This window comes from Pinus tabuliformis, chromosome 1_1 (genome assembly GCF_031772625.1).
Source record: "Pinus tabuliformis cultivar Carrire ecotype Pingquan chromosome 1_1, CPIR1, whole genome shotgun sequence".
NCBI lineage: Eukaryota > Viridiplantae > Streptophyta > Pinopsida > Pinales > Pinaceae > Pinus > Pinus tabuliformis.
Genome location: NC_142297.1, coordinates 358,862,009 through 358,934,097, shown reverse-complemented (window position 1 = coordinate 358,934,097; position 72,089 = coordinate 358,862,009). Strand labels below are relative to the sequence as shown.

Here is a 72,089-nt window from a genome sequence, read left to right as displayed (position 1 = left end):
ACCCCTATACTTGCAATCTCATCTCTGCAGTTGGTGAGCTTATTAAGGAATGTAGTGATCGTGTCGCCTTTCTCACACTTGATATTTCGAAGCTTGTCCTTCAGTGCCAGCTTCCTCTGATCACTGTTATTCTGATATAAATCTTTCAATGTTTTCCACATCGAAAATGGAGACTCCTTCCCATGGAGGCTCGAGACTATGTGATCTCAAACTCCCTCGAGGATGATTATCCTAGCTCTAGCCACACACTTTCTCCATTCCACCAGCTCATTATCATCAGTAGGCTTAGGGACTTCTTGATCAATGAAGTCCTTAAGACCATTATCTTCTAACACTGCCTCCATGTGATCCTTCCAAGCTATGTAGTTTGAGTTGCCATCAAGGGCATACTCAAGCCTCAAACCATTGAATTCCATCGATGAAATAGATGTGATAAGAACTTGAGATCTATATCCTGAATAATAAACTTCAAATTTATCTTGCTTGTATATTGTTCTTCCTTGATCACCTGTGCTCCGGTACCATGTAGAAATTTCACCTATAGATCAAACTGATATATGCAATGTACTAAAGCATAATACTTGATCTAGTTCTACAAAACGTTAAGTAGAAGCATAATCGAATTCATGAGCAACATCAAGCATAAACAGATATAACTGAGTAAGAGAAATAATCAACCATAACACAAGATATATCACTGGGGAAAGCACCAGCATAAAACCCCAACACTGTATTATCAATCAAGTGGAAATCCTCTTCAACATACAAAAATAATCAACTCAAAAGCTATCATGCTCTCTCTGCAATCAAAAGATGATAGATCATAGACTACCTAGGCCTCAATATATAGGCTAGAATTCCTCCAATCCCTTGTTTCCTTGCACAATTTTGATTGGGGTCCAATTACATAACATGTGGGAATTGGACCCAATCATACTTGCTGTCAACCTTAGGTCCAACTATGCAATCCTTGAGGACTCAAGTTCCTCCTGCATGCAATGAATATTCACAAGGAAGATCCTAGCATCTGATAGTACACTATCCCTCATCTGATCTCAACTGGGTCTCTGTCTGAATTTCCATGCATCAGTTATCCATGAGAGAATACTCAGTTATCTGAAAATAATAGTTGTCACATGCATGCAAGCATCAACAAAATATATCTCATTAATTTAACAACTTGTTAAATTAATCTAACTGGACTTGACTAAGTTAAACTAAGTCAACTGATCCTCTCATTATAGAACTCATACTTGATTCCTCAATCAGTGGAGAAAATCAAGGATAAATTCCTCAATCAGTGGGACAACTAATTGCATGTTCTCACAAAGATTTCAAGTTTAATTTTCTATAACTAATTAACTCATGGAGAATTAATTAATTAATATTTAAACTCCTAGTAAGACCAAATTCGAATTTACTTCCTATAGTTAGACCAGGGACTGCTAAAAATAGGAAGGAACTATGAAATTCTATTTTTAGAAGGTGCTATTCTTAGCAGTTTCACCTCTCACCCAATGTGGCCAAAATCCACACTGGCCAAACTACTATTTTTAGCAGTTTCGTTTTTATCAGTTTCTAAATTTAGCATTTCTTGTTGCGCACTTTTTAACATGTGGGTCAGATACAAAAGTTTTCCTACAAGTTGACGATATAAGGTAGCATCAACTTCAGGGGAAGTAAAAGTGACCGAAAGTTTGGCTCCAAACTGAAAGGGAGAAGGGGTTGGCTTACAGTCTTCCATGTGAAAATGGCGTTGAAGATCACATGCATACTTGGACTGGGAAAGGGAAATAACTTCCTTGGATTGCAAGACTTGAAGACCAATAAAATAATGCAAGTTTCCTAAGTCTATCATTTCAAACTTGTTTTTAATGCTGGACTTCACATGGTTTATAAGGTTGGGATCACTACTAGTAAGGATAAGATCATCAACATAAAGAACAAGAATGATAAGATACTTGCCCACTATCTTGGTGTAGACAGTATTGTCAGAATGACACCTAGAAAAGCCATTTTCTAAAATAAAGTTATCCATTTTGGCATACCAAGCTCAAGGAGCTTGCTTGAGACCATAAATGGATTTCTTAAGCCGACATACAAGGTTGGAGTCTGTTTGTATAAAGCCAATAGGTTGTTCGATATAGATTTCTTCATGCAAGTCCCCATGCAAGAAGGCAGATTTAACATCCATCTGATGGACTTCCCATTTGAAAGAGGGAGCAAGGGAAAGAACAAGGTGGAGAGAGTTCATTTTGGTAACAGGGGAGAAGGTTTTAGTATAGTCAATGCCTTCAACTTGTGAAAAACCCTTAGCAACAAGATGAGCTTTATGTTTATCAACTTTTCCATCTGGTCCATACTTGGTTCTGTAAACCCATTTGCATATAACAAGTTTTCGTCCCTTTGGAAGGGGAACAAGATCCCATGTATCATTTGCCAATAATGAATGATATTCTTCATTCATAGTTGTGTCCCAATCTGGATGGCCTGCAGCTTATGCAAAGGTGTCAGGATCATAATTAGCTGAAGCTTGAGCCAGTAAAGAAGAGGCTCTATCGAACTAAGAACATGTACATCGCTAATCTGTAGGATCACCGACAAGAGAACTTGCTGCATCCCGAGTAGCACGAACCCATTTTGGAATCTGAGGAGCTGAAGGAGGATCCTGAGAAGGTGGGAGAGGATTTTCATCCTTGCTGTCATTATCTAAAGAAGAAATATTTTCATAAGTAGAAGGGATAGAGAGAGGTGGCACATCCGCCAAACTAGGCTCATAGGCCAATATATTTTCAGAAAACTTTACATATCTTCTAATGATAACATTTTTGGACTTAAGTGGAATAAGTTTGTATCCTTTGACATCTTCAAAATATCCAACAAAAATACATTTTTCACTCTTAGGTTCTAAAGCTTTATGTTTCTCATCTAGAATATGGGCCCATGCTTCACTTCAAAAAACACGAAACTGACTTACGTCTAGTTTAATTGAGCTCCGTGCTTCTTCTGAAGTGATATTCTTTAAAACCTTAGTAGGAGTGTGATTTATTATGTAATTTGCACTTTTTTTGCTTCTACCCAAAAATTAAGACTAAGTCCTTTAGATTGAAGCATACAATTAGCCATTTCCTTTAAGGTGTGATTCTTCCTTTCAGCTACACCATTTTGTTGTGGAGTATATGGAACAGTATGTTGCATTTGAATTCCATTCTCAGTGCAAAAGTTGATGAATTTGTTGTGAACATATTCTCATCCATTATCAAATGTTAGCTTAAGAATTTGATGTCCAGATTGTTTTTCAACAAAGGCCTTAAAGGCCAAGAACATGTTAAATACTTCACTCTTGAGTTTTAAGAAGTATACCCAAGTGCGTCTAGAGAAATCATCAATGAAATTAAGAAATACTTGTAGCCAAAGAATGAAACAACTGGAAGTGGACCACATAAATCACTATGCAAAAGTTGTAAAGGGGATGAGGTGTGCCAAGAGGCACGTTTTTCAAAACTATCCCGATGATGTTTTCCGAGTACACATCTGGAAAAAACACCATCTCTGCAAGATACCATTGGGAGACTTGTCACCATATTTTCTTTACATAGATTCTGAAGGGAGCAATAGTTTAAGTGACCAAATCGCTCATGCCAAATTTTGCTCACTTCATCATTATGAGCAACAAATACCGAGGGAAGATTTGATGACCCAAAGTTGTTAAACTTATACAACCTTCTAGAATCATCAGCAATACCAGTAGCTAAAATCTGTCTAGGATCTCTTAGGTCCTTAATTACAACAATGTGAGGTGAAAATTCAACAATTTTACCTTCATGTGAATGAGTTGTCTGATATACAGATAGAAGGTTGTAGGATAAGGTTGGAACACATAATACATCATTAAATTGACCATTGTCTATATCAATAGTTCCAGTCCCTACAACATTAAGAGATCTATCATCACCGACATATATATTTTTGGTGTTACAATCATTTAAAGAACAAAACATGGATTTGTTTTTGGCCATGTGATAAGAAGCTCCAGAATCAATGAGCCACTCATGAGAAATAGAATAATAAGATACATTTAGTGCATATCTAGACCAAGATGTTTGACAAACACATGCAGAAAGTGTTATTCCTGAAGATGAAGTTGAAGTTGAAGAGTGCTCCAAATGGATGTTATGCTTATTCATTTCTGCTTCCAAGGCTTCCATCTTCTTAAATCATTTGGATTCTAAGTGGCCATCTCGATTACAAAAGTGGCAATGTCTATCAGTCTTCTTCCCTTTGTTTTTATTTGCCTTATCATTTTGTTGAAATGATTTTTCATTTTGAGACTGAAATTGTTTAGGACCCTTGTTTGGTTTAGGACCATTCTTTTTAGGATACAACTTCGTAGGATTCTTTGAATTTGGTTGTTTTTGGGCAGCTAAGGTTTTCTTAGAAGAGTTTCCAAGATTAAGAAGACCAAGGTGTAAGAGTTTTCTTGTTCTCTTATTAAAGAATCACAAAAGGCATCAAAGGAAGGGGACTTGTAGTCTTGTCCTTGAGAAATGAAGGCTTCTCTTGTAGAATGGAAGGTGGAAACAAACACAAAGTATGCTGGTCCCAACTTAGTAAGAATGGAATAGATAAGGTTACCATCTTATTTCATAACCTTAACACCTTCCAAGAGAAGTTTAAGGGTCTTGAACTTGGCCAAAAAATCTTCAATGGAAGAAAAATTATTGGGGTCCAATGTAAGCAACTCATTTTCGAGTTGATGGGCTCTAAGTTCATTTTTAATTCCAAAAACTTTAGTGATCTATTTCATTGCTTCATTAGGAGTATCAGGTTCTGCGATATGGAATCTAAGGTCTAGAGAAATAGACATCCCTATCAACCCACATGCTTGATCTTGCCTATTTTCCGATTTCGTTGACTTCTCTTCATATTTCGGTTTGGTTTCTTAGCTTGAGGTTATTTTGTAAACACCTTTACTTCTAAGTAAATCCACAATGTAGGACCACCATTGGAAGGAGTTGGTGATGTCAAGAATAACTTGGCATGGACTTTCAATTTTAATAGAAACTGAAGCTATATAAGCTGAAACTAAGTGTTCCAATGGAAATATCTCAAAAAATTAGGATGATTAAAAAAACAGCTCTGAAAATGGTTTCTGGATGAAGAAGTTATGGCTTTTTGAAGAAAAATTGTTGAAGATGCCAACGAAGTGTGGGAATGTGCAGAAATAAATGATAATGTTATATTTTTAAAAAAATCTTCCCCCTTTCCATACTTAATCTAATTATCTCAACAAAGAGAAAGACTTGAACTCAAGACCTCTATTCTCATAAAGTAACTTTGGACCAAGTGAGCTAGTTTAAAAAGTTAGTAATTTTTGGAAAAGAGGAAGGGTTTTTTTTTTTTTGTTAAGTCACCGAAGCTTTGGGGTGCATGCTTACTTGAGAAAGCTCTTTTTTCCTACAAAAAAAAAACCACAAAACCCAAAATGGACATACAAATGAAACAAACCTTGTGCTTTGAAGTTAGGTTCACCCGAAAACTAACAATTTTCCTCAATGTTTCTGATTTTCTGAGATCACACTAAGGCGCGGCAGAAAAGAGCATACGCATGAGAAAAATCATTCCTTTTTGTTTCTCATTTTCCCATATCGCACAAAGTCACGGGGCAAAGAGCATACGCCAAAATGAAAGGTATAGATCCGGTAATAAAAAAAACAAAGAGCTAAATAAATCGAAATAAACAGAAAGAAAATAACTAAAAACTGTAAATAAACACTGTATACCTCTAGATCTTAAAACTGACATAGCTAGGGATACCGGAAACCTTTTCACGTCAAATGAAAGGGGTTCCTCACTGGAACAGATGCTCCTAACACAATAGAGTAGTCCTCTCAGCACCAAAGTAGTTAGTAACAATAGATCTAGGAAATGACAGTCGAATGTAGTTCTACTAGATTCAGATTTGGATCACCAACGGATGTTGCCCTCAAATAACTCTGATACCATGTAGGAATTTACAGGGTAAGTTATTCAAGTAGAACACGAAAGGACACCACTCACAAACAGATCACAGATCAATACACCAATATTCTTGACATGGTTAAAACCCTCAAAGAGGGAAACAATGCACAACTTGAGCCAACGCGGCCACTTTAGGCAATTTATTAATAAAAGAATGAAAATTTACGTAAGCTTCTCTCGTGAATGGTTACCCTACAAATGACCCTCCATGCTCTTTAAATAGAGATCATGGACCCATTAGTTGTTAAGCCACAAATCAAGTGTCGGCAATACTGAGGAGAGATTGAACCGTCAGATCACTACATATTGTGACCATTAGATTGTAAGTTACAAAAGGACATTGTAAAGAAACACACTTTACCTAACTCTACACTATACCAAGTTATACTTAACTATTTCCTATGTGTCGCAATATCCTAATAGAGGAGGCAAAACAAGAAAAAGAAGAAACATAGCTAGATGGGGATGAGATGGTTGAAGAAGAAACTAATACAAAGGAACATGATGAAGCAGAAGAGAAGGAGGATGATGCTGAAACAGAGGAAGAAACTGATGGAGATGAGAAAGAACACCAAAAGAAAGAAGATGAGAGGACAGTTGCAGGAAAAGGAAAACCAACTAGCATATATGGCCAACCTCTCCTTGGAGGCCATCCAATGTAGGATGTCAGCTAAATTATATGCTCTTTACCTCAGAGAACAATGGTCGCAATTTTAGATCAAAACACTAGCACAAAGGGGCACCATGCCATTTCAGGACTGTAGGCAGTTTACTAATCTTTGTGATCAAAGTACACTAGAGGATAGGGTTAAAATGGTTGATTTTTACTTGCACAACATGGCCCTCACATGTAGGAATTTACAGGGTAAGTTCCTCAGACAGAACACCAAAGGACACCGCTCACAAACAGATCACATATCAATACACCAGTATTTTGACGTGGTTAAAACCCTCAAAGAGGGAAACAGTCCACGGCCTGAGCCAACGCGGCCACTTCAGGAAATTTATTAATAAAAGAATGAAATTTTACATAAGCTTCTCTCATGAATAGTTAACCTACAAATGACCCTCCATGCTCTTTAAATAGAGATCATGGACCAATCGGGTGTTAAGCCACAGATCAAGTGTCGGTAATACCGAGGAGAGAATGAACCGTCGGATCACTACATATCGTGACCGTCGGATTGTAAGTTACAAAAGTACATAGTAAAGAAACACACTTTACCTAACTCTACACTAGACCAAGTTATACTTAACTATTTCCTATGTGTCGGAATATCCTAACATCCCCCCTTAAGAACAACTTGGGATAGGATTGAAGGATTTACAAATATGACACAATAGGAGAAGGAAGGAGGCACTAGAGCCTATCCCCCCTTAGTGACAACTTCCTGAACTCCAACCATAAATCGAAGTTTAGTAAACTTCGCCTCTGTGAGGGCCTTTGTGAAGATGTCTACAACTTGATCATCGGTTGAACAATATTTCACTTCAAGAACATGGTCGTGAATGAGCTTTCTGATGAAGTGCATGTGCAGTTCAATGTGTTTGCTACGCTGATGTTGGACTGGATCTTTGCATATTTGAATGGCACTTTGATTATCACACCAAAGTGTAGTCGGATGCCGTTGCTGAAAGCCAAACTCTGACAGGATCTAACGAAGCCACAAGGCTTCCATACTAGCTTCTACAGCACCACGATACTCTGCTTATGCTGAAGAAAGAGAAATGGCACCTTGTTTCTTGCAAGCCCATGTAATAGGTCCTGAACCAAGAGTGAACACATAACCTGCAGTAGACTTCCGATCATCGCGGTCACCAGCCCAATCGGAATCAGTGAAACCAACCAATAGAGGAGCTGCTTCGGCACTGTAATGAATCCCAAACTGAATTGTACCTCAAACATAACGAAGTATTCTTTTAGCTGCTTTCCAATGACTTTCATGTGGGTTTTGCATAAACTGAGCAACAAGGCCAATAGCAAAGGAAAGGTTAGGATGATTATGGGTTAGATACAAAATTTTTCCTACAAGTTGACAGTATAAGGTAGCATCAACTTCAAGCGAAGTACAAGTGACTGAAATTTTGACTCTAGACTGAAAGGGAGAAGGGGCTGGCTTACAGTCTTCCATGTGAAAATGGCGTAGAATATCACAGGCATACTTGGACTAGGAAAGGGAAATACCTTCCTTGGATTGCAAGACTTGAAGACCAAGAAAACAATGTAAGTGTCCTAAGTCTGTCATTTCAAACTTCCTTTTAAGGCTAGACTTCACATGGTTTATAAGGTTGGGATCACTACCAGTCAGGATAAGATCATCAACATAAAGAACAAGAATGATAAGATACTTGCCCACTTTCTTGGTGTAGACAGTATTGTCAGAATGACACCTAGAAAAGCCGTTTTCTAAAATAAAGTTATCCATTTTGGCATACCAAGCTCGAGGAGCTTGCTTGAGACCATAAAGGGATTTCTTAAGCCAACATACAAGGCTAGATTTTGTTTGTATAAAGCCAATAGGTTGTTCGATATAGATTTCTTCATGCAAGTCCCCATGCAAGAAGGCAGATTTAACATCCATCTGATCGACTTCCCATTTGAAAGAGGCACCAAGGGGAAGAACAAGGCGGATAGAGTTCATTTTGGCAACAAGCGAGAAGGTTTTAGTGTATTCAATGCCTTCAACTTGTGAAAAACCCTTAGCAACAAGACAAGCTTTATGTTTATCAACTTTCCCATCTGGTCCATACTTGGTTCTATAAACCCATTTGCATCTAACAAGTTTTCATCCCTTTGGTAGAGGAACAAGATCCCATGTATCATTTGCCAATAATGAATGATATTCTTCATTCATAGCTGCTTCCCAATCTGGATGGCCTGAAGCTTCTGCGAAGGTGTCAGGATCATAATTCACTGAAGCTTGAGCCAGTAAAGAAGAGGCTCTATCAAACTGAGAACGTGTACGTTGCTGATCTATAGGATCGCCGACAAGATCACCTATTGCATCTCGAGTAGCATGGAACCATTTTGGAAGCTGAGGAGTTGAAGGAGGATCCTGAGAAGGTGGGGGAGGATTGTCATCCTCGCTTTCATCATCTGAAGAATAAATATTTTCAAAAGTAGAAGAGATAGGGAGAGGTGGCACATCCGCTGCACTAGGCTCGTAGGTCAATATATTTTCAACAAATTTTACATCTCTTCTAATGATAACATTTTTGTACTTAAGTGGAATAAGTCTATATCCATTAACATCTTCAGAATATCCAACAAAAATACATTTTTCACTCTTAGGTTCTAAAGCTTTATGCTTCTCATCTGGAATATCGGCCCATGCTTCACTTCCAAAAACACGAAAGTAACTTACATTTGGTTTAATTGAGATCCATGCTTCTTCTGGAGTGATATTCTTTAAAACCTTAGTAGGAGTGCGATTTATTATGTAATTTGCACAGTTAATTTCTTATGCCCAAAAATTAAGACCAAGTCCTTTAGATTGAAGCATACAATTAGCCATTTCCTTTAAGGTGCGATTCTTCCTTTCAGCTACACCATTTTTCTGTGGAGTATATGGAACAATATGTTGCATTTGAATTCCATTCTCAGTGCAAAAGTTGATGAACTTGTTGTTAACATATTCTCCGCCATTATCAGATCTTAGCTTAGGAATTTGATGTCCAGATTGTTTTTCAACAAAGGCCTTAAATGCCAAGAACATGTTAAACACTTCGCTCTTGAGTTTTAAGAAGTATACCCAAGTGCGTCTAGAGAAATCATCGATGAAATTTAAGAAATACTTGTAGCCAGAGAATGAAACAACTGGAAGTGGACCACATAAATCACTATGCACAAGCTGTAAAGGGGCTGAGGCGTGCCAAGAGGCACGTTTTTCAAAACTATCCAGATGATTTTTTCCGAGTACACATCTGGAACAAACACCATCTCTGCAAGATACCATTGGAAGACCTGCCACCATATTTTCTTTACATAGATTCTGAAGGGAGTGATAGTTTAAGTGACCAAAATGCTCATGCCAAAGTTTGCTCACTTCATCATTATGAGCAAAAAATATCGAGGGAAGATTTGATGACCCAAAGTTGTGAAACTTATACAACCTTGTAGAATCATCGGCAATTCCAGTGGCTAAAATCTGTCTAGGATCTCTTAGGTCCTTAATTACAACATCGCAAGGTGAAAATTCAATGATTTTACCTTCACCTAAATGAGTTATCTGATATACAAATAGAAGGTTGCAGGATAAGGTTGGAACACATAATACATCATTAAATTGACCATTGTCTATATGAACAATTCCAGTCCCTACAACACTAAGAGATCTATCATCACCAACATATATATTTTTGGTGTTACAATCATTTAAAGAAGAAAACATGGCTTTGTTTTTGGCCATGTGATAAGAAGTTCCAGAATCAATGAGCCACTCATGAGAATGAGAAGAAGAATATACATTTAGTGCATAGCCAGACCGAGATGCTTGACAACCACATGCAGAAAGTGCTATTCCTAAAGATGAAGTTGAAGTTGAAGAGTGCTCCAAATGGATGTTATGCTTCTTCATTGCTGCTTCCAAGGCTTCCATCTTCTTAAAGCATTTGAATTCTAAGTGGCCATCTCGATTACAAAAGTTGCAATGTCTATCAGTCTTCTTCCCTTTGTTTTTATTTGCCTTATCATTTTTTTGAAATGATTTTTCATTTTGAGGCTGAAATTGTTTGGTTTAGGACCATTCCTTTTAGGATACAACTTCTTAGGATTCTTTGAATTTGGTTGTTGCTGGGCGGCTAACACTTTCTTAGAAGATTTTCCAAGATTAAGAAGACCAAGGTGTAAGAGTTTTTCTTGTTCTCTTATTAAAGAATCACAAAAGGAATCAAAGGAAGGGGACTTGTAGGCTTGTCCTTGAGAAATGAAGACTTCTCTTGTAGAATGGAAGGTGGAAACAAACACAGAATAGGCTGGTCCCAACTTAGTAAGAATGGAATAGATAAGGCTACTATCTTCTTTCTTAACCTTAACACCTTCCAAGAGAAGTCTAAGGGTCTTGAACTTGGACAAAAAATCTTCAATGCAAGAAAAATGATTGGGGTCCAATGTAAGCAACTCATTTTCAAGTTGATGGGCTTTAAGTTCATTTTTAATTCCAAAAACTTTAGTGATCTGTTTCATTGCTTCCTCAGGAGTATCAAGTTCTGCAATATGGAATCTAAGATCTGGAGAAATAGAAATCCCTATCAACCCTCGTGCTTGATCTTGCCTATTTTCCCATTTAGGTGCCTGATCTTCATCTTTTGGTTTGGTTTCTTGGCTTGAGGCTATTCTGTAGAGAATTTTACTTCTAAGTAAATCCACAATGTAGGACCACCATTGGAACTAGTTGGTGCTGTCAAGAATAACTTGGCATGGACTTTCCATTTTAACAGAAATTAAAGCTATAGATGTTGAAACTAAGTGTTCTGATGCAAATATCTCGAAAAATTAGGCTGGTTCAAAAAAACGGCTCTGAAAACGGCTTCCGGATGAAGAAGTTATGGCTTTTTGAAGAAAATTTGATGAAGATGCCGACGAAGTGCGGGAATGTGTGGAAATGAATGATAATATTAAAAAAAAATCAGCCCCCTTTCCAAACTTAATCTAATTAGCTCAATAAGAAGAAGGTTTGAACTCAAGACCTCTACTCTCATAAAGTAGCTTTGGACCAAGTGAGCTAAACTAAAAGTTTAGTAATTTTTGGAAAAGATGAAGGGGTTTTTTTTTTAGTCACTGAAGCTTTGGGCTGCGTGCTTACTTTGACAAAGCTATTTTTCCCTACAAAACAAAAAACACAAAACCCAACATGGACATACAAAAAAAATGAACCTTACGGCACGAAGTTAGCTTTAGCCGGAAACTATTTTCCAAGATCACACTAAGGCGCAACGGAAAAGAGCATACGCATGAGAAAAATCCTTCCTTTCTGTTTCTGATTTGCCCAGATCGCACAGAGTCGCAGGGAAAAGAGAATACGCAGAAATGAAAGGTATAGATCCAGTAATTAAAAAAAGCTAAATAAACCGAAATAAACAGAGAGAAAATAACTGTAAATTGCAAATAAACATTGTATACCTCCAGATCTTAAAAATGACGTAGCTAGGGCTACCGGAAACCTTTTCGCGTGAAACGAAAGGGGTTCCTCACTAGAACAGATGCTACTAACACAATAGAGCAGTCCTCTCAGCCTGAAAGTAGTCAGAAACAGTAGATTTAGGAAACGACAGTCGGATGCAGTTCTACCGGCTTCCGATTTGGATCACCAACGGACGCGGCCCTCAAATAGCTCTGATACCATGTAGGAATTTATAGGGTAAGTTCCTCAGACAGAACACCAAAGGACACCGCTCACAAACAGATCATAGACCAATAAACCAGTATTTTGACGTAGTTAAAACCCTTAGAGGGAAACAGTCCATGGCCTAAGCCAACGTGACCACTTCAGGCAATTTATTAATAAAATAATGAAATTTTACATAAGCTTCTCTCATGAACAGTTAACCTACAAATGACCCTCCATGCTCTTTAAATAGAGATCATGGACCAATCAGGTGTTAAGCCACGGATCAAGTGTCGGTAATACCGAGGAGAGAATGAACCGTTAGATCACTACATATCGTGACCGTCGGATTGTAAGTTACAAAAGTACATGGTAAAGAAACACACTTTACCTAACTCTACACTAGACCAAGTTATACTTAACTATTTCTTATGTGTCAGAATATCCTAACATCACATACATGAATATTTGGGATCCTAATGTAGAGCTAGGAGATCTACAATTAATGGCTTTGGCATCATCGATGAACCATGAGAAGTCAAGGGCTGCAGAGATGAAAAGAATATTGGCCAGAGAGCAAAATGAACCTCTTTTTATCAGAGCTAAACAATCAAATCCCATGGCCCTAATCAACACTCATAATCTAATTGCAAATGATCCTCAACTAGCACCTAGATATCTTGTTGCCCGAGAGAAAGCAATTTCACATTTTGAGGATATGTTTAAGCTACTAAGAGATGATAATATACATACCTGCTAAAGGAGATGGAACACACTGCCACACAGCTTGAAGATCAGAGAATATCACTCCCCTCAAAGGTTGAGAGAGGCACTCAACAAGACACCTATGTATAAGCAATCAATGCAAAGGTTGAAGGTCAATTGGATAGGCTTAAAACTCAGTCCACCACTACTCCTAGGGATGTTAGAAGGGAGAAAAGAAGAAGATCAAAAGAGGCAGTGGGAAGAAGTAGAAAGGAAAGTAGGCTTCTATGAACAAGAAAAAGAGACCATTATAGAAGCATGGGATATCAAAGAGGCTACCAGAGCCATGAAGAACATGGACATTGACCAAGTTGCTTAGAGGATGAGCAACACTTTCAGTAGGGGGTTGATTATAAGCGTCATCATTGGGTAATTATGTGGGCCTTAATTGGCCTTAATTCACCTCCTAGCTTAGTCAAACTAACTATTCTCACAACTTATTGCATACTTTTGATCATATATGTTTTATGAGATAAGTTAGAGTTGGATATTTTGCTTTGTGGTCTAATGTGCATTTAATGAGGCATAAAGGATAAAAGCAAGGAAAATGCAAGAATAAAGGGTAAAAGAAAGGAACTGTGGCAAAGACCTTGGTAAAAGCTCGAATGGACATGGGAGAGGAATTATAGGAGGTGAATCCTTCTCATTTACTACCACTCCATTCGAATATTCCTCCATCAGCTCGGAGTGAAAACAACCAAATCATGGGACTAAAAGACAACTGAGCAAGTGGAAGTGACATAAACCAGTTTATCTTGAGTGAGGAGCCAAGCCTCCCTAATTGGAAGGAAGTCATTGGAGACTTCAAATGTATAAGTGGAGAGGCTTAGGACCTCAATAGGATTTAGATTTTCATGATAAAACTTTGCTTTATTTTTGATTTGCAAGACTTGTGACAGTTGGTTATTTAATCCATGGTTTTGATAATAAGAATGAGTTTTGTTTTGAGCCAGCACTAAGTTAACTCAGAGGGTTGAAGCTCTTAGGTTAGGGCCCAACCTGAGCAGCCAAAGCTCCTCTTTATTTTACATGTATGCTAGCATAGATTCTTGGTTTTCTGTTCATTTTCTTAGGTAGTTGCATTTCCATTACAGCAGTATAACATAGATGATTCATGGTTTAACTTTTCATTTGCTTAAGTAGCCGCATTTTCATTTTTCTTAAGTAGCTACATTTCCATTACGGTATTGTAGAGTAGATCAGTTATGCTTTAGTTTACTTCCATTTGTGCCTTCCTTCAATTAGCAAGTTAGCTAGGAGGAAAAGATCCATAAGGTTGTCTGCAGGTGTCTCGGTCTCACGTCCTCCCTCTGGGACTATGACTTGAGGAAGAGACCCTTCAGCAACCCCAAAAACATAGGTTTCTAGTTCTCGCATGAGATTTGGAGTTTGTTGTTTGATGTAGTTACTTGTTTCATTTCATTGTCAACGTTTCCATCACTCCCGTCCACCCTCACCCTCACTGGTTTTTCTGTCGTTTTCATTGAAACCTCTTTCAGCACGTTCTTCACGGATAATTCCCTTACCATACGATCCACAACAAACCTGAACAATCACCGACCGATTCATTAGTTTATCCAACGACCATCACCCATGAAGTCTTCCACCTACTTTAAGTGTTTTAAAACCCCACCTTCGATCTGCCCCACCTGATCTGACGACTATCACGTCACCCGCTCGCCAACTAGCTTGGCCAATCTTCACCGTTGATTAGCCGTACCTGATCCAACGGCTATCACGCAATCTCTCGTGGATTCTTTCACGACCATTATCCACCCTAGGGCACACGAGAAAAGTGGTTTTCTCATGCTATGTGTCACCCAATTAGGCTAATCACGTAAAATTTTAGAATACAACTTACAGCTTTGAGGGCGTGCGATAAACTACTTACCACCTACAAAAGCCCACTCCATCATTTCCATGTGTTTTTATCTACACCGCTCATCTTCCGATTGATCCTGTCTGTCCATATATTAAATTAAGTCTACGTGATAAGATCTCTATCGTTCATCCTATTCGGTAACCCTGTTCATTCATCTATTCACTTAACCGCCTGCAATAAGATCTCCGCCGCAAATCTTGTTCGTTAATCCTATTCATCCATCTATCTACGTAATCTCCTACGATAAGATCTCTACTGCTCATCTTTCATTACGTTCTCCTTTCACCAATTTCGATCTCCGACTGCTCTTCCGCTTGAAAACATATTTATTTTAGTTCCTTTGCTTACACCTTAATATGGTTTGATGATCTTTATTTCTGCAACTTAGATAGCAGCATTAGGTTAGTGATTGATTTAGTAATTTTGCTTAGCATAGCTATTTAATTGGTTAATTAGGTTATGGTGTGAGTTAGCATTACATGTTGTTTTCTTCATTACTGCAGTAGAGTAGCTGTCTCTTAGAATAGATTTGTTTTTCTTCCATCAAAGAATCAAGCTTTTTCTGACCATATAGAAGTCTGGTTTGGAACCCCTGGGGTCTCTTTCCAGATGAACAGTGACAACTGGTAGGACCTTCACTTTTACTTGTGCATATAGCACTATCACCTCCAAATTTGTACAAACCCTGAGTTGATAAGTAAAGTTGGTAGCCTTGGGAGTTGCAACATTCTTGTTGCAATACCTAGGCTCATCACTCCCTTGCATAGCCCTCAATAGGGGGGGCAGCCACTCCCTTATGACCCCACGACAGTGCCCGATGCAACATACAGGGGGGGGGGGGGGGCTACCCCCCCTGTGACTCCCCCCCCCCCCCCGTGTGTGGGGTAGTCGTGGAAAGAATATAACACAGCCCAACACTAAATGCATGTCTGAATCTCCTTGTATGCTGGTTTTTTCTCAAGAGATTAATACAAAGTTTGAGGTGATTCCAACCTATTAGATTTGCAGTTTGTTCTTATCTCTCTGTATTATCGTATGTGTTAAATGTTCTTCTCAGATTACATGTTAAGTAGCAGCTAGATGTATTTCCTTCAGATACAAATTCATTGAAATCAAAACATTAGTGGATAATGCCTGCATTGTTGTAGGAATTAAATCTTTAAACAACACTCCATGTTTCTCAGCATTCCATAGATATTCCCCTCTCTCGTTTCTTTCTGAGCCCTAAGATATAGAATTCTTAGACCTTAAGATTTATATGATGGACTCCTCATCTATTGTCTTCCCCTATTACCTATGTTTCAATAATTAAATTGTTGCACGTTCCTAATCTGATTTAGCCACTTGTGAGTTGAAAATTATTTCCCAAGTACTCTTGTGTACAAGCTACTTTATATATTGTATCTTTATGAATGGTTTTGAATCAATCCAATTTGACTTTCTCGTAACAAACTATAGTGTTGCAAGTCTTTAAGACAAATCTGACAAATACTCTCTAAAATGTCCTGGTCATTAGTCTCCCTTTAACCCACACACTGTCTCTAGGAATCTTCTATATCTCCTGAAGCACTTGTGCAACAGGGGATAGAAAAAGCAACAACATGTACCTTCTAATAAATTAATAGATGTTCATAAGATTAAGTGGCAATTTCATTTGTAATCATGTGACCCGTCACCAATCTTTCACAAAAAAGGGTTCAAATCAACTTCAAAATGAGAGGATCCAAAATAAGGAAAAATAAGATAAACCCGTCTCCATGACATGACACAATTGTAAGGTACTTGCCACTTACATCAAGATTGCCCTGTGTGTACTAGCAATAATCTCCAAAATGAGAGGATCTAGAATAAAGAGAAATAAGATAAACCAGCTCTCTGATATGATCATTTGGGCGAATTACTTTCCGGAAAAACAGAAATTGGTCCAAAAAAACAAAAAAAACCATGGAAAATTAACCCACCTACTCATATTATCTCCTAAAATTTTCCTTGTACAACATATAATCCTGTTACAAAAGTAAATGACAAAGCCAGTGCCTTCTCATGCACCTTTTGCTGTGGATAAATCCTATTACAAAAGGGGATTCTATGCTCAAGCTTCTTTTTGACACGAGCATTTTTTTAACTGCTGATATTTGAATGTACCATATCTATATAAAAAATTGAGTCAGCAGTCATGAGAATTTCTACATCTTTATGTCAGTGATCACTCCACCACCAGTTGGTTGAGTGGTGAGCTGGGGACACTTGCCATGAGTCCTGTGAGTACCTCTTACCCAACAATCTGATGTTAAGAAATGAAAAAGCAGTAATCAACATCAATCTGTTTACCTATCACTTTGCTTGTCTGGTATCTGTGTCCAGTGTAGTAACCAGCCGTAACAATTGGAGCAACCAGTGGTACTAAGCTGCAACAGCTTACTAACTTCAAATAAATCAGAATTCTGAGATACTATGCCTTTGTTGAGATCAATTACGCAGTCATACTTATTAGTCATAGGATGGCTAGCTGTGTATGATGGTGATGCATCTGCTCTATTTGAAGAAGACACGTAAAACCTTTGCGGAAAATGATTAGGAGACCAATACAAGACAGAGATTAGATACTCATCCCTTGTGTGCTAGTTATACAATGAGAAATTCGATAACATCAGCTCTTATCTGTAATAAAAAAGTATTGATGTTTTTGTTTTTCATGAAGGTTTACATATTCAAATTCTAGCTACCCCTACCTTCATTTAGCTCATTGAGACAACCAATTATAGACAGAAAACAAATATCCAACTCAAGTTCTAGCTACCCCTACCTTCATTTAACTTATTGAGACAACCAATTATAGACAGAAAACAAATATCCATATCCATTTTGTTGTTCTAAATTCAGATTACCCAGAAGAAAAGAGTATGAACATTTATCAATGACCAAAGAGATCACTGGACTTAGAAAATATAGCTAAAGAGGATTACATAGGGTATCTTCTGCTTCAGGCAAAAAGATAAAATGAATTATTAAATTTAATACAAATAAAAACTTAAAATCAAACAGGTCCTAATTGAAAAATGAAAATAAAGCATTCTAATTAGACAAATATAATTAGCACAGGGTCAATGACCAAACAGATCAAAAATACAGCTAAAAAGTATTACATGGGTAACTTTTGCTTCAGGCAAAGATAAAGTGAACAATTAAAATTTAAAACAAATCAAAACAGATCCTAATTGTAGAATGCAAATAAAGCATTCTAACTAGACAGATACAAATAGCACAGGGGGAAAAGTGTCTTGTATTGTGAAGGACAAAATGGGATAAGATATATTTTAATCATTACATTTAGTTTCTATTAGGAATCCTTCCTAACTAGAGCATACAAATATAAGATCTATCAATCCTTTAAGCAATGAAATGAATATCTGGATTACACGTGACTGACACATTATATAAGAAGTCAAATGCATTTGATTAGTGGATTAATCCTCTGAACTAACAAGGTATTTCATTTTCAAATGAGTTTAAATCGCAGCCTCCAGTTAAGAATGGCTTCTCATAGACTTAGTGGAAAGACCATGATAGATAAAAAAACAAGTCATAGGTGCAAATCTCCCAAGTCATATGAGAATTATCAAGTATAGAGTTACATTTGAGCCTGGGGCTTTGCTTTCTGGTTGAATAATATACCTTATCAGATACTCTAAAGAACCTTAGAAACAGCCAACAATAATTATTATTTATACAGTTACATTTGAACCTGGGGCTTTGCTCACCTGATAATAATTATAAAAAAAACTTGCTTTCTATTTAAACCTTAAATATGTACCTTATAAGATAATCAAAAGAAACTTAGAAACAGCCAACAATTTGAAGACACTTACTGGAACTAAATATGTTACAAGATCATTAACAATCTCCTGGGCAAAGACCAGGAGCTCTTAAATATTACTTATCAAAATGTAAATGCTAGTACCGAGTGCCTTCACTCTTATCTCTCAAATAACAAATATGATGATAGTGTATCAGTTCCAACTTCCAAAATTTAAAATCTGGCCAATTCAAGATTTAGCAAGCATACATCAGGAAAAATGTAAAAACTGCACAATATTATAAATGAATACAAACTATACTGTCACATTATACTCTTTCACAGAAACAGTTCGGATGTAGAAACGGATTATGAAGAATCAAAACTAAACAAAGCTGCATCCCCACAATAAAAAACTTATTTCGCAATGGCATGAGGTTTCTAAGCAGCCTATTACTATTTACATAATACCTGGGAACTTATTGAGGATCAATTTGTTTCTCCGAGAGGAGTGAGGATGAAGAGATACAAATCAATAAATACGGCCGAAGAGACTCTTATCAAGCTGCAAATAAACGACTCAAGGCCCCTTCGGTTATGATAGTCAAATTACTTTTCACACCCTACAGACAGCAGCTTCACCTTCGCCAATAATAGCATACAGTTTCTTTTCTTTAAGATTCAAGCCGTCTTTCGACCTCGAAGATGTTGCATGATGCCAAGCTTTTTCAGGGCCTTGGAGATTTTCTTTAGATTTGGTTTTTTCAGAGGCAATTTTCCTTTGAGCTTTAACGCTTGAAGACAACAAACTGTAGAGCTTTCTGAATCGGAATCGATCATCTCACTAAGATCGTCATTAAAGTCAGCTGCGTGGCCATTGCTTGAAGGTGCAGGCTCTTGTTTTGGCGCATCGTTGTATTCTTCCCAAAGGAGATCCATTTCTTGAGTGCCTAGAAGCATCACTGGAGATGCCACAAGCTGAGGTTTCTTTACAAAGGTGATAGGGTCTGAAGTAACGCTTCTCAGCTTCCCAGCTATCACATAATGCTGCTTATTTTGATATTCAGGAATCATTATGGGGGTTGAAAATTCACTAGAGTTATTCGATGAATCCTCTAGCAGTTTCTCACAGATCTTCCTGGATTTACAGTTCTCATGCTGTTCATTACTGAACATACTGCTGTGTAGTTGATTCGGATGCCTTCCATCCCCAATCACAGAGGCTTTCTTCCCAAAATCATCACCTGCTTCTCGCAGCTCATTCACAGACCTAGACTCGTCCTTGATGACCCCGGGCAGAACACTTCGGCGGGTTCTTAATTCATACTGTTGAACAACCGAAAGTCCTATTGCCTTCTGATGTTTGTCTTGAACAAGGGGACTTCTTCTTCCTTCCTGGGGCCTAGATATATGGGCTCCAACACTGCGTAGAGACGTATTATCTTTCTCAGGTTCTAGTGAGATGTCCGATATGCTTGAACTGCAAGAATATTCAACTAACGACTCTGGCACTGGATAGTGCCATTGTTCCTTGGAAGTCTCTGTAGCAGTGCCTGTTCTGGCTATGGATTCATTGTCTCTAGCATTATCTATTGAACTTTTAATATTACCATTGTGTGATAATTCATCCTCTGAAATGAAAAGCTTATAGAGCTTACCTTGTTTCCGGCCATCATTGGCATCCTTTTGTGCTTTCTCAAGGGTCTGAGCATTTAGACGTCCTGCAGTGACTGGCCTGGTTCTAAATTCAGTGTCTCCAACATTGCCTGTTTTGGGGAATTCCCCTTGACGCAATAGCTTATGCTGCGGTTCTTCCATGGCAAAAGAGCCCACATTTTTACCTTCTTTACGATCAGCTTTGGCAGCCTCTATATGGTCGAAAGGTACATGGTCAAGGTCCCCAGTATTTACACTAACTGATCTGCTTATAAATTCAGAGTCTCCAACATAATTATTTTTCAGGAATGGCTCATTATCTGATAGATCATTCTCTGTTTCTCTCATGGCAGAAATAAGACAATTCTTACCTTGTTTCTCATAATCTTTCCATGTGCTCTCAATCAGGACTTGACTGATGCTCTCCAAGGCATTCAGGGCATCAATCTCTACTCTCCCGCCAAGTTCATCAATCAACCTCTCCATAAGTTCCCTTACCTTGTCAAGAATAATGCTTTTACTCGACACACCCAATTGTCCCTCCTGTTCGGCCTCATCATCTGTGACTTTATCATAGTCAAATTTGATGTCATTCTTTTCCATGCTATTTTGGAATTGATCAATTGACTGATTGCAACCATGAAGACTCTCTGCCCATCCTGCCCAATCATCTGTGCTCTTTGCCTCCTGCCCATTGACCTCTCTAGAAATTTTGAGTCCTGAATATGGCTGTTGACCTGCCCAACTACCCCCAAAGTCATCCTCGCAACCAACAGCTGCTGCTTCCTTGAATCTAACCCACTGTAAATCACTATCGGCTTTCATTCTTTCCAACTGCGGGCCAATGGTGAATATGATGAGCAACAAGAGGATAGTGGAGATCAGAAGAGGATAGAAAAATGATAGAATTTTGATCAACCTCGGAGCCCAAACGAGGAAAGCAGCTATGTGAAGTGGATGCTTCCAAACGAAGGCACAACCATTGAAAAATTCCCAATGCAGCTGCTCCCATTGATCATCAGAGACATTAATATATCTCTGCTTCCGTGCCATTGTCAATACCGAAACCACATTAACAATGAAAGAAATCTTCTTCAGCTCCCAGTGTATTCGATTCATTCCTTTTGCTTTCTCTTTCTCCATGCAAACTTGTCCAATTCAATCGGGACAAGCCCATGTCCAGAATCATGCCAAAACAAGCTCATTTGGAATAGTTTGACTGGACTCAAAACCCATCTGGACTTCCTCGGCGTCATGCAAAACTTCCATTCTCTGAGTGAATTTACATTCAACAGATTACATGATTAATAATCAGCTGTGTATACATCCAGAAACAGAAAGCTGCTATAGATTGCCTGAACTCAATACCCAACTAGACTCATCCAAATGCAGAGAAGCCTGCAGATAACTACAGATCGATCTGCTTTGCCTACACAAATTCACGGACTGTATAGCCCTTCTATAGTGAGTGACAGAATTTTAAGCAGCTGTGATTACTTATGGGCCATAGCAAAGGTAAGTTCCTAATAGGTCTTACCTGATCATACCGAAGGGTCCTTTCAGACAGTAAGGTCCTGCCCTTCTTTAGAAGGGAAAAGTCTTGAACTCTTGTAATTTTCTGAAAGATCAACGATTCCTTTGTTACAAGGCTTAGGTTAGACTTTTCAGGCAAAAGTGGTAAGATCCCGAAAGGTCTTACCGCATTGCTAATGATCTGGATAACCTTGGTTACCTGAATTCAAGAACCAGTTAGACTTCTCCCTCCGCCTCAAAGCACGGTCTGCAACAAAATATATCTAAACTTGGCATCCAACTGAAAATTCCCAATCATTGCATAAGTAATTTGGATTATAGTGAATAAGATTATATATTTCCTGTACATGTATCCAACTACAGAGTTCTTGAAAATGGATACTAAATTACACACCCAACTATACTCTGTGGATATACATCCGATAATGCCCTGCACCATCCAACTCCATATGCACACTAAAATTCCTGATTCACAAGTGCTCTCCCATACTCAAAATATCCATCCATTCCCAGCAATGCTTCCATTCTCACCTTTACCTCGTCTTGCAGTCTTTCTGTACTCACAAAACATTGTCATTGCAGCAGCACCGCGTAACACCACAAAGCACCTTTATTCTCTATGTGTTACAGCGTCACTACACTTTTTAATCACCTTGCTAACTAAAATTGCAGGTACCTAACAGTTGTACTGGATTTTGGATTTACAGTCATAAATAGGGAGGTAGGCCTGGATGACTGTTTTGTTTTTCAGGGGCAAAAGAAGAAAGAAAGCAGAGGAAAATTCCATAACCATTCTCAAATCAGCAGAAAAAGTATGCTGTTTTGTTTTTCAGGGGCAAAAGAAGAAAGAAAGCAGAGGAAAATTCCATAACCATTCTCAAATCAGCAGAAAAAGTATGATAGCTTGACTTTGCACTAAAACAAACTGAATATATTTTTATATAATGTATATATCCAAAAGGTAAACGGAGGCACGTTAAACATATCAATGATTTCAAGGGGCTTTTTTAGGATGGAACAACACTCCAGTGGTGCTTTTTAAAGCTAGGAAATTGTTGGGTTGATAGTAAACAAAGCAGCAGAATTATATCCAAGTGGGACTGCTCCATTCGGCCATGCCCCACCTGATTCTGACCACCAAACTTCCTCTATCTAATTTTAAGGGTTTTTCATTCAGAACGAAATGACATTTGCAGTAGTGTTCCAAAGCCAGAAAACTCTTGGGCTGATTTTAAACAGAGTAGCAAAATTATAACAAAGTGGGGCTGGTCCTTTCGGCCATGACCCATCTCATGCTGATCACCAATCTTCCTCAGTCTAACAATTTACGCCCATGTGAAAGTCCCTTTCAGACCAGCCAAGCTGGGTGTGTATCTATATATATATAGATGCACTCTTGTGAATATATTATTGTATATTTATGTGAATGTATTTCATAATGTATATATTACAATATATTCTATTTAGTGATATATATAATGTATCTTTACAAACAATGTCACTCAATACATCATATACATGTATGTGGCTATGATACAAACAATGTCACTCAATACATTATATACATGTATGTGGTTATGTAGATAAGTATATACAGTGCATTTGGTACTCACACCCATTGTGAATATACACACCTATTAAAAGCCCAATGTAAAATCTATGTATATTCATAACATATTTAATGTCAATATGTACACATCTACGTACATATCACTGCAATATGATCACGACCATAGTTTGTTCACCGATACATACATTGCGAATATATACACGTACACCCAGCAAAGGAATACAATTATAGATATTGTGTGTATATTCACAATAATCATAGAGGCTCGGGTTTGAAGCTCATTACAGAGTTTTTAGCTCCCAAATCCCAACATATGTGAGAATGACAACACCTCTCCCGCTAATTGTTCCGAATCTCGCTGAGCTTTCCCTTTTCCATGGAGGTGTATATAGTACGTGGTGCGTTTCCTATCACCTGCTGTGGCCCCGATGCCTTTTGCCTTTAATAGACAGGAAACCAGGATTAAGTAATTTTAGCTACTGAGTTGAAACGGTGAGGGCCCATGTCCAATTACTTTTTCTTAGTGAACACCATGCAAACAAAGTTAGTTACAGTTTGAACCAACCAGTTCCTCCCAGAATTGGAAATATCTTTCACCATGACCCGAAATTTTCGATCATTATAAGACTCTGATAGGAAATATCTTTCACCATGACCCTAAATTTTCGATCATTATAAGACTCTGATAGGAAATATCTTTCACCATGACCCTAAGTTTTCGATCATGACATATAAAACTCATTAAGCTCTATCTCTATTTTGATTAATATTATTTTGATAGTGAAATTAGTTTAAATTCTATTTTGAAATATATAAGAAATTATTTTGATTAATAAGATTAATTTAATTTGTATTTGATTATTATTTTGCATATAATTTATATTTATTTATATATATATGAGAATTTATTAAATAGTAATAATTAAATTATATATATGAGAATTTATTAAATAGTAATAATAATTTAATTAGTATCTAGAATAAAGGTTTGAATGATTTTTTGGATTTATTAATTTCTATTTTATTCTAATGTAATCTATGATATTAGATTATATGAGAAAATTGTGGTTTGTTATTATAAGTAGGGAAGTTCATATCTATGTTTTAGGAGGTTAGTTAGATTTAGTTGAATATGAAAGATTCTCTCCAATTTGTTAATTCTTATTTTGGCATGTGGTTGAGATAGTCTCTCAACAATTTGTGAGTGTGCTAGTGTGTCCATCGTGATGCATAGCTTTATGTATTTATATTTTATATAATTATTTGTTAAATATATCACTCAATATAGTTTTGATTTGTGGAAATCATGTTTACTCTTCTATTTTTCAACATAATATCAAAGCTATTATGATCATAATGATGATTGTCTTACGAGAGGGCTCCCTCATCATGGCATTTGAGTGCTTCTAATTCTTTATTCATATATGATACATGTAGAGAGACTAAATCGTTCATTTCTACTTCATGGCCATGTTGAGTTGTCCATGTGCCCAAATCTAATACTCTAGAATGCCCCTGAGATCCACATACTAATTGTGTACTAATGCCCCTGAGATCCACATACTAATCGTGTACTAATCAAAAGTTCCTATAGGGAGAAAGTTGTGAATTCTTGGAAGTTTGACATCATGTTGAAGAAGAATTAAATATGGTGTTATATTAACTTATTGGGTGGATGACTATGGTGTTAGTGGTTGGTGAGCAAGTTGAGTTAACATGAAGGGAGGAATGGGTAAAAACCAATTGGAAATGATATATAAGCAAGGATGTCTCTTGCTACTATGTGGAGTGCTCCCATAGTTCAAAAAGGGAACTTGCAAGCTTAGAGCAACGAGATTGAGCTATGACAAGTTGTGTAAAAAACTATTGAAGGAGGATACTTGGAAGCTATGTAAATGAGAATTCCATGCTAATGAAGACTATGTCCTCACAAATCATAATGAAATTAAGCATGTAGACAACCATGTATTGAGTGTGGGAACCTCCAAGTTTTCATCTATGTGTGTTTAGCTTGGGCATTTAGACTATGATCTCAAGTGTATCCACCTTGATTAGTAAGTTAAAATGAAGGGTTTGAGTCACCTTTTGTTCAAAAGATACAACTATGTACAAGATCAACAACGAAAAGGATGTAGGCCATGGAAGATAAGGCGTTGAATTTTTACTAATTGAGAGAATCCAATTAAGGGTTTGATCGAGCAATGAGATATGTATGGAGATTAGTATGATAGTGTAAAGTCCCTTAAGTATCATGTGTCAATTTGCATAAAGAGAGAAAGAAAAAAGATGTCAACTACGGTTAGTTCACTGGGAGGATCACCCTCCCAATTCGAAGTTTTTTCTTGGAAGTTGAAACCCTAACAGAAGTACGCTTATGAGAAAATAGAAAGTGTAATAAATGCAAGTTTGGTGTTTCATATCCAATAAGTATACAAAGCAACATGAAGAAACAATGTCTACTCTCACATTTATCTACATGGTATGAAAGTTGTTATGAACCTAACTCTGTCATGAGAGGGGTTCATGATTATGACATTTTAGTGTTTTCAATCCTCTAACAATACGTGTGTTTGATTACTGTAGGTGGAGTAGAATATTTTACAAGTGAATGATAGTTTGCTTTTGTCCAAGATAAAGTGGACAACTTGCTCAGTTTGTGCAAGTTGAATGAATGATATCTTAGTGTGTTTGAGATCAATAAGTAAATGGTCCTAGTTGTAGTGCATTTGAGCTAGAAGGTTTGGTCACTATGATGAATAAGTAGGTACAATTTAACAAAAACAATTAGATGCGTAAATTGAACTAGCTCTTTGATCTTTGCCTAAACACAAAGACCATGGAAACATATCCATATGATGTATCTTTTGATTTACTAACAACAAATTCACCCTTATCAAATAATATACATAACATTGTGTACCACTATAAAATCAAAAGAAAAAAAATCATATAATCTTTATAAATTCCAAAATAAAAAATTTATAATCACCTTTAAAAAAAATTTAAATATATTTAATTAATCCAACTTGTATGGAAAAGTCAAATATCTTTGATATAAGTCAAAGTGTCCCGCCCTTTGATTAAATAATTTAACAAAAGTCTCTCCAACATTTTGGAAGAGACTAATATCTCTTTCTATTAAATAAATAATAAAAAAATAAATAATTATTATTTGTTATATATATATATATATATATATATATTTTATTATCATGTTTATATGACGATGTAACTCAATTAATATTTCTGACATCACATGATTGTTAAACCATGAGAAAATCAAACTATAAAACCAATATTATCAAGGATAGGTTGTTTAAAATAATGATGCATCCTTATAAAGGTTAAAAGTTTATCCACACTATCTAGAATGTAACTCCAAATTGAATAAGTAATTATGTTCTCTTTCGAGGTTCATGTTTACATTATTTCATCATAGAATTTTGTTGACGATGTTAGGTTAGTGATATTTCATTCATTGTTTTATAATTATTGAGTAAAATATTGTTATATTTTGGACTTTTAATATTTATTAATTTAAGTGAGATAATGTAAATATTATATTTGTAACTAAGTTTTAATATATATAGAGAATGTGTTAAATTATGTTTTTAATTAAAGTTTAAAATTAATTTATATATATATATATATATATATATATATATTTGGACAGGGTGATAAGTTTGATGGAGTGGGGAGCGTAATTTCTTCACTCTATATCAGATATGAGGAAATGTAGCATTGGCCCTATAAGAGTGAAGTACCGAGTGTCTTCAAGTCTGATACCTAGGTGGTGCGTGGATTAATGGTAATTCATATGATGTTGTTTGTGTAAGTGGTGTTTGGTGTTATGGATCGACAAGGAAAATCATGTCATATTTACACTTGAAATTTCAATAGCAGGTGGAGAGTGAGATGTATAATGGCTTAAGCAGGCTAAGGGAGGGAACCAAATCCTCCATATAAGTGTTGAATTTGACAACCTAGAAAGGTAAGTGAAGGGAGTTGTAAGCCTCTGAAACTATAAAGGCTTGTTGTCCACGACTTGGGAAGGAGGAAAGGCATGAAAGATGGATGACGAGATTAGGGATTTGTCGGGTTATAGTTGCACTGGTAACTTGGATATATGGAGCAGCTTTTCACCCTAGAGTTCAAGAAAATTACCAACTAGTGGGGACTATATGGACTTTTCTACTCTTGTGTTATTGTAAGCCCCCCCCATGGTCTTTTCTGCAAAAAAGTTGGGTCTAGCTGGGTGACAGTGGAACGTGAGGCACTGTTCCAACATCATGAAACAAGAAAGCGAGGGGGGCATGAATGCAACAAGGATGTTGGGTGCTCTGCTTCGGGATTGAAAGGTGACACCTTACCCTTCGGATTTTGCTATGTGATATTTTTTTTTTTTTTTTTTTTTTTTTTTTTTTTTTTTTTTTTTTTTTTCTGGCAGGGGGGGGGGGTGGGTAGTTAATCCTCGTGCTCATTAGAAAAGTGTAGGTAGGCTTGAATGAGCTCCTAAGGTGAGGTGGGTTTTGAGTCTTGGGTATTTTAAATCGTGTGAGGTTGATTGTGTGTGATAATTATAGTTTTCATTACTTCAACTATTTTGGTCATTATGCCTATGTCCTTGTAAATCCATTCAAGTTGGGTTTCAAGTTGTTCGATATCAAAGATAATTGGCTCTATCTGGTAGTGTTTGAAGGGTGGTATCGATTTTTTTGGGTTAATTCCTATAGCTTCACATATGGGTATCAAGCAAGGACAATATATCTTTCCTATGGTGAGAGAATCTAGGGATTATTGTGTCATATCTTTATTCATTATGGTATGTACAGTGGTTTGTCTTGTGGGTTGATGAGAGCAGTATCAAGGAGCCCCATGTGAACAAAATTCCTAGTGGATCTTTATGTCGTATAGTTGGGTCATCGCCAAGGTCTATAGAGTATTGGATACACTCTGTTGCTAAAATTGAGAGGGGGGTGAACTAGTCTGACTTTGGTTTGCATTGCATTAATATTGTTCTGAGCATGCCTTTTTGGAAAATTAGGTGATTGGATGTGGGTGGTAGTATAGTGGGGAGAGCCTTGGTTCAAAATTGTCTATGCTCTATGAATATTGTGGGATCGAATTTGGAGGGTTTACCGTTTGATGTGGTACTTGTATTGGAACCAACAAATTTCTATTAAGATGTCGTGCCAACGGGCTAGAGTATGTAGGGGAGCTGCATATTATGAGAGGACCCAAGGGGGGCAAGCTCGCAGGAAGCAGAGGCTAAAGGACTTTGCATGTTGATATAGGTTACTTACTCTGATCCTAATGTAGGAGGAAATTACTAGAGCAAATAATGAGGCCATTATTGGAGAGTTGATGCTTTGGTACCACTTATTGAAAGCATTAAAAACACTAAGAGGGGGGGTGAATCAATATTGTGATCTTATACTAATTTTTGCCTTTTATTTCAAACCATGATTCATTCATTCATTATGAGCATAACACATGAGAAGATATATGCATAACCATGAACCATAAGTAGCAGAGCAATACACATAAACATGAGATTAAGAACACATCAAAGCACAAGCACACATAGGGACACCAGATGTAAGGTGGAAACCCAAAGGTTGAAGACCATTTTCGACTGATAGTATTTATATTCATCTTTCTTATTAATATTCAAATGTTTCTTTACATATGATCACTAGCGACCACCAATTTGCAAGCCACAACTTGCCAATCATGTAAGCTGCTACTCGCAAGAGGCCACTGCCTTTTTGAACTTTGCAAGGCACCACCTGCTGGAAGCCACCACTCCCACAAATTTGCAAGGCACCACCTATGGGATGTCTCAAGACCCAATAGTCTATCTTTTCACGACTAGAAAAAGTCTACCACTCCCAATTTCTCAGGTCTCTACATGAAGGATGTCTCTACACCCTATCACAACAAGCCACTACTTGATTCACCGAAGGCCCCAACCTTCAAGCTCTCCTATGGACCACATTGTTGTGATGTTTTTGTTGTTGTAGAGTATGAAATGCACCTTCCTTAGAGTTGGTTGTTCCCTACAAGGAAAACACAAGCAATTGGTTGTTGTTAGTGGAAAAACATAGATAAAAAAAACACTGAAAGTAATGGAAACAATGCATACATAAACACAAACTAAATAATAAGAAATAAACATGCGAACAATTCTTAATGAAGCAAACACATCAACAAAGTAATGGAAAAGGGTTCCCTTTATTGACTGTTGAATGTAGAAGAGATACAATAGATGAATAAAAGACACTTGGAGAGAATTGTTTGAGAAATGGTGCTAAAAAATCCTCAACAAGGAAGTTCCTTTCCTCAATCTCCTTGCAAGATTTCTATCTCTCTCTCAAAGACGTATGAAGAATATCTCAATGTTGAAATCATCTTCTCAATGAAATTCTTGATTGCTAGGGAGAAATTTTGGCAGCATAAAAATGCTTTGTTTCTTCTTGTTTCTTAGCTCTCCTAGAACTTGTATTTATAGAGTTTCTTGGAAACTCCTCCTCTTGGCTCATCAATGTGGTGGTTCACCTCATAAATGAGATGAGAGCTACCAATTCTTTGTCTTTAAGGCTTCTTGAGGATCAAGCCTTGAAAATTTCGGCCCATGATGTCAATATTTGGAGCGTTTCTCAAGCAAGTTCATAGCCCGAGGTGTTGACTAGACATTTTCTCGACTGCGTGACAATTGAAGAAGTAGTCATGGGCCTACTAATTTCCGGTAATGGTGCACCCACGCGGTCCAATTTTTTAACATGAACCTTATGGAAGATTTTTTTTTTTGGTCCGCATGGTATTTCTAGCTAAAAATGTCACCCTTGTATGTGTTGAACACAGACTTTGAGTGTCTCTTAATGCATACATATGAGTGTATGATTTTCATATGATAATAGTTTCCCCCTGATGTATGAGTTTGGGAGCAAGTGTATAGCCCAAATAAATCATGTTTTGTTGATATGGCTGACAGTCTTACCAACTTCTCAAGAGATAAAGTAACTCACTATGGGGATGAGTAGGGAAAATCCTTGACTAAGAATTAAATATAACCATGCTCTAGAGAAACTATGATATAAAAAGTGTCTATATGAGGGAGCCATATCCCATGATCATTATAATGGATAATGAATAACTATTATAATGACAAAGGAACTAGTCTTGTCACATCAGTGCTGATGTTGTTGACATGCTGATGGTTGATAATGATAACTGCTTATGCCCTCAAGGATGCCTCTTACGAATAGACTGAACTAGGTGCCCCCCATGCATCAAAAGTGAAGCACTACTAAATGATGTGCTAAATCATGCATGGGTCTTCGACTTTGGGTACCTCTATGCATTGAAATCTAAGCACCGTTGAATGAGGTGCTAAGGGGTGCATGGGTCTTCGACTAAATGAGAGAAATGCAACGGTCACAGTGTACTATATGACCCTGACATGAAAATCTTTGTTGGCGTTGAATGTTAGGGAGACCGGTGACATAAATTATTGATATTTATTCCTATTGTGCCACCCAAGGTTGTATCGTAAGGGGGGTGAGAAACCAAGGTACAACTTTGATCTTGGAAGATGGGTGTTGAAGTGGACAGGAAAGAAGCATCAACTTCCTGAAATGTTTATTCAAGGAATCACAGTGAAGGGATAAAGATGATTGTAGCATGGTGGGTCATAGAGGCATGATAATGAGTTGATAGTATGGGTATATATGGAAAATTTCCCAAGGTTGGAGCTATGATGCAAGTGGTGGTGATCAAAAAAATTCTTCTGGATGGGATTCCCATGGAGTTGGTACGACATCTAGGGTGGTATGAGCATGTTCTAACTATTGTGGTAAATGATGGATGAATGTGGATCATGGTGTGTTGATATAAGCAAGCTCCAATTGAGAGAGACTTAGGATTGTTGTCGGGTACTTGACGTAAAAATATGGGTGGGAATCCTTTTCCTAAAACAAAATTGTACAATTTCCAAAATAATGTAAAAGTGATTTGGGATGTACAAACACAGAGATGGGTTCCCCAATAAAATAACGGTCTGCTTAATGATGAAAGTAGGGGGTGGGGGCCCTATTAGTTGGTCTCGATGCTAGGTTGATGAGGTAGATGAAGTGATGCATATGGGCTATGTCGTATGGAGGGATAATAGGTCAAATGTAGAACATGGGAGTGCATTTGAATTAATACGACAAAAGATAAATGAGGTGGTATGGGAGTAGGGTTGGTAATAAATAAGTAAAGAAGAGGAGAATGAGGTTAATATTCAAGACATCAAATGAAATGGCTCTTGGGCTTGAGTGAATAGTCATGGATCTCGATTGTGTAAGGTGATATACAAAATGAGGCGATCCATGTATAGGAGGTACTATTGACCGACATGGACGTTTACCAGCCGCAAGTGGATGGTGGTGGTAAATGTGGTCGAGATGATGGAACCTATGGTGAATTTCAGAGAAATGATGTTAGCATATGCAAAGCATTTTAGGAAGCCCATCATTCTGAGTGGAGAATGATACCTTAACTATCGATGATCATCGAGGGACTAATTCTGTTGAGAAAATGTTGGGAGACCTACAACTTCAACGACCAATACCCCATGTGAAAACATCTTGATGAAATCATATGTAAGCTTAAATGTACTAAACAAGATGAATAAAAAAACATGGAAAGGTGCACTTGATAGGAACTATGAAGTGTGAAGTGGTCCCACAAATGAGTGTGTTGTTGAAATGGAACGGAGGGTACCATGATGAATACGACATTTTCCTGATCCTAATTTCGTTGATGGTTTTATGAAACGAGGTCATGAGCTCCTGAACGAGCCACTGGAAGGTGACATAGAGGATGATATATAGGGAGAAATGGGACATATGCCACCTCATTTGTACTTGCCGATGTGGACTATAGAGTTGGATCCATGAGCTATTTTATTCTATTGCGGTCATCTTGTGCACTCGGGTAGTGCGCAAGGATATCCAGGTAAAAGGTCACTACCTGAAATTTGTGAATTTGTTAGCTTAGGGTAGATAGTCCATATAGGATGGCCTATATGGACCTTTTTAGGGAAAAAGTCAAAATTCGCGCAGGCCACTATGAAACAGTCGCATAGGGACATGCGGGTAAAGGCACATTAGTTGCATGAGCACATGAATGCAGGTATAAAAGTCGCAAGGTCTTCATGCTGAGGACCTCGCGTCTTTAGGAGTAGCAACCGCACATGTGCATGACTGTCCGAGGAATATACACATGGTCTACACGTTTGTGTGAGAAGAAAATGCACGACCAAGGGGTCAACGTCCTTGCGGGTAAAAGGTTGATAGTAGTGTGGTCGCGCGACTATATAGGGAAAATCAGTGGTGCACCATGCGCCTATTTGAGGAAAAAATACACAACCAAAAACCTATTCTTAAAACAGGCACACAAGCTAAAAGAAAGAAAAAAATTTAAGCCTTTGAGATTAATTTTTGGTTTTCTTCATGTTTTTGGCAGGATGGGTATGACATGGAGGGAGAGATATTGGGATCAAATCCATATAGTGGTGGAAGGAGATGCTCTAGCTAGTGATTTTTTGACTAGATGGAGTTACTGAAGTTTGTTGAGAATCCGCGGCTTAAATTGCAGGACTTCCTACATTTCGTGATCGAGAGACGATAGCCAAATTGAGAAGCCTTCAACATCTAGGGCTAAGATGTTACATTCACCACTCATGTGGATGTCTATTTTGTGACTAGATTAGTTCCTTGAGGACAGGTGCTACTGACATCCCTTCCTCCTGGTTGGTGGACCTAGCTAGATGGGCTAAGGACCACTGCGGACTCGATCCTTTGCAGGATGGGTGTATTTGTGTTGATGCGGTCCTAGATAAAACTAAGCAAGTTCCTTGGCTATGATTGTATGAATGGTGGGAACAATGTTCGCACATCGCATATCTGGGCCCCAACTGTCTATCCTTTAGAGGCTTCAGGGAGGAGCTTTTTATGACTAGGCAAGCTATCTCCAAAAGAGGATGACTACACAACTCACACAGGTTCGCTGAGGTGAGGCATGAAGCTTCTGCTATGATAATTTCATTTTCAACATTATTTATGAGAGGGTTTTGATACTACGCCCGGCGCTTGCAGTGCCGATAGGGCCCCCGAGGGTTCCTTAGATTAGGAGATGGGCACCTGTGATGCCCTAGGCGAGTGGAGGAGAGGCGGGGCAATATTGGATGCCCACAGTAGAGGGTTGGTGGTTGTCCAAACCTCAGATGATCTTAGAGTTCCCATATACTGGCATGGATTTCTATGGAGATCCAAATATGGGATTACCCCCAAGCGATGCTTGGGGTCCGACAAGTATGTGATTTGTGTGCTTTCCATTATTCTAATTTACATGTATTTATCATGTATATTTATTTATATATTGATACCATGTATGTTTTATTTGCAGATGTGGGACCTACCAGATGTCCATTGGACCATATGTTGGGCAACAATCCTCATTGTCTGAGTAGAGTTGATGCGACAGGTGTGCCATGGTAGCAGAGAGATGACAGGGTGTAGGAGGACCCTGAGAGGTCAGCTTGATGCTGACATCCAGAGATAGGTTCCCCCTTGGGAGAGGGGGAGAGCTCTTCTCTTCACACAGAGGTGGAGAGATTGCGGGAACGTGCTAAGGCTACAAAGGTTCACATAGAGGTTGTAAAGGAATGATCAGGGGTTGCCAAGGATTCATGGAATCACGTGACCACCTTACTCTAGGGGATGCCTGAGGTAAGTTTAGAAATGATATATGAGATTATGATGGAGAGGACTATGGATCGAGATAGAGAGATATGTCCTATCCTTTGTCGGCTTGTAGTGGTGGTATCAACTGTTCGTCCGATTTTGGCTCCAGCACTGGGTGACACTGAAGGTCCTCGTGCAGGGGATGCAAGGGGTGATGGGGGTGTTGGTGTAACAACCCTGCTCAAAATTTCATGTAATAAAGTTAATAAAGGAAAAATAATAAGCAAGGTCATGGGACATGTATTCCAAGCTAAATGTTGGGAAAGACATCCTAGTGTGGGTGTTCATTTGGTTTATTATGGCTAAGGAAATTGGCAAAGATAATGGAAAAGGATTTGGAAAGGAATGTGGCATTAATTGAAATTTTATTTATGAAAATAATGGAAATTAGGAGAAAAGGAAGGTGAAAGGTCACATGTTGCATGTGAGGAAGAAAATGAAGAAAATAGAGGCCTCATTAATAAAAAGGCTTATGAGGATCAGTTGATACCTTTGTCAATTCAATTTTGGAGCTCTCTCTCTCTACTCTCTCTCTCTCTCTCTCACTCTTGGACACTTAGAACATTCTTGGAGCACTCTAGCATTGAATGAGGGAAAGAAAAGGAAGGACAAAAAAGGAAAAAGGAAGAAAATATCAAGCAACTATAGTGGGATTACTTGTTGAAAAATGTGCAACAAGAAATGTTAAATTTAGAATGTGCTAAAAATAGCATGTCTAAAAATAGCAGTTGGCTAGTGAGGTCATTGGCCACATTGGGTGAGAGGTGAAACTGCTAAAAATAGAAAGTTCTAAAAATAGAATTTCTGGGTCCCTTCCTATTCATAGCAATCCCTAGTCTATCTATAGGAAGTAAAATTAATTTTGGTCTTAACATCAGTTGGAAATATTAATTAATTAATTCAGTTGAGTTAAAGTTAAGGAAATTCGAATTTGAAGTCTTTGTGAGCATGCACATGAGTTGTCCCACTGATTGAGGAATTTATCCTTAATTTCCTCCACTAATTGAGGGGATAAGTATGAGTTCTATAATGAGAGAATCAATTGACTTAGTTCTAACTAGTCAAGTCCAATTAGATTATTTTAACAAGTTGTTAAAATAATAAAATATAGTTTGTTAATGCTTGCATGCATGTGACAAATATTATTTTCGATAATTGAGAATTCACTCATGGATAACTGTTGCATGTCAGATCTGTCAGAGACCTAGTTGAGATCAGATGTGGGACAATGTACTATCAGATGCTTGGATATTTCTAGTAATTATTCCTTGCGTGGAGAAGGATCTATTATAGGAGATTGGAGGACTTGTGGCCTATTTATTGAGGCCTAGGTAGTCCATGATTTTTATCTTCTGATTGAAGATCATTAGAGACATCATCAGAGACATCTTCTGATTACAGAGAGAGCATGATAGCTATTGAGTTGATTCTTTTGTATGTTGTTCAGGATCTCCACTTGATTGATAATACAATGTTGGGGTTTTATGCTATTATGTGATTAATTCCTTCTTATCAATTATATGTTTTCATGCTTGATGTTGCTCATGGTTGATTAGCTTCCGTAAAGTTTGTTGGATACCTATACCAATAGGTTTCATATTTCATGATTGGCAAGAGAAAGTCCAAATATGCTCTGCTTTGAGTTCACAAAGATCCCATATTTCCTAGAGAACAAGAAGGTGTGTAAAGTGTTTCAATGTTGATGACCTTATTTCAAATTTTGATGGATGACCCAACAGTTTAATCTGGATCATGCCATGTGTTCAATTTTGTGCTATAGACTAGAGAAAGAAGTCTGTCCAAACTGCTTAATCTTGGCAGACAACTAGTTTAGGTAGAGAAGAAAAGGATCCCAACAGCCTAATCTGGGACCTTGGAAGAGATAAGGGTAGAAGTAGATAGAAAAAGCAAAAGAAAAGAAAAGGCAAGTAAGGGTTTGCAAGTCCAAATGCACCCTCCAAGAAGAAATAAAAATGCTAGGTAAGTAGCTGGGTAGGTAGTTGGGGTTGCAGAAAGGATATCCCTATCATTGCAAGAATGGTGATGGTGGGCAGCAAGGCAAAAGATTACAGCAGAAAGCATGACTAATTTCCCTCACTCCCCTCCAATTTCATTTCTAACATTCCCCACTAGCCTGAGATTCATGGAAAAGACTAAGGTTTCATGCTGTTTCTTAATCTTTAAGAAGCCACATTTCTTGTCTAAAGATCTTTTCATTTTGATCTACTCTTGAAACCAAGCTTGTTTCATATAAACTCAATGGTTTCCACATCCACTTACCCTCTCATCCATATTAACTCTAATTCTACTATGTAAATCCCCTATATTACCTTTTCCCCTACTAGTATTAAACACCATGGTGTATAAATCCCAGCATTATCTACATATTCTCCTTTTGGCATTATAGCCAAGTAAATGGTCTAAGGGGACTTCAGTCCACCTGGGACTGTGGTCAACCTTGTCTTGGATGTGCTCTGACCTCTGGTTATGAGCAGAAATCCTGTCCCTCAACCCTCACCGTCTCTCTGCTGAAAACGCACAAAAACCCCGTTTTCCTATATAAACCCTTGAAAAAGCCCAAAAAACCCAAAAACTGCGAAAAAACCCACTTTCCTATAGTCCTCCGCCCAATCATTGAATTGAATATTTTATTGCGCTGGCGGGACCCCCCCCCCAAACATGCTCGACCAGTCGGAAGGCCCGCCAGCCGTCAGATCTCCGTCGCCCGGATCTAAAGGTGGGCGGTCATTTTCACTCCCCGACCTGCCGACCTTTAGCGTCCGGGGAAAGTGGTTTTGGCCATCCCGTATAGGGGACGCGTGGCAGGCGGTGGGGTTGTTCGGAGCCCCCCTCCCCGTTACCGCCTTTGCCCAAAGGTGGTGCGGGGAACCCGCTTACCGCCACCCCTAATACCACTCTCCTCCCACATCATTTGCACGTCACCCTGACGTCATCTCGCCGGTGCCCGCCCCAGCGTCCCGTGGCCCTCCACGCGGACCCGCAACTGTACCCGCCCGCCACCGTGTCATGCCACCCTGGCGAACTCCTTAGCCGCCACGTCACCTCCGGATCTGGGCCCCGCCATGACGTCATGCTGACGTCATCGGCGGAAAAGCGCCAAATGCACATTTTCGCCAAATTTAACGATTTAAACGACTAAATGAGTCGTTTTCGCTCATTTTCATGCGAAAGAGAAACTAGCTGTTGCCAACAGCTGCTGCGAAACCTCTCACTCAGCCATCAAATTCGACAATTCGTCCATTCAAAGTTCAGAATTCGACGGCACCAGTCTCCACAACCCGGCCCGCGAGCTTCCAAGTCGATTTTCCAGGTATTTTGCCATTTCCTTCCACTTTGCCCATGAATTCCAATTCTCTGTAGAATTCACCATTAAAGACTGGTAAATTCACTTAATTCAGCTCCACCTGATCACCTAAACCAAACCCAAGCAACCTGCCCCATCCCTAAGCCTCAATTTGACATTGGAGCAATCAGTTCGCGGGTTAAAACTGCAAAATTTGCCCCCGAGGTACTTGGCATTGTTCCCTTTTGCCAAGTACAGACCACCTGCACTCTTCCTAAAGAATTATCACTGTCTCTGCAACGTCCCCTTAGGCAATCCACATCCCTGAGAATTTGCAGCAATTTACCAACTTGCTTACAATTTTACACTAGAAGAGGACATTACACTGTGTACAGTTTACCTGCTGCTTAAGTCTTTAAAGACTTATCAAACTATTACCTCTCCCTGCACACGTACAGATTATATCATGGCAGCCTCTGCATCCTCTTCCCTCAGTGTTACTCCACTAAATCAAACCAATAAGGAACTGGAGGCCTTGCCATTTATTGACAAGGATTGTCTCATTGATGACTTTGAGGGAGACAGGGACTTTTTGAAGACCTTCACTACACTGAGGGAAGACCATAAGGATGGACTTGGTACAGATGGAATATGGGAGTCAAACCTGCCCTATTACTGTCTCCCAGCTGTGAATGTTTTCCCTGAAATCATTCACTTATGTGCTCAAAACTATGATCTGGAGCACAGAGCTGTCAATACTCCATCAGGGAGGATCCTTTTTTATATAAATGCTGAGTCCATCAACAAGATGTTACAGTTTGATCAAACGGAGTTGCTAATCCCATTCTCCATGAGGTATTTGCTGGAAGCTGGTGACAAGATGACCAGTGAGGAGCTGCAAAAGGTCACCAGGAACTACATGAGAACTGAGTGCCAGCCTACAGGGCCACCCCCTTATCTGCATGAACATTTCAATGACTCAGGCAGGCTGCTACTGGACATGATAGCCTATGTGTTAGGTTACCAAAACAGTAAGCATGTGGATCAAGCCATGCTCGTATTGCTGTCTGCTTACAGCCCACGTCAACCCCCTGCCCGAAAGTATAACTTTGCTAAGTTCATAGCCAATAGGATTCATGATCAATTGAGCAAAATGGACAGACAGGGGGTCTTCAGATACTCAGCTTACATCTACCACCTGTTCATGTTTTATCATTCTGAAGCTTTCCCATGCTACATCAGAAGGCTGGATAATAAAGGAGAGAGGAGATCTGTCATCTTCTGGACCTCAGTCTATCATAAAATCACAAATTCACCCTATACCTACTGTGAATTTGTTGACCAGTTTGTGTACCCAGTCTCCTGCATGCTTATGAAGTCCCCTCCACCTAGAATATCTAATGAGATCAAGAAAGCTTTGTAGCTATCTAAGAAGTACAAAATAGGTGATTGGTACCTATATGAACACCATACTGTGTTCAGAGTATATGGCTGTGAGCTCTGTCCATACAGGCTACCCAAGTATGTTCCTATGAGATTATTTGCCTTGGAGTATTACAGGCAATTGATTCAGTCAGACCTTACCCATTTCCACAACTCCAAGAAAAAGGCACACCTTAACTTCAAAAATGAGTTGGGCCCTTTCATCATGAACAAGAAGGAAGGATGGGAATCTGCAGACCTGATCCTCAAGGACAAATATAAATTGTCATACAGTTTTCGATGGGTCCCTTATGACCCTCAAGGTTTCATCACTGCTAGGAGAACTAAGTACAGACTCCTAGGGATTAAACACTGCCACTACCCACACATAGAAAAGTATGCCAACTTACAAGAATGGCAGCTGGACACTCTAGTTGAGAGCTTAACTGAAGAAGAAAGAATGCTTAAAAATATGAAAGAACTTGAGAAGACTATTGACCTGGACTATGTGCTCCAGGTACCTTTCAGACTGCCTCAATCAGTGGGAGAAGGGACCTCAGTTACCAGGACAGCGCCGCAGACACTCTCTACAGCAGCACCAGGCTTAGATAGAGGAAAAGGAAAAATGGATGCAGAGGATGAAGCAAAAAAGGAACAGTCAGAGCAACAGTCACAGCAAAAAGATCAGCAAACAGAACAACAAACAGAGCAGCAACAAGGACAAACTGTTCTGCCACAAACTGGGCTGCCAGAAACCCCCCTAATGCAAACACCGCCACCTCAAATTGAGCCATTAACTACCTCAGTTTTGCAGACCCCAGCACATGAAGAGAGGGGTACTAAAAGGCAAAGAGAAGAGTCCACTCCCCTCAGTGGATCCTCCCACCAGCCAGAAGCCAAAAGGCAAAGGGCAGATTCCCCAGAGGTGGAAGACATTACTGAAGATGTCTTGAACAACACAGCAAAGGACAGGGAGGGCAGCCAACATACAGGGACAAGCTCCTTTCAGCAGGAGCAGAATTTACAGCTTGGTTTGGAGGTGTCATCCTCTTCTCAGCAAAGCCAGAAGCTTAAAGGTGCTAAGGCTTCCTTCAAACAAATCAAGGCAGCAAATGAGTTATTGAGGGCTGAGGTCTACAAACAGTTTATAGATGCCACTCCAGCCCAGCAGGAAAGGTTGATGCCGGTCTACGACTTCAAAGAGGAAAAAATGATATTCAGCCATTTCAAACCCAAGGGGCCGCAGCCAATGACAACTGCAGATTTCATCAAAACAAGGGTGGAGGTCCTGGCCAAAGACATACATCCTATGGACCAAATTGAACTCCACAAGCAGACTGGGGAGATGGTCTATGCCACTTTGGTAGAGAAGGCCACATTAGCTCATGAGCTGAAAGAATCTTTGAAGAACACAAACACTCAACTAGATTTTGAGAGGATGTCCTCTAAGGCCAAGGACAATAGGATAAAATCTCTTGAGGAGATTATTGTTGATCTAGGGCATGACCCTAGTGATCCAACCGGGGTAAAAGCCCTCATGAAGAAAAAGGATGATGATCTAAATGCCATGAAGAAGAGGTTGAAACTGTTACCTACAGAACACCCTCAGACAGCTGAATTGCAAAAAGAAAAGCAAGTTAATGAACAACTTGACCTCTTATTACAGCAAGATCAAAGGATCCAAGAACTAGAGAAAGAGCTGGAAGGAGCATTACAAGACAAACAGGGAGAATCTACACTCCAAGCTCCTCCAACAGATTCCACAACAGCAACAACTTCTGGGGCAGCAGTGGCCCCCACAACAGAAGCAGCAGGTACAACAGCAGCTCCAGATGCCCACCCCAGTGTAGAAGAATTGACCAAAGCTGTCAAGGCAATGGAGCTACAGGCGGATGAAATAAAGAAAGCAAAAGAAAAATTGGCAGAGATAGATGCCAAATATGATCAATCAAAGATAACGGTAGCAGAACAGGGCAGACAGATTAAGGCTCAAAAAGATAAAATAAAGGCCCTGGAGAAGGAGCTCAATCTGGAAAATACTATGGAAGAAATCAAAAGAATCTTGTGGAATAAAATTACCCAAGCCATCATCAAACAGTGGAAATCCATTAAAACAATCCATGAGCATATGGATTTAATTGTACAAGCCCAGACAGATGTCTAGAGGGCCAAGACAGTGTTAGGAAACAGACCTGAGCAAGCTAGCCAATTGATAGAATTTTTGAACAGGCAAGACAAAGAGGAGCTGGCAGCCGTTGGAATCACCAACAGAACAGAGGCCATCCTCATGGCTAAAAAGGTGCTAACTCTCAGAGGTTATGTACAGACGGTAGAAAGAAAAAGTTATGAGATACAGACTGAAGTTGAAGATTATAAACTCAGAATGGGAATGCTACAAGCAAGAGGACTGCCTAGCCTATTGAGCAGCACAGGAAAATTGATCAGCAGAGATCAATTTACAAACAGGATGGCCACTTACATTGAAAATCAAATCACTGCATCCAGCAGTACTTCTGAGGAAACAGTTCCTCCAACAGGACATAGCTTGTACACTAAGCTCGAAGGCTCATTTTTTATTGAAAATGAGGTAAATCATTTATTTGAAACTCCTCCTAGTTTTTTCAGATATACAGAGCTTGATGAGACTCTAATTAAAATTCGGAGGCATCAAATGCCTAAGGAGGACTGGTGGCAGGCCATGCTCCAAATTCTGCCACGGTAGTTTCAAGACATTCGGCCACTGCCAGCTCAGGTCACCAGAAGACAAGTGTAAAAGGGTTAATGTTTGAAAAGCATCCAAAAAGTGATTCATCACTAACGATGACAACTAGCCACATTTTGAACAGCACGTCTCCAACCGACTCCAATTGCCACCAAGTCAACAGTCTCTGACCATTTTTGACAGCTAAGGGACTAAAAGTTATTACAACATTTACTCTTTCAGCTGCTGCACTCCAGCAGTTGGTAGGACATTTATGGAGCATTTACTCTTCATTCAGATATTTTCCAAATGTAAATTTGTATATATACCCCCCTTAGTAACGCATAAGGGGTTGGTAAATTTTACTCTGAGGCATGTATACTCTGTATTTTCAGAAAAGTTTAATACAAAGAGCAATTTCAGCTCAGTGATTTCCTGGAACTCTGGTGTCTTGTTGATAATCTAAGAGCCGTTGCAGAAACCTTGCGTTGTCTGGTGGAATGATATGTCTTCTTTAAACTCTGTTTCGTTTCCCTATGTTATTTCATATTTTCGTCATATCTAGCAATAAAGAAAAAGAATAGTTCAAGACATGTTTCTTAACACCCTGTGCTCAATCTTATGTTGCTGTAAATGTTTTCTTCAGGATTAAAACAGACATGAATTCTTAAATGCTCATGTTACATTTAATTCCATGCTGTGAATGTTATCTAGAAATTCTTAAATGCTTCCAGGTAACAATTGTTTCTCCTTTCATACCAGTTTATAGAAAGATCCTTAATTGCCTTTTCTTATCCTGGACATGTTACACACAACCTCAATTTCAAAGCTTTGTTCCCTGGACAATCACCTTGCTCTGCAGCTTTCATTAGTGTATCAACATAGCACACCAAACCAAAGGACCACTGACTCCATTGCCCAATGTTATATAATATGCTGGGAAGAGCACACACGTTTGACTGAAACTTTTCCAACCAAACAATTGAAACAAGATTAAACTTAATAGCTAGCCTAAAACACCATCATAACAGAGACAAATCATAAAGAGAGAGCCCTCTCTGATCACAGTTTGGCTAGAAACAGTGATCCAAAGATTGGTTAGTGGTTACCCCGGCCGTATTCCCTTGGGAGTCATAGGGAACAACCTGGGTGTTAACAAAGTTTATGGTAGATGTAGATCTAGTATTATGCTATAGTACATTGCATATATTAGTTGGACTTGTAGGTGAAATTTCTACATGATATCAGTGAACTAGCTGATTTGTAGAGAAAATTCTACATTACTTGCAAGTATTGATTTGTATGTGTGATTTCCTTGCTAGATGTGGCATGAATGGTACATGCATGTGTGTTTTTTGTTCTTTTGCTGCCATTGCCATGGGTTTTGTTATGTGTGACAATTTTCTTCACCCTTGCCTTGCCATTTCTAGATAGCCACGGTGTGATGGGTTCTCTTGTATTTGGTTGAGGTGGATTTCCATATGGATTCAAAACTGAATGGGGTGGTCTCAAGATTATTCACAAGTCCTAGGAATCCTGGGATGGGATACACAATAAATCTCAGATATGAACACATTGATTGAGCCTAAGAATCGCTTGATCGGTGAATGGTGGGATACAGGGTAAAGCTCAGTAGTGAATACCCTTGAGTAGGCCTTGGAATCCCTTGACCGGTAATCTCAGGATACATGGTAACGCTGAGAGGTTGAGAAAAACAAATTCCTCACGGTTGAGGTGGATAGATCTAGAGACATCCATGCTTCTTTAGGGCTTAGTTATCTGGCAGGGATTGTGGTAAATCCTAGTTCTATTAATGAGGGTTGAGGTGGTTTGGCCTCAATAAGCCCTGGTTGGTTTTGTCGTGAGTCCCACATTCATGCTTGGAATATGGAACAAGGGCGATTAGATGAAAGAAATATTTGGTTCAACCTAACATATGGTCATGTGGTTCGCGGATGTCCCAGACCTGGTTGGCTTAAACATTCATTAATAAGAGTTATTTCTCATTGGTATTTAAAGTGTAAAATTATTGGTTCATATGTAATTTTTATGGATATTGTATCCTTTTTATTTATGTTCGTTATATGTTTGTTATGAGTATGTTTATGGCAAACTTGATGTATGGATCTCATCATGTCTTTTATTAGAAAATGATTATACAATGAATATACGACATAATAGATGATAATGCAACTATTTTGATAAGGCACCAATGCTTCTTTATGAATCTTAGATAAGTATAAGACCCCTGTGCTCAGATCTGTTGTTATGACCTATAGATTACATACTTGTGACATGTTTGATGAAATTCCTATCATGGTAATTAGGGGTCATATCAAGTACTTGTACCAATGATTTCATTAGTATTATTCCATTTTCATTTATCAATTCTAAAAGTTCATGAAGTTATGAGTAGTGGCCCGAGTCCTATCCTTGAAAAGTGGCACAGAATATGGGGTTGCTGGCTCAAAACTCGCTGAAAAGTCCACAGTCGTTGGCATGCCTTACTGTGGGATTGATTGGAAGGCCTCAGTCACATGCATGGCTTGTCATGGGAGTAGCTGGGGGTCCATATTAGTAAAATGTCAAGTTGTATCCAGGGTTGGTCACTTGGAAGGGTTGGTTGGCTCTTGAAGGTTCTATCATGTGTGGAAGGTCAAATTGGTTTGGTGTTGTTGGTTACACTTCCTTAACTATACATGGGGAGTTGAATCACATCATAGTAGCTTCTCGTCACATGTTTACCCCAGTGGACTGGTTAAATTGGTTAAATGTGGGAGGAGGGTGTTACAAAGTGGTATCAAAGCATGGTTCACCCCTTGGACTGGATGGGCAGTGTGCATTGGACATGTATACATATCAATTGCATATATGTTCTCCATGCTTGGTTTATGTGGTTGTTTTTCATGCATGGTGTTGGTCATGGTTGCATTTGTGTTGCCATGTGGAAGTTGATGGTGTTGTTGTTGCATGTGTTTATCGTGAGTGTATTTCAGTCATGCATTGGTTATGCATGCTAGTGCTTATATGTTGTTATGCACACATTGACATGGTTATAGTTGTCATGCATGATATCATGGTATGTGGTTGGTATAGTCATTCATGGTAACTAGATGATGGTTGAAATGATGTTTATGTATTGATATGATTATGTGTATTCATGTATTGTTCTAATCATGTTGATCTTGTAAACAAGATATCCTCACCTGAACTATACTAAGGTATGTTGATTATGTTATGTTTTGGTTTAAGCTAACATGGTATACTTGCAGGAAATAGATCAAAGATGACTAGCAAGATGGTAGACTATAGTTCATGAGACTCTCCCTATGGATCAGATGAGAAGTGTGGTGTTGGGCACTCTTCTGATATAGTAGAAACATTGAGAAGCTTGAAGGTAGAAATAAGAAGTTGCAAGGTAGATAATGACATAATTGTTGATGCACAGGAGAAACAAATGGAATTAAATGAAATAATCCTTCATAGTTTGTTAGAATTGCAGAGACAAGAACCGCTTAGGATCAACCATGGGTAGGAGGACATAACTAATTTGGAATATGGCAGTAGACCTCTTGGTGGAAACAAGTCAGATAGGGATGACATGATCAAAGATGGAAGGCTCTTGGATACTCCAGATAGGAGAGGTGACAGACATAGGTTCTATTCTAGTTTTGGCTCTGATAGGCACTATTATCATCATCATTATCATCCTTACAGGAGGAGTGACAAGGGATATTTGTAAAATGAGTTCAAGAAAGCTAATCCACCTACCTTTGATGGAGATTTGAAGAATCCCAAGGATGCAGAAGCATGGCTACTTGGAATGAAGAGATTATTTGAGTTGCATAAATACACTGAGAATATGAAGACCATAATATCTATCTTCAAACTCAAAGCGAAAGAAGACATCTGGTGGGAATATGTGAAGTGGGTTAGAGACATCAAGACAAAATAATTGAGTTGGCATGAATTCAAGAGACTTTTGAGGAAGAAATACTTGTTAGAAAGGTACTACTACAACAAAGCCAAGGAGTTTTATGAGCTAAATATGGGATCAATGACAAATGAGGAGTATATGACCAAGTTTCTAGAGTTATTAAGGTATGTAATGTATCTTAAAGATGAGAAGACCAAAGTTTAGAGATTTTTCAGTGGATTTCCATTATAATTTGGAGATTGGATTGAGTATGATGAGCCTCGATCACTTGAGGAGGTTATTAGGAAATTGAAGCAGTGTTGTGAGCAGTCAAAGCATAACACAAAATCTCAAGGCTGGAAAGGGAAAGAAAAATCTAAATGTAAATGGCTACTGAAAAGAACAAGGCCTAAAGATGTAGGTGAGAGATAAAATGTTGCACCTAATAAGAATTTCAATGTAGTTAGACAAGGATATGGTTCACAACCCGGAGGGAAGAAAAATAGAGGTGATGGTATGGGACCATTACAATGTTGTGTATGTGGCAAGGAGCATCTCAAGAGAGATTATCCACAATATTAGGGTGGTAGGCCTCATATCTACAACGCATAGGAGGTACAGGCGGTTGGGGAAAATGGACAGAGTATTCCTCGTATCAATGCAGCATTGGATAATAAGCGGGTGGATCACTAGGAAGTCGTTATCGAGATAGACGATAAGCTTTGAGATCAAGTTATTTCTATTTTTATTGACCCTGGATATAATTATAGTTATGTTAGTCCTAACCTGGTGGATAAGTGTGGTTTGAATAAAGAAGTGCATGTAGAATCCTAGTTAGTGGAGTTGGCTACAAGTACAAAGAAGAGAGTGTATCACTGGGTAAGAGCTTGTGCATTCTAGTTGAATGGTATACCTAACTTATCACACTAGAATGTGTTTCCATTAGGATCATATAGTATGCTTTTGGGCATGGATTGGTTGTATCTTCATAGGGCCAAAGTGGACTATTATGAAAAGGCTATTGAGTGCTTGGATGGCAATCGAGAACAAAGAGTCTTGTAGGGTAAGAAGAAGACAACATTAGTTAGAATGGTCATAACTATGTTGGAAAAATGCAACCGTAGAAAAGGGTGTCTTTTATTTGCAGGATGCAAAGGTATTGAGCAGTACCCAAATTTGCAGCAGTTTCAGGATGTATTTCCTATCCTGATTTCAGAATTTTTGCCTCACAAGGAAGTGGACTTTTCCATTGAGTTGGTACTAGGGGCAACACCAGCATCGAAGGCACCATACAAGATGAGCACTCCAAAGTTAGTAGAGATGAAGTTACAATTGAAGGAAATGCTTGACAAGGGATACATTAGGCCAAGTGTATCGCCTTGGGGTGCACCGGTGTTTTTTGTGAAGAAGAAGGATGACACTCTTAATATATGCATTGATTACAGACAGTTGAACAAGGTGAACATCAAGAACAGGTATCCGTTTCCGAGGATTGATGACTTGTTTGATCAGTTGAAGGGAGCAACAATGTTATCGAATATTGCTCTAAGATCTGAATATCATTAGGTACACATCAAGGAAGAATACATTTACAAGACAACTTTCCAGACCATGTATGTGCATTATGAGTTATTTGTAGTTCCATTTCGTTTGACTAATACTCCAACTACCTTTATGTGCTTAATGAATAGTGCATTGCATAATTATCTGAACAATTTTGTTATTCTATTCATTGATGACATCTTGATATATTCTAAAAATGAGGAAGAGCATGCTGAGTACTTAGTAGCAGTGCTGAGATTACTGAGAGAGAATTAGTTGTATGCCAAGCTTAGAAAATGCTGTTTACTGCAAACAAAGTTACATTACTTGGGGCATGTTGTTTCCAAGGAACACATATTAGTGGATACAGAAAAGATAAGGGCTATCATGGAGTGGGTAGCTCCTAGAAATTTGGATGAGGTAAGATCATTTATATGGCTAGCAGGTTATTATAGGAGGTTCATGAGGAACTTAACTCACATTTCATATCTATTGGCTTGATGGGGCCTGAACCAAGCTTAGTTTTAACTGCGCTAACCAACAAAAACCTAACTGCTAGCCCTTTTGAAAACAACCTGTGTATCATAAGCTGCAGTCTCACCCGAAGAAGTATTAGGGGATGCTAGAACCAGGTTTCTACATCCAAAGGTATGTGTGATGGTTTCCTAAGGTTATTAGGCTTTAGATCTACCCTTGCATAGATCTATTCTTCTGACTATCAACTATTGCAATTCTATCAAAATGGCCTTCAGATCTTCATGAAGGAACTTAATTATACTTATCATGAATAAAGGTTACCATATACCAGTTCTACACAGTAAATAAGCATTAATTCACATTAAACAGATTACAGAGTGAAAATACAGAAAATTTATAGAAGTAAATAGAAGAACACATATGCATCAATTTTAGCCCAAATAAGTCTTTATTAAGTATGATCGTTCAGATACAGACTCTTTATCCCTGCACACTTAGCTACACAGGCCCGCACACTCAACTGAAAACTTACCAAGGTCTCCACGCACTCAGCTGCAGGAGCCTTCCCCTTTTGCCTAAGTACAGGAAACAAACATTTCCTGCCTTAGCACCTTGCCCTTACAATGATTCTTTCCTTCAAGTTATATTCTAAGACTCGCTATGACTCAGCTACTTATGCTTTATAATACCATGGTCTGCAGACCATGGGTGGCTCTCAAAACAACTCTATCACCTACCCACCTAAGGGATTAAAGCCCCTTTGACTCTACTTAGCTTCACGCTCCGCTTTCCACATTTCGTGAAGACTTTACCTTCAGTACAAAAAGATATTGCAAAAATGCCTCAAAATTTAACAAAATTGACTCCATGGACCTTATCCCAACATTATCCTATTACGTCATTGCATAGGCAAGTTAAGAAATTTGAATGGACAAAGGAATGTGCAGTTAGTTTTGAGCATTTGAATTAGTTGCTGACAAATACTCCTGTGTTAAGGATTGCAGATCCAAAAAAGGAGTTTTTGGTGTGTACAGATACTTGCAAGAGAGGACTTTATAGAGTCTTAATGCAGGAAGGACAGGTTGTGTGCTATAAGTCACAGAAACTGAATGAGCATGAACATAATTATTTGACACATGACCTTGAGTTGGTAGATATCATCAATGAATTGAAGGTGTGGATATACTATCTTCTTGGCAGGAGGTATGTATTGATGAGTGATCATAATGGATTGAGGTATCTATTTGACCAACCAAATTTGAATGCTAGAAAAACTAGATGGTTGGCCACAATTATTGAGTTTGACTTTGAGATTAGGTACATCAAGGGTACGGAGAATAGGGTTTCATATGCTCTTAGTAGAAGAGTATATAGTCATATATAAACTATGAGTTCTTATGGGATAGACTTACAAGATCATATTTTATAGGTAGGATAACGGGATGGAAGGTACGTGGAGCCTATGCATAGGTTAGATCAGGCTATAGGTGGTCAAGATGTGGACTATCATATTACAACATGTCGTTTGATCAGATTTAGGGACAAGATATATGTGTCGAATGAAATTGAGCTCAATAATATTATCTTGCGAGAATTTCATGCAAAACTATATTCGGGTCACCTAAGATACCATAAGACATTGACAATAGTGAAGAGATTTTATTATTGGCCGAATCTGAAGAAGGAAGTGGAAGAGTTTGTGGCTAGAAGGTGAAAGATGAATGTAAGCATCCAGGTGGACTACTACAACTGATTCTGATTCCAGAGTAAAAGTGGGTGGTCATTTCCATGTATTTCATCAATAGGTTTTCTGAGGACATCTAGGCATCATGATTCCATCATGGTTGTGATGGATAGATTTGTTAGGATCCTATAAATATAGTGATGAAGGTATGATTATGTAGACATTTACACTGGTGGGATGTTGTAAATTATTTTTCATTTTAAGTTGTTTAGCTTTTAAAAAGAAAAATAGAAAAAGAAAAAGAAATTATGAAAATGGAAAAAGAAAGAAAAAAAATAAAAAATGAAGAGAGGAATAAAAGAAAAGTATTTAAAGAAAAATAAATGAAATATTATCCTCAAAAGGGTGCGCCATCCAAAATGACTCCTAATTCATTTTGTTTATTATCCTTAAATCTTGGTTAAATTAAAAAAAGAATGGTTTAAATAGTGAATAAAATTGACACGATGTTTTGTCATTTTGTAATAACATACTGGCTCTTTTGGATGAATGAGATCATCCCCACCAAAATCAATGGTAGGAAATGATGTTTGGGCTCCCCTCAATCTCTCGAAGGTTAATGAGGAGGGGGGCTCTAAAAAATGGTTTAATTAAAACCACTAACAACCACGTGGCAACCCCATAGGAATTTCGGGGCCTCTCCTCCCTTACTGCTTACTGTACAACCCCCCCAAAAACCATCTCTCGCTTCCGGTGGCTCTTTCTTGATTCATAGTGCACCACCACATCTGTCCACACCACCACATTCGTCCATGCCACTACATATTTCCACGTCATCTCACCGCCTTACGTGACATTATCGTTGGCCAAAATTCTTGCCAACAATCATATAGGTGTTGGTCATTAACTCCCGCCAACATTTAAAACATTAATTATGATGCTCCAAAAACGGTAATTTTGTTGTTAATTTTCTTTCTCTTTCTACTTTAAAAATCCTACATTTCCCAACAACTCTCCCTTTTTCATTTCATTGTATTAGTGTAGGTTCACTCCCAGAGATTTTTTAGTGCACTAGTGCCCTATGTAATCACCGTCCTCTTCTATTATCAATCAAGTATAAATCAGGTAATTTCCCTTGAGCCTTTTTACAATCTGAAATGTTGTCACATAAGGGAAAAGCAAAAATGGCCATTGAGAGTCCTCTTTTACCCTCTGTTCCCAATTTAAATGAGTTGCCTTTTGTTGACACATAGTATAAGATAGTGAAAACTTAGTGTGAATTTGATTTATATGAGCTTCATAATTGGGCAAATAATTTCTTTTTAGATAATAGTGATGGTTTAAGTGTCTGGGAATCATTTTTACCTCAGTTTACCTTTCCCCAGACTTATTTTTTCATAGAGTTTGTTACATGGTCTCATCTTAGGTACCTCCCAATACAGAAAATGATAATTGTTGAAAAAAATGAAATCCTATTCTCAATTACCCTAGAATCTATCTGTCAAGCCCTTCAGATTAATTCCCAAACTCCTTTACACCCATTTTCCACTGATCCACTCATGGAAATATACCAAAATCTTACCTTTCCCTAATGAGCCCATATTTTTGAATGTTTTCTGCCTGAGAATTCCAAATTTTCAAGGAATAATCCCCCATACTTTGCTTCTATTTTCCTTGAAATGTCAAGGTAAGTTATTTCCATGGTTACTTTCCTATTAGGTTATTCCATATTCCAATGGGTGGATGAAGTAGTGTTAGCGTTTTTGTCAGTATTTTCAATTGGTTAGAATCCATCAATCATTTTCAATTACAGTCAATGCCTAGCAGATGTTATTCATGAGAAATTTATGAAATTCAAAGCTGAAGATGCATTCAAACACCAATTAAGCATAGTATATTTAATGTTATATCAAGTAGATAGGTTCAAATTCTAGTTACAGAAGGTGGATGAAAAAGGAAGTCCAATATCAGTCATTCACTAGACTTCCTTGGTGAGAAAGAATTCAGAGGATTATTCATTCAACAATTTTGTGGATTAGTTTTTACATCCTTGTGTCTTCTTAGAAGCGATATTATACAAAGAATTTCACCAGAGATAAAAAAGGTTTTGCATCTTACAGAACAATATAAAGGTGGAGACTGGTATCTTTACCATTATTATACATAAATTCAAATCTATGGTTGTGAAGTTCCTCCCTATAGATTTCCATTATTTGTACTAGTAAGGATTTTTACCTTGGAATACATTAGAGAGATGTTAAATATGGATGACCTACATTTTATATCAAGAAAAAAGAAGGCACATGTAGGACCTTATATTTTAAATACCAGAGAAGCAACAAAGGAAGTGGATGAAATACTAAAGAAAATGAAATTTAAGCTAAGCTTCACATGGTCTTATGATCCATTAGGGATAATTTCAAGACTAAGAGTCGAGAAAAAAACCACACCATATGCACATACACCTAGACCAGAGATAGAGCAGTATGCCAATTAGGAGAAGTGGACAAAGAACACACTACAAGAGGCTAAAGAGAAAATTGTCAGTCAAACATCTCTACAAACTCCTATTCCAAAGGACAAAGAAATCAAGAGACCAAGGGAAAGTATGTCCCCTATAGATTCAAGATCTCAAGTTGTAGACTTTTGTGTTTTCAAGAGGAGAAAGAAATATCCAAAGACCAATACTAAGACTGATACTAAAAGTGATTCCCAGATAATGAATATTCAAGAAGAATCCCTAGAAGAAAAGGGCTCACAAGAGCAAGCCACAATGGTTTTGACAGGTATTCCCACTACTTCATTCTTATATGTTGCGGAGACAACATAGTCACCTATGTCTTCTACATCTCAAATTGAAACACAACAAAACATTTTTTCCAGATACAGGGAGATCAAGAAGAAGAATGAAGCATTGAAGGTTAGAGTATGTTTAGAGTCTTGGAAGAAATTGCTACTACTAAACATTGGTTGTTGTCTTCACTTGACACAAAGAAGGGACAGTTCCAATTGGCCTTCTTGGAACCTATAGTTCCATTGCCCAAAAGTGTAGAAGACTAAAAATCCTCAGTATTTTCTTTTGATACAAAAAGGTCCATGCAATTAATAAATTTGATTTGCATAAACAAACAGGTGAAATGATCTAAATATAGAGCGAATGTCATCTTTGGCCAAAGACACTAGAACCAAATCTTTAGAAGATTTAGTGATTAAACTAGGATATGATCCTAGTAACATCAAAGAAACTAAGGAGATGATTAAAAATAAAGATGTAGATATTCAAGCTCTGAGGAAACAACCGAAGCTTCTAACAACACAACGCCCTCAGGCCAAAGAAATAACTAATATGAGGATAGAAAAGGAAAAGTTGTTCATATTAATAGTTGAACAAAACATTCAAATTCAGAAAATGGAGATAGGCATGGGAGCACTGTTAAAAGAAAAGGAACAATTATTATCTACATGTACATCAACACAAGAAGTAGAGAAAATAGCAGAAACATCACCTGTAGATTGTTATGAAAAGCTAGTCAAAGATTTGGGAGAAATATCATTAAAAAACAGTGAGAACGAGAAGTTAATGGAAACACTAACAAAGATGGAGGAAAAGAAAATCAAAGCTAATAATGCATATCTAAAAAAGGTACATATAAACTTCAAACTGACTCAACAAATTGAAAAATATGAGAATCAATCTTTAATAGCTCAAATGTTGGTAGAGGCCAAGCAGAGCATATCACATAATATAAATGAAAATATTACAGAGTTATGGTCATCAATTCAGATCATAATTTGTAGGTTTTAACCCCATAGAGAAATTACTTGCATACGAATTCTAAAACACAGAAAATAAACATTGTGAGAGCATAACACATAAAACACATATACACAGAGATTTTCCCCTGGATCCAAAAACGAGGACTATGAGCTTGATTTTTCATTATGTTCCTTTCAATTTTATAATACATATTTATACATGTCGAAGCATCCAATACCATGGACTGAAAACCATCACATCCAAAACCATGGACCGAAAACCACCGCGTCCAAAACCATGTGCGTAAATCATGCACAAAACCATAGGTAGGTCCACCCAATCTAATATAGGGTCCAAAACCAAAATTTTCTGGGGCGCTGCCCCAGACCCCGTAGAGTGGGGTTACCTACACCCCTCAAACCCCTTATGACCCCCCTCGCTATGCAATCGGCGCAACAAAGGGGGGCCCCACCCCCTTTTTAACCCCCTGGTTAACTACGTGGGCTAGACATGGAAAGAATAACACAACCCAACATTCTCCCACTTGTTGTTTTGTTTCCACAGGGGGCCATGTTCCAAGAAAACTAGTGTCTATTTGATCTGCTAGTCCCAGTAAGATGGGTAGCTATCTTAGAAACAAACAATTCAAAGTAACTTGTGTTTTCCTTTATGTATGATAGACAAGAGAGAAGCAGAGAGCACCAATCTGAATCTTTCACTTGGCTCCTTGCTTGTTTCCTCTCCCTTTGATAGAGCCTGCCACTCCTTTCTCACTTGTCTCGCTTTAAAGAACACCTGTAGAGGCAAAGAAATAGAACATTGTCAAAGCATAGAGATCTATAATACCATAAACAATGTATAATCAGAAGTACATTAACCATACAATTGCATTCACAAATAGCAAGATTCACAAATACACAAGTATATGGAGGAAAACTCAAATAACTTTATTGATAGTAGAAGTAGAAGAGAGGATTACAACCCAACTGTCTGATCCAGCATCATCCTCTCAGCATGAAAGCCTTCTTCACCTCATGAAAAGCAAGATCACCCAACAATGCAATGTATCAAAGAGAAACCAACAACACTTCCTTACAAATTACAAAATTCCAGCCTCCAGATCTCTCTGATGAGGGATCCATTTATAGATATTTGCAGAGGGGTGAGTCAGCTTCTAGGTTTTTGATTAGTGTCATTTCACTGATAGTTCTTGGTTCCAATTGGAGATTTCATGATCTCCTACTCATCCCTGGGCGAATTCAAAGAGGCAAGTGTCATATGAGAAGTTTCTATAAGATTCTCTGGCTTTCCACTTAGAAAACTGTCTCTGCCATTTGTCTACTCTCACTCATCACACCCTATAGAAGGTATTTTTAGTATGCATTGCACCTCTTGTGTGTAGCAGGTGAGATGCATCGCACTTTGACCAAGGAGCAGTCAGTGTGGTCCAGTTTTGGCCAGTTCTAAGTAGTTTTTTCAGGTGGAACTTTTGGGAAATGATGTAATCGGTTTACCATGATCCTTTAGGGTGTGAAAAAACACTTTTAGGGGTTTAAGAGCCCTTAGTTTATCGACATATGTGATTGGGGTTGCAGTGCCCAAATATGTCTATAACAGTTGCCCCCTAAAGCATGAGGTCGTAAATATTTTGATGTCGGGTGAAATGCTTTATCATGAGGATCTGAGGTTTTTCGAACTGGAAGGTGACCTGTATAAAATAAAATACAATACATTATCTTCATATTATTTTCATGATCTAGCTGTGGCAGGCATTCCCATGCTCAGATTTTATAAATTCATTTTCATGTACATAGGACAGACAATCGTCTGCTGTTGCAGACTGGTGATTCTTGTAGAGCCATCATCCCTTAGCTTAGATGATCATCTGTGCAGCTATGGTGTAAATTTGATGTCTTTATTTTCCTGAATATATCACAACCCAGATGGATGAAACTAGATCTGGGGTCTTCAAACTCGTTCAATCTTCACCTGATGTACAAGTCGATCCATGTGAAAATATGTCCTGAAGTCGAACATGGCAAGACATCACCTGATTACCAGCCAATGATGTAAGTTGTTAACAAGCTCGAGAGGAATCACAGATAATGATAATGAACCTCAAGGTACTACAGTACAATTCACATGGTGTGAATATATGAGTCGATGTCGAACACCACACAAAATCTTTCGGTCGAAGGCCATTGATGTAAACCTATCGCGGGAAGTGAGAAACTTGCCATTGAGGCATGCAAGCTTCAAAGTACTGAAAGGGTTGTTCCTAAGTCAACTTCTTGGATAATGAGCTGATGTCGACAAGAAGTGACCCATCATAGGAGGGCCTTAATGAATCCCACATCTACGACACGAAACGAAGCAAATGTGGAGGTGAAAACGATCTGATGATACAAGGTTTAGGAATGGCAGTCAAGAAAAATGGAGAGTGAAGGAATTACAGTGGATGAGGTGTTAGCTAGGTTGGTGAATTCTCTGAATGACTTCTCTTGAACATATCGGCAACACTGAGATGGATTGGTAGCGTTAACCCCAAAAATTGATGGTACTGAGGACCAATGGTGATGTGACTGGTGAATGGAATAACCCAACCTGACTCAATCATGGTGATGGAGTGAAAGTTTCATGTTCAAGAGCGACCTGCTACCAATGAAGTTCTTCAAATTTTCTTCCCTTTTTCCCTAGTCATTGCTGACTAGTACCTCTTTATTTTTGTTAAGCTTGAGGAGGATAACATATGCTTGTTCTATAATTTTCCCTTCGGGCAAACATGTCGCTATGTTCTAGCAAGCCTAGCGACAGTGAAACTCGCTCTTGTCTGGATGGACAAGTTTGTCGCTATTGTTTTAACAAGTTTAACAACAAAGATAACTCAGTCCTTGTCATGTTTGGAGAGTTTGAAAAGAGATGGAAAGGAAACTCCAGTAGTCCTTTTTCGTGGCATAATCCCTTAAGTCTGAAAATGTATAAAATAATATGAAAGGGATGACTTTTCAATAGCTTTAGCAAGCTGAAAAAGACAAGCGCTCGATATTTTTGTGGAATGATCCCTCAGGTCCAAAAAAGATTAAAATGTAGAGGAGGGATGGCGTTTCCCCTTACTTTAACGAGCTGGAAAGGCCAGTAGCTTGGCAATCTTTTCATATTTTAGGAGTCTAAAAAGAGCTTAAAAGAGACTCTTTTTTTAGGAACGAGTGATGTTTTTGGGTAGCAACTGGTTCCAGGTAAGTTTGGAACTTCTCAAACATGGCAGTGTAACGAGGGTGGCTAATGGAATCACTCGTCACAGTTGTTCCTCAAAATGGTAAACAATTAGGTGGAGGTGTATGATCGGCAAAAAGAATGGAGGTGACGGTAAGAACACAACGACGGCTCAAAAGGTTGATAGAAATGCAATCACAAAGGTTATTTACCAAGGGTGGATTAATTTTTTAATGAGCTTGAATCTTTAGAAACTATGCTTAGTGGCGGGTTTATTTTTTAATGAGCTTGAACTCTGTGGTAACATTGCTCAATATAATAGTCAGAGATGCTCAATTTACCACTAACACTATATTCTTTCGATGGTCGTACAACCTGTTCAGTTACTCCATCAAACTGATTAGAAATGCAAATACATGCTTGAAAAATGAGTTAAAAACTAACATCTTACTTGAATTACGTGAATAGTAACATAAAAGCAGTTTTACCTCTCATTTTTACCATTTCATTCAAATTTGGGATTGTTGGAGCTCTGGAGGTGTTTCCCCCCTCAAATTTCATCAGCTGATTTCGGGAGATCCGGTGGACTATTCTTCGCGCCATTAGGACCAGGTAGGAGCTAACCTTGAGCTCTTCAATTGCATTTCATCCTTTTCTGATTTAGAGCAAGCTTTCCCTTTCTTCTGGGCCCCAGGGGTTTGAAGATTTCATTCTCTCCCCATCGCACTTAGTCTGCATCAAAAAGTGCGATGCATACTGAGCTAGCCATTGGCTAGTTAGTATGCATCTCACCCTGTACATAGGCAGGCAGGCTGTGATGGGCATAGAAGGGAAAGTTTATCCAGTGTTTTCTCATGATTTTTTTGCCTATTTTTGCCCAAATCAGGATCCTAATTCATCTTTTTTTTGTGTTTTATAGATTCATCGGATCAAGATGGTTGTTACCTGGCATGAATGCGAGCATGAAGAAGAGGACATGATTGCCTTACATGATCCGGGTACAATTACTGCATTGCAAAACTGTGGCTTGCTCAAATTCTTCCGCATATCCAGCGTGAGGCAACAAATCAATTTGTTGCAATATCTTCTCGATGCATGGGATCCGATCAACTAGGTGTTCCAAATTAGAGGCAAATCAATTCCTTTGACAATTGAGGATATATACTTTTTTACTGGGTTATCGAGGCGTGGTGCCCCTCTCTCACTATTGGGATTCGGTCGTGGGGGTGAATCTATGAGGGATTATATTCTCCAGTTTTGTAGAGATGGGTCTTAGTCGACCAGGGATGGAAAGATTAGTATTCGAGATGTCACTGATCGATCCTTGAGGACTATTTTATTCACCTTTGCTAGATTGGTTGGTAGCGCGACACTTCATTTGGCTAACAGATCGTATATGCAGTACACCTTGGAGTGCTTGGAACCAAAGGTATTCAACTGGTGTGAGGCAGTACTTCTGGTTATAAAAGAACAACTCTCCAAGTTGAAGAATGGATGATCCAAGAATTTTGGTTATGGTTCCATTCTAACTACTTTCGCCTTGGAGAGGATTTCACTGATGCAGCCATAGTACATTTCACTAGGATTGCCAACACCGAGGGAACCATGGATGCAGAGATGGGTTGATCTCATTGCCAGACATGCTGGCCAGTCACAAATTTCATTCTCTGGTGCCTTCTTTGAGTGGTTCGACCATTAGGAGATGGTCTTCGCCGAGTATCCATACGTTGGGATGGATTTCCGAGGCGACCTAGATTTGGTGCTACCAGCTAGAGAGAAGTGGAGTGTTATGGGTAAAAAGATCTCACCATATCTTTGTTTATTGGTTTTTTATAATGTTCTTGTGTTTTTTTTAAATGTTATCAAGACTAATCAAACTCATATATTTGTGCAGATGTTGGGCCAGTGCAACCAGCAACGCGCCCAAGGGTGGCAACTGATGTTCAGTAGGGAGGGTCGTCCTTCATGATCTGGACATAGCGGAGACCCTTGCAGTATTGCAGGATCAGATCGAGGGTCTCACCCTTAGTATTCAAGATGTGAGGACCGATGAGTTACCTCTGAGATTACAATGCCATACCGCTGGCGTGCTGAGTCGATGGACTAGGCTCTTATGTATGATTGCATAGGTGGTGACTTTTTATCACTAACACCATTAGTCTAGGGTGCTTTCCTGCATTTTTTGAGTTTTTGGGTCGTATGACTGATTTTGTCCTGGACACATAACATTTTGTAAAAAACTATAAACATTTATATATTTTTAATTTTCGGAGTTTTATTTTAGTTAAGTTATGTGATCCTGATGAAAATGTTAAATGAAATGCTTTTTCCTTTATAAATGCTGCAAATGTCTATCTAACACATAATTTTCTAATGAATCAGTTAATGTGTTTAAGTTTCTAGAAATGTGTTGATATTGAATAGAATCAAAAAAACCTTTCCAAAATCTTGACCCTTAGGAACATACGGCAGATAGCTGGGTTCCAAACAGAATAGATGCCAGTAAGCTGTAGGATGACGAGTGGTGAATCTAGCCTGATAACAAGTCGGTGTATGCCATGTGAAATGGCATCAAAGAGAAGTTCCATCAGTGCGTTGTACTCGGCGATGTTGTTCGTTGATTGACCAATACATATCCCTTGAAACTCACTAACTCGCATCTTGGAGCAAAAATGGTCCAGGCTGCAGAAGATAGGTTCCGTGTTCTACGACTAGCTCCATCGACATACCCAATGAATGTTTCCAAAAGGCTCAACATTTGCAACAAATGCAAAGTGGATTAACTAACCAAAATGATAACTCTTTACGAAAACAAAAACGTAACAAAAGAATACAAAGAAATTACTACACTTAATTAAGCATAGTAACGCTTAAGATAAAACTCGTTCCCAGGTTGCGATAGTGGAATCCCATCGTAATCTACTAGCTCGTAGGCTCCTTTTTCTAATACTCTCTTCACAATGTAGGGGCCCATCCACAATGGTTCGAACTTACCTGCTCCCAATTTATCGGAGTCCTGATCGTAAAGCAAGACTAGGTCACCTTCTGAGAAGACACATGGTTTGACATTTTTTTCAAATTGTGCCTTGACACGTTTCTTATGGGCTTCATTAGCCAAAGCAACATCACGATGGGTTTCATCCAATTAGATTATGTTATGAACCAACTCAAGAAAAAGATAGAAAAGATAGATCCACGCCTTAGAATTTAGCCTCTTCGAGGGGGCAACCTCCTTTACATTACATAAATGAACAATTCTTGGATGATTCAAATGACAAAACCTCCTTTCTATATATAGGAGTCTAAGGAGTCACAATATAACCTAGCTAACATAACAATAATAATATAAAGCCACAAAAATGACAATAGAGGGATTCTATGGGGCACAGTAATAACAATATGGGGGCAATAGGGGCACAACAATATTAATAAGGGATACAACTACAATAGTAATGGGGTAATCACTAGCATTATAGGGACCCAACATGCCCCTCTCCTTCAAAAAAGTGTTGTCCTCAATGCTTGAGTAGTTCTGTATGCTTCTGTATAAAATTCTCATCCTCCCATGTGGAATCTCCAGCGGATAAGTTCTTCCACTTGATAAGATACTCCAAAATTGATCGATTTCGTAGCTTTCGAGTTCTTGTTTCTGTGACTGCTTCTAGTTCCAATATAATATTTCCTTCCTCGTCAAGTTCTGGCAATATTGTTTGAACTGGGAGCTTTTCACCTATAACCTTCTTTAAACATGAAACATGGAAAACTGGGTGCAATCGAGAAGCTACAAGAAGCTCCAATTTGTATGCCATAGTACCAATCTTTTGCAACACCTTTTATGGACCATAATACTTTGGTGATAATTTATTATCCTTCTTAGCTTGCTTGAGGGACATTTTATTATATGGTTGTAGCCGTAAGAATACCCAATCACCTACATCAAAACTTCTTTCACTGCGATGTTGATCTACCTGTTGTTTCATTCTATTTTGTGCCAGCATGAGGTTATCCTTTAAGAGTTGGAGGACTTGTTGTTGATGTTCGATGTGATGTTCCACTGCTTGAACCTTAGAATTTTCTCTTAAATATGATGTGATGGATGGTGGCTGATATCCATAAAGTTCCATAAATGCGGTCATTTTTGTTGCTGTATGGAAGGAAGTGTTATACCACCATTCAACCAAAGGCATCCATTTGACCCATTGTGTCTGTTTATCAGATACAAAGCAACGAAGATATCCTTCCAAACATTTGTTTACTATCTCAGTTTTCCCATTAGATTGAGGATGATAAGATGAGCTATGAGCTATCTGAGTACCAAGACAAGAAAATAATTCAAAAATTTCCAGTGAAAATGGGATCTCTGTCACTTACAATAATCTTTGGGTTTCCATGTAGCTTTTGAATTGTTTCCATAAATGAAGAAGAAACTGTACTGGCTCTAAATGGATGTGATAATACACAAAAGTGTGCATACTTGGTAAGTGTGTAAACTACCACCATGATGACACTCTTTCCCTCATGTTAGCACCTAAATCTGCCTTAGGCTGAAGGAAAGCAAAATTCAGGGTAACCGCAAACCACGCTCAGTCTGGTAGCTAGCCCTACCAGAACAAGAGAGGGCTCTCTTCGAGTCACACTCAGCGAATAAGTAAACGGAATGGTCTGAGATGACTAATAGTGAAATATTGATCTTAGGCTAGTAAGTAAATATGGATACAAGAAGCAATTTTTTATGAATGACTGAGTTTCTGGGATGGTATGGGACCAACAGACAGCAATGAGCAGAGAATTTAATACAAAGGCATAGATTACTTTGTGAGGCAAGACAGGCGAAAAGTATAGCAATTTAGTTTGAAATAACATGGAATGGAGGAATTGCTTAGGAGGGTGAAAAGGGCATAAGTACATGAATCCTTTTCAACAGAAGAAGAACACTGAACATGAAATTTTCCCACAGGAAGAGCAATAAAAATGAATTCTACCTTATCTAACTTAGAAAATTTCACTGGAAATGAATATGAAATGAACTATGAAACATTACGAAATACATATGAAACATAAGAGACACATTTGCTACACTCACAACCACATGAATCTCATGAAATAGAGTTGGTGCCTTTTATTAATCCTCTGTCAAAATATACAATGAAGAACTGAGTTTCTCTCCCATAGTCTCCCAGAAATTACAAGCCAACCAACCCTTTGAAAATAGTTTTCATACAATATATAGAATGTGCCATGAAGATATAGAACGCCCAAGGGTCGGGGAGTTACTTGAATCATTACAAAATGGAGGTGGAAAGCCAACCATTAGCTACAGGTGTGGCGTTACAAACATGACAAATGGCTTGGGTGACTGTTTTCCTTCCTTTGCCACTTGGATAGAAGCCAATATGGAGTGAAAATACTTTAAATTCCACCTTAGGTGCAGAAAAAATGAAATGTAGATGAGCGGGCCCACTTGGAGAAGTCGCGAATCGAAATTTCGCGAAACGGAGGTGAAATTGGCCTTTTTCCCTATATGCGCCACGCCACTTTCGAACCTATTTTGAGGCACTTGCAGGAGTCCAAAATGTGCCCAAGTGTGCTTGTTGGAAAGCCTGGCCTCTCTACTTTCCAAACCAAGTGGAATTTATGAATTTGGTGCTCATTGTGCCCTCCAAATCTTCATTCTCCAAAGACTGCTTCCTATGTGTCAAAATAGGGGCAGAGAGGTCATTTTTTTAGTGTTTTTGACCTCCTGGGGACTCAAATCATGCCCAAATTTCTTTTCCAAGCACCAGTAGTCATGATTTTTCATACTGAATCCAAAAATGTAAACCATTTGTGATTTGGAGCTCCCAATCCTAAGTGCCGCGCCAGTGGCGCGACGCACAGGGAGAAAAAACCTGTGTTGTGACCAAAAATTTGCCATGTGACCAAAATTGCCCCAAATTTCTTGAAATTTGGGCTGGAGGTTCTCTATGAAGTGCTATGCTGGGCCAAAGAGGCTTCAGCCAATATCTGAAGTCGATAGAGCTCCCTTTGCCTCTTTTGCTTCTTGATTGACTTTCTCAATTTAGCCTTCAAATTCCTGATTCAGGCCTTACATACTTTGTTTCGCGCCATGAAGTGGAAAACCATGTGTCTCAGCAGTTGTTATAGACATTTTTGGGAACTGCAACCCCAAGCATAAATTTCGGTAAACCAAGGGCTCCTAAGTCCCTAAAGGTGTTGTTCCAACCCCTAAAAGAACAAGGTCAACTGATTACAACATCTCCCAGAAGTTCTCCATGAAAAACTACTCAGAACTGGTCAAAACTGGACCATTTCACCTGCTCCATAGGCAAAGTGCATTTCATCCCACCTAAATACACATAGTAGGTGCGTTGCATGTCAAAAATCCCTTCTATGGGGTGCGATGGGCGAGAAGGGACAAATGGCAGGGTCAATCCGCAAGGTGGAGAAGCATGGAATCTTCTAGAAACTTCTCCTGTGACACTTGCCTCTCTGAATTCAACCAGGGATGAGTAAGAGATCATCAATCTACAAGTGGAATCAAGAACTATCAGAGGGAAGACACTAATCAAATCTCAAGCTGACTCACCTCCCTTACAGACATCTATATATGGATCCTTCATCCCAGAGATCCAGAGGTTGGAATTTTGCATATTGTAAGGAAGTGCTGCTGGTTTCCTGGTGCAATATCATAGTGTTGGGTGATCTAAGCTTTTCATGAGGTGAAGAAGGGCTTCCTGTTGAGAGGATGATGCTGGGTGAGAACAATTGGTTGTAATTCTCTTGGCTCTTTCTTGATTATCAATAAAGCTATTCAAGTTTTCCTCCACATGCTTGTATGATTAATGTTTTATGCATTTGTGTGGTCAATGTACATCTGATCCTATATTGTTTATGATAATAGATCTATGTTCTTGGATAGTATTATGCCGCTTTGATTCTAGATGTACCCTGTGAAGCTGGGTGGACAAGGAAGCGAGTAGCAAAAGATCTATCAGAAGGGAGAGGAATCGAACAAGGAACCAAGCACAAGACAGAGGTTGGTGTCCTTTATTCTTCTCTCATCTATCTCTCATAAAGGAAAACGAAAGTAGTTTTAGTTTCTTTGTTTCTAAGGTAGCTACCAGCCTTAGTGGGATTAGCAGTTCTGCATAGACACTATTCCCGGTAACAAAATGGCGACTCCACTGGGGAGCGAGTAGATTGTTTGTTCATCTACATTTGTTTACTTTATAAACTTACAGATGGAGTCTGATGTCAAGCCAGCTAGCCTTTGAACTGCATTTGCTATGCAAGTGAAAAGTAGATAAACACTGCTTCAGTCAATCTCTGGGTTTTGTTTATGAATTAAACAATTGATTTACAAGCTCTCTAATTGCCCTTGTGGTGGCTCTAGTAACTTCCTTAGATCTACCCCCGTGATTGATTTATTGATTACCACTTTCTTGGCCTAAATCCCTGAACTGAACTGCAAACTGTGACCTGGAATCCAATCAAAGTCTCGTCCCTGGTCCAGCGCACTGTCTGTTCTGTGAACTTCAAATGCAGTGCACTTCCCGAGTGTAGTAGGTGTGTTGCATTTCAGTTTCATTGTGTTACAGGTGCGCTGATCAGACAAGGCCTTGTTCCTAAATTTTGGTTTTTGTGTTCGCTCTTTTCAGATCTATTCAGGAGTTTTGCTACCTGTAGTCAGTACAACTCTGTTTGAAACCCCTTTCCTTGCTATTATTCTGCCTCCATTGTGCAAAGAACTATAAATGTTTTTATGTATTTAAAAATTTGAGTCATTTTCAGTTATCCTTTACAAGGAAGTAGCATAATTGTACTATCGTTTCTTGATTTGAAAGTGTCGCACGTGTCGTTTTCATTCATAGAAGAGAATCTAATTGTTCTTGATAGTCGATTACCCTGTTACTCTTGTATTTGATTCGAATTAGTAGTTTTTCTAGTGTCAAAACCAAGTTTTCAATTCCAAATCTGAAAGTGTTGTCATTGTCCTCATTTTGTCTTGAAAAGAAACTTGTTAGTAATTGTCACTTTGAAAAATAATTCAGATTTGCGCATTAGCTTTCTTTTTATCATTTACACATTAAGAAGGCTGAAAACAAATACATGCATGTGCATTTGCATTTAGACTATTTTTCGGTTTGATTTAGGACAGTGCATTTAGTGTGTGCTCTTTGCTCTTTGTTGAAATAATGCCATCTCTCTTTCCTTAGTAGCTAAGATTTTCATTTGCAAAAAGAAGACTAAATGACTGTTTATCATCTTAGATTGCATTTTAGGAATTGTACATCTACATCACGCGGTGAACCTGAAAGGCAAATTTCTTAAGCAAGATCAACTATAAAATAAATTTAATGAATCTAAAAACGCTTTGGAACCTAACGCACAAGATCTAGAAGTCTAGGCTAGAGACATATTCCGGCGTCGTAAAGCCTGGTAACTATTGTTTTCACTGTTGTTTGGGTGATTCCTCCACTTTGAGACGATAAGTGCCAGTACAGACTTGTGCTCCCACGTACCGTCGAGTATATTTTGGGAGACCACAATAGGCTTTATCCTTCATCCATAGGAAGCCATGTCTGCCACCTATCAATCACAATGCACTGAACACAACATTCGGGAAGATTGACTTCCGTACCGTAAAAGGTATTCTGTAGTTTTGCAATTGGTTTGGTAATCCCTCTGTCTAGATTTCCAGAGCAGTCCCTTTCGTTCCTTTTCAGACTCATTAACAGAAAAGGTCCATCTGAGCACTTGTCACTTCAGGCTCATTAAAAATCGAAGGCGGCTAGAGTCATCTATTGTTTTTTCTCGACTCTTTAAAATTGAAAAAACAAGTTGTGTCAAAGCGTCTAAAATTTATTTTAAATGGAATAATTATCACCTTTCCTACGTTGGTCTTAGGTTCAGGAAAATGGAGTCCACCAACCAAGGAGTTCCCCTTGGAGGAAATCTTAGTCCCTTCTCCTCTTGGGGAGATGTTGGTGCACCACATATGGCCACATTGTCGCTTCCAGGATTGACGATTGGCTTGCCCGTATGGCTCTTCTCAACCTCCGTCCTTCAGAACACTGCGATTCCTGAACAATCGAGTCAGCAACTAAATGATTCCAGAGTTACCCCACAACTCTCTACTTCGTCCAATTCTTCCTCTCCTCCTTCCTCTTCGCTTGATGAAGCTGGTAAAACCAAAAATCAAGTACCTGAGAAGAAGAAGGAAAAGAAGAAGAAAGAAAAGAAGAAGAAGGAGCCAAAGGCGAAAAGGGGCAACCAAGCATCGTCTAGCGAAAATCCACACACTCCACCGATCAGGCCTAAATCGCCATGTGTAATTTCCAAAGGAGACCACTATCATCAATATTGTCCTTGCATCCCTCGGATCTTAAGGGACTGATCTCCTCGTTTTCACAACCCGGTGTCGTCAACCTCTGATGATCATGTTGAAAATACACCGTCAACTAGTGAAAGTGAAGCCCCTGGACAAAAAGGAAAATGTAAATTTCCTTGTAAAATGTGTGAAGGCAATCACGCCGTCCACCGTTGTCCCTTCTTAGATTAGGCTAAAAGAGTTTTGGACGACCGTCCGGTTTCACCGTTACAACTTCCTCCTAGATATAAGAAACTCTTGCCGAGTCCGTCGCTAGTTGAAAATCCGGCTGACACGCCCTTGTGGTCGAATGAAGCATCTATCATTGAAGGTAAACCATCTGAATCCACACCAGACAAAAGTCAAAAGGTCGAGGCGGCAGTTGACCTAGTCTTGCCTTCAGAGGATCCGTCTTCAGATGATACAACACCAAAGAGAACAAGAACGACACCGTTCAAATTCTCTTCATAAACATAGACTCCGATGAACATGGGGGCAGTCTACCCATTCCTTTACCATAGGAAGGAAATTCTTCAGAGTCATATCCGGCTGTCTATTCGGTCCCACCTCCAAGCAACCTAGTTGTTTCCTTTGACTAGAATCTACTAGGCAGACCCCGTTTAGCGGCTAGTGTACCATTCCGAATCATTGCTCAAGTATATAGAATGGTCATGGCTGGTACCATCATAGATGAAGGGGCTTTTGTGAGTATCCTTTCCTCGACTGCTTGGAAAGCACTTGGTTTGCCATCGCTTTTGCCTAAAATGAGAAATCTAATAGGCTTTGACAAAGGAACCAGTCGATCGTTAGGGATCCTTCCCAATGTGCCTATACCATTGAGAGGGAAAACCGTTCACATGAACGTAATGGTAGTCCAAGGACCCTTGGATTATAATATACTCCTTGGACGAGACTATATTTATTGCATGGGAACCACTGTCTCCTCACTCTTTAGAGTAATGTGTTTTCCGCACGAAGGAAGAGTGGTCAAGCTCGTAGACCCGCTTTCATTTCCTGGTTCATGCATAACAAATAGTCATATACCATCCCTGAATGGTATTTTCACACAAGGAATGTCTCATCAATCCCCAGTCCGTCCTCCTGATGAGCGCGAGTGATTCAGAGGATATGACTAAAATCCAAGGGGCATGCACCCTGGTCTGCTTCGGCAGGAGAACTTCAGGTATAGGGTAGGTTTCCGCGAGGGATATATGACTAGTCTGACACACCCGTCCATTTAGGAAAATGGGATTAGAGTGGAATAAGATTCCCTCGTCAAATTTATGTGAGTGGAGGAATCTTTGCCATTCACCTTTGTCTATTTCGGTAGACATCGCCGAAGAAGTGTTTTGTTTGTGGCACAGATAGAACAATCTTTGGTAACCTGAAAGAGGTAGGTCTTTCTTGATAAAACAAATGTTTTGTCTATACCTGGGGGCATGCAAACCTTTTGGTGTTCAAGTGAAGAGTGACTATTTATTTTTTAAATTTGTAGGTCCTCTAACCCTTTAAACTCGTAGGATTGGTCATTTCCTAACTTGCATAAAGAAAGGATCTGGAGCAAAGCTTTGTAAGATGCAAGCTCCACAAAAATGGCATCTTAGAGGAGACATCCTTATTATACGACTGGATCGAGCAGTTTTAACGCGGACTTCAAGCTCGTTAAAAAATAAAACATAAGCAATGAGCAAGTGTTTCCCCCAGCGTTTAAGCTCATTTTAAAATAAAAAATGAACTAATTTTCGGTAAATAACCGTCGTGAATGTTGTACTTCTGCCTTTAAAGCCTTGGTCATGTTCTCATCATCACCTCCACTTTGATTGTTTACCCCTTTTTAGTAACAGTTGCGAAGAGTGATCCTATTAGCCATCCTATGTAGCTACCTGAATTTATCACTCATTCCTCAAGACGAGTCTCCTTTAAGCTCTTTTCAACTGACTCGTAAAATATGAAAAGATTGCTGAGCCATTGGCCTCTCCAGCTCATTAAAGTGACCGGAAGTGCTATCCCTCCTTTAGATTTTAATCTTTTTGGACCTGAGGGATTATTACTCAAAAAGATCGAGCACTTGTTTTGTTCGGCTTGTTAAAAGTATCGAAAATTCATCCCTTCTGTATTATTTTATACTTTTTCGGACTTAAGGGATTAGATGACGAAAAAGGATTTTTGGAGTTTCCTTTACGTTCCTTTCAGACTCTCTAAAATTGAAAAGGACCGAGTTATCTTTGTCATTAAACTCGTTAAAACCTAATAGCGACAAACTTGTCCATAACAGACAAGAACGAGTTTCACTATCGCTAGGCTCGTTAAAACATAGCGATGGGTTTGCCCGAAGGGAAAATTATAGAGCAAGCATATGTTATCCTCCTCAAGCTTGAAAAAAATAAAGAGGTACTGGTCAGCAATGACTGGGGAAAAATTGGGAAGAAAACTTGAAGAAATGTCGTTGGTAGCAATTCACTCTTAAACATGACACTTTCACTCCGCATCCAAGTCGGGTTGGGTTGTTCCATTCATTGGTCACATCACCATGGTTCCATCACACCATCCACATTTGGGGTTAATGCTACCAATCCATCATGTCAGTGTCGCCGATATGTTCAAGAGAAGTCGCTTAGAGAATTCACCTGTGTCTCACCCACTGCAATACATTTATGCTCCATTCTTTTATGACCGCCACCCTGAACCGTATATCACCAGATCGTTTTCACCTCCATTAAATTCATTTGCTCCATTCCGTGTCATTGATGTGGGATTCACTAAGGCCCTTCTTTGCAGATCGCTTCTTGTCGACATCAGCTCATTATCCAAGAAGTCGATGTAGGAACAACCCTTTCAATACTTTGAAGCTTGCATGCCTCAATGGCGAGTTTCTCACTTCCAGCGACAGCTTTACATCAATGGCCTTCGACTGAAAGATTTTACGTGGTGTTCGACACCAAGTCCCTTATTCACACCACGTGAATTGTACTGCAATACCTTGAGGATCATTATCATTATCGGTGATTCCTCTCGCGCCTATTAACAACTTACATCATTGGTTGGTAATGAGGCGATGTCTTTCCATGTTCGACTCCAGAACATCTCTCACATGGATCGACTTGTACTTTGAGTGAAGATCAAATGAGATTGAAGACCCCGGATCTAGTTTCATCCATCCGGGTTGCGATATATATTCAGGAAAATAAAGACATCAAATGTACATCATTGCTTTACAGATAATCATCCAATCTAAGGGATGATGGCTCTACCAGAATCATCAGTCTACACTCAGACGATTGTCTGTCTCGAGTACATGAAAAATGAATTTATAAAGCTGAGCGTGGGAATGCCCGCCTCAGCTAGATCATGAAAATATTATGAAGATAATGTATTGTATTGTATCTTATTACAGGTCTCCTTCCAGCTTGAAAGAACTTCGGATCCTCATGATAAAGCATTTCACCCGACATCAAAAAGATTAACGACCTCATGCTTTAAGGGGCAACTGTTATAGACATTTTTGGGCACTGCAACCCCAAGAATAAATGTCCATAAACCAAGGGCTCCTAAGTCCCTAAAGGTGTTGTTCCAACCCCTAAAAGAACAAGGTCAACTGATTACAGCATCTCCCTGAAGTTCTCCATGAAAAACTACTCAGAACTGGTCAAAACTGGACCATTTCACCTGCTCCATAGGCAAAGTGCGTTGCATCCCACCTAAATACACACAGTAGGTGCGTTGCATGTCAAAAAACCCTTCTATGGGGTGCGATGGGTGAGAAGGGACAAATGGCAGGGTCAATCCGCAAGGTGGAGAAGCATGGAATCTTCCAGAAACTTCTCCTGTGACACTTGCCTCTCTAAATTCAACCAGGGATGAGTAAGAGATCATCAATCTCCAAGTGGAATCAAGAAATATCAAAGGGAAGACACTAATCAAATCTCAAGCTGACTCACCTCTCTTACAGACATCTATATATGGATCCTTCATCCCAGAGATCCAGAGGCTGGAATTTTGCATCTTGTAAGGAAGTGTTGCTGGTTTCTTGGTGCAATATCATAGTGTTGGGTGATCTAAGCTTTTCATGAGGTGAAGAAGGGCTTCTTGCTGAGAGGATGATGCTGGGTCAGAACAATTGGTTGTAATTTTCTTGGCTCTTTCTTGATTATCAATAAAGCTATTCAAGTTTTCCTCCACATTCTTGTATGATTAATGTTTTATGAATTTGTGTGGTCAATGTACATCTGATCCTATATTGTTTATGATAATAGATCTATGTTCTTGGATAGTATTATGTCGCTTTGATTCTATAGGTACCCTGTGAAGCTGGGTGGACAAGGAAGCGAGTAGCAAAAGATCTATCAGAAGGGAGAGGAATCGAACAAGGAACTAAGCGCAAGACAAAGGTTGGTCTCCTTTATTCTTCTCTCATCTATCTCTCATAAAGGAAAACGAAAGTACTTTTAGTTTGTTTGTTTCTAAGGTAGCTACCAGCGTTAGTGGGATTAGCAGTTCTACATAGACACTATTCCCGGTAACAACAGTGCATGGTACTTGTCGGCCTTGTCCAGCAACCTCTCCAAGTGCATGTTAACTCTCTCGAGGTTGGCCTCCTGATCCTCATTAATCTCTTGCTCCAATGACGTGAGCTCAACTCTTCTCCTTTGTGCAGCTTGGCGATGCTCACAAATGTTTTGTAGCTCCATGATCGCTTGCTGATCCTCCAGCTATTTGTTCCTCTGCTCCAGATATTTCATGTTCCACTTAGCCCTCTCTAAATCAAGGGACAAGGCTTCGATCTCTGATTGCTGCTCCTGGATGATCTCTTTGAGCTGTGCACTTTTCGGTTTTGTGTCTGTATCATCATCATGAAGGAGAACGAATTCGGTCTCTCATTCACCTCATGGATCACCTGAAGGCCCATCATCCTGCATTGGCTCCTTACCTCTGTCCTGTACCTGTAGTGCTGATGACGGAAGCGGGGCCCCTTCCACCCCGGGTGGAGATAACACTTGCTTTGCTGCTGCAAACAAATGCCTACTGCCTCTCTGATAGGTGATGAATACTGGCATAGTAGTGGTCTCATGGCGCTCATACTAATGAGAAGGACCACCTATCTCATGTTCAACCTTTTACTCTACCTGTGAAGTGCTGAAGAGGTCACGGGAGATGAAGTCATCCCAAGTAATGCCCTGCAATCCCAACTAATGATCCACCAGAATCTTAATAAGAGCAAAGTGATAAACACTGTTAAGTTGCTACTGAGGGGTCTTGTGCTGCATGAAGGTGTTCATCCTCTCTATGTTCCTGCAAATGAAAAATGGGATGTTCATCATCCATACCTTGGTAAAGTGCATGAGCAACCTGATGTGATAGGCATATAGACGAGAGAACCTCCCCTCACAGCTGAAGTACTTCATGATCAACTTCATGAGTGGAGCATATTCATCTTTCAAATATCTAAATGGAAAGACTATTGTGAGATGCCTCAAGCAATTTTCCTTAATGTAAGGCTCATAATGCTGCCGATCAACTTTCTGTTTCTTGTGCCATGGTTCTCCAACATTCGGTATACCGGTTGCTAATGAGACAGTTTCGGGTGTTAGTGTGAAGGTGACCCTGGCCAAGATAGAGTGATCTTCATGTAGGTGAAGCACAAAAACACGGGCCAACTCATGATGAACTTGAACATTAGCCACTCTTTGACAAAACTCAAAACATGATAGATGCTGGAAACATGACATAGCAAGAGGGCATGCCTACAATTCTGTGAGGGTGGTTGGCTCATCCCTAACATGTTTGCCACTCTTGTGATGTCTCTTGGGAGCCTGCTCTTCCAAGGATGAGTCACTTTGTGTCTCCATCTCATACTCTGATGAATGCTGTGATGCCATGATTGCTGTGTGTACTTTATTTAGGTTGCCCTTTGATGATGGTGTGAAGCTGGGTGCTTTTGTGATATCTGCCACCAAGGGGAACAATGAAACAAAAGGGAGTATTAGGAGGGGAGTAATGTGATGGGAATAGGGGTTATGGGGAGAAGTTTTTTTAGGGATATGTAGGGGGTTTGGGTATTTGATAGGGTGGGTTTTTGGGGTGTTATGTTGACAAATAAGAGGAGGGGAAAGAGAATAGGGTTTGGTAGTGTTTTAGGGTAGGGATAATAGGAAAAATGAGAAAGGGAGGATAGGGAAAAATGGTAGGTGGGGGAAAAATGGTGGGTGAAAATGGAACCTTGGCCTCAATACCACAATTATGCAACCCTAGCAACAATGGCCTTTGGTGTTTTCTTGTGGTTGATTTTATGAGTTTTGTTGCATTCAAACATAGCCATAAACCACCATATCATTTATAAAATTTGATGAATAAGTCATGTCATAGA

General features: G+C 38.9%; 1 protein-coding gene across 1 annotated transcript; it reads right to left on the bottom strand.

Moving 5' to 3' along the window:
- Positions 1-19,057: 19,057 nt before the first annotated feature.
- Positions 19,058-23,229, bottom strand: LOC149213077 (acidic leucine-rich nuclear phosphoprotein 32 family B protein). The gene is made up of 2 exons (XM_089391958.1): positions 21,984-23,229; positions 19,058-21,718 (listed from the first exon to the last, which is right to left on the bottom strand). The coding sequence occupies exon 2, from the start codon at positions 21,587-21,589 to the stop codon at positions 19,472-19,474; it is 2,118 nt and encodes a 705-aa protein (XP_089248084.1). The 5' UTR covers positions 21,590-21,718; positions 21,984-23,229; the 3' UTR covers positions 19,058-19,471.
- Between the last annotated feature and the right edge of the window lie 48,860 nt (positions 23,230-72,089).

Bases quoted from the DNA above. Each gene is read 5' to 3' on its own strand.
- LOC149213077 (XM_089391958.1), bottom strand. From the start codon at position 21,589: ATGGAGAAAGAGAAAGCAAAAGGAATGAATCGAATACACTGGGAGCTG.